The 61,761-nt window shown below is 41.8% G+C and overlaps 2 protein-coding genes and 1 long non-coding RNA gene across 5 annotated transcripts; 2 read left to right on the forward strand and 1 right to left on the reverse strand.

Annotated features, from left to right (window-relative positions):
• The first annotated feature begins 10,594 nt into the window (after nt 1–10,594).
• LOC122065157 lies at nt 10,595–11,877 on the forward strand. Its single transcript, XR_006135936.1, has 2 exons — nt 10,595–11,200; nt 11,453–11,877. It is a non-coding gene; the product is annotated as an uncharacterized LOC122065157 (long non-coding RNA).
• A 9,124-nt stretch (nt 11,878–21,001) lies between these two features.
• Nucleotides 21,002–29,608, reverse strand: LOC122065165. 3 transcript variants are annotated; one of them, XM_042628970.1, is made up of 4 exons: nt 29,183–29,608; nt 27,919–28,512; nt 21,792–22,498; nt 21,002–21,486 (listed from the first exon to the last, which is right to left on the reverse strand). In XM_042628970.1, the coding sequence occupies exons 2-4, from the start codon at nt 28,453–28,455 to the stop codon at nt 21,453–21,455; spliced, it is 1,278 nt and encodes a 425-aa protein (XP_042484904.1). In that variant the 5' UTR covers nt 28,456–28,512; nt 29,183–29,608; the 3' UTR covers nt 21,002–21,452. The 3 variants fall into 3 exon arrangements, with proteins under 3 accessions (XP_042484904.1, XP_042484903.1, XP_042484902.1); XM_042628969.1 differs by having other exon boundaries at nt 21,002–22,498; nt 29,234–29,608; XM_042628968.1 differs by having other exon boundaries at nt 21,002–22,498; nt 29,183–29,607.
• A 14,707-nt stretch (nt 29,609–44,315) lies between these two features.
• On the forward strand, nt 44,316–49,873 carry LOC122065158 (ADP-ribosylation factor-like protein 8a). Its single transcript, XM_042628962.1, has 5 exons — nt 44,316–44,619; nt 48,704–48,785; nt 48,883–48,915; nt 49,062–49,261; nt 49,810–49,873. Exons 1-5 carry the CDS (start codon nt 44,582–44,584, stop codon nt 49,871–49,873), a joined length of 417 nt encoding a protein of 138 aa, XP_042484896.1. The 5' UTR covers nt 44,316–44,581.
• Nucleotides 49,874–61,761: the final 11,888 nt, after the last annotated feature.

Below are 61,761 nucleotides of genomic sequence, written 5' to 3' on the forward strand. Positions count from 1 at the left end.
CACAAAGAAAGTTGGGTCTTCTTCTTCCTTCGGCTGTACGTCTTTATGTCCCCATCAACTCTCCCCGACTTGGAAGAATTCACCTCCGGTAAATTAAAGCTCATGTAATACTCAAGTAGGTCTGGGTTGAGTTGTTGGACTTCTTGCATTGTGATCCAGGTGTTGTCAATTTCCTGGCATCCATGCCACCTGACCAAGAACTCTCTAGAACCCCCAGCATGTGTGGACACAATCCTCTCATCAAGGATTTCCTCAACTTCTTCAGTTCTTCTCGTGACCTTAGGCACAGGTGGTAATGAGGTGGGGGGAAAGTGGTTGGCTTGGCTCAGAAGTCTCATCAATGTTGAAAGGGAAGTCTTCAAGGTCACCAGGATAGAAAGGGGTAAAGGTAGAGGTACCATGGTATGGGACTAGGTCTTCAACATTGAAAATATTGCTGATCTCCATGCTAGCTGGCAGATCAAGAACATACGCATTGGCACCTATCCTCTTGAGTACCTTAAATGGACCTGTGCTACGAGCATGTAGCTTGCTCGTTTTTCCCCTAACAAAACATTACGGCTTGATTCTTACCATCACCATATCGCCCTCTTGAAACACTTGTAGCCTTCTGTGCACATCTGCCTTCAATTTGTATTGTTCATTGCTCAGTGATACCTGTCTCCTTATACCTGCATGCAAATCATGTATATGCTGAGCAAAAGATTCGGCTGACTGGAAGGTCCTAGAACTAGACACGACCGGGATAAGGTCTATGGGTGCCCGGGGCTGGTATCCTAAACAGATCTCAAAGGGGGACAGACCAGTGGTACGGTTCTTAGAACTATTATATGCAAACTCAGCCTGGCTAAAGACTTGATCCCAACTGGTAAGGTGTTCTCCTATGAGGCAACGCAATAAATTCCCTCAGCTCCTCTTGACAACCTCGGTCTGGCCATCGGTCTGTGGGTGGAAAGTGGAGGAGAAACGAAGCTTCGTGCCCATCATCCGCCATAGGGTCCTCCAAAAATGACTAGTGAACTTAACATCCCTATCGAACACTATGGTGAGGGATAACCCATGGTACTTGACAACCTCATTAAAGAAAAGTTTGGCTACTATGGATGCATCGGAGGTCTTAGAGCATGGGATGAAATGGGTCATCTTCGAGAAGCGGTCAACAACCACATAAACAGAATCATGGCCTCTCGAAGTTCTTGTTAGACCAAGCACGAAGTCCATGCTAAGGTCCTGCCAAGGGGAATGGGGAACGGGTAGGGGAGTATACAATCCCGTGTTTTGCTTTTGTTGTTTGGTGGTCTGGCACGTCCTACACTGACTCACAACTCTAGCAACATCCCTCTTCAGTCCTGGCCAAAAGAATTAGTCCTCAACGAGAGTGATGGTCTTATCTCGACCGAAATGGCCAGTGACTCCCCCAGCATGCAATTCCCAGATCAAGAAACCTCGGAGTGAAGTCCTGGGAATGCACAACTTGCTTAAATTAAAAAGAAAGCCCTCCCTAAGTAGGTAATCCGAGTGGTTGACTGGGTTCCCTTCACTCAAGGAAGTGAACAACTCACTAAAATCAGGACAGGTGGGGTATTGGTCCTTGACTCGCTTGAACCCTACAACCTCTACACTCATTGCCTGGAGTAGCACACTAGCCCGACTCCTAGCATTGGTGTGACTGAGGAACATGTTCACCCGGCTCAGTGCATCTGCAACAGTATTCTCGACACCAGGTCTGTGCTTGAGTACAAAAGTGTACTCTTGGAGAAACTCAACCCACTTGGCATGCCTCTGATTGAGTTTCTTTTGGGTACTCAGATATCTCAGAGCTTGGTGGTCAGAGAATAGTACGAATTCTTACGGTAAAAGGTAATGTCGCCAATAGCGCAGTGATTGGACAACCGCATAGAATTCTTTGTCGTATGTGGAATATCGTTGCCTAGCTTCATTAAGCTTCTCACTAAAATAGGCAATAGGGTGGCCCTCTTGTCCTAGGACACCACCTATCCCAATACCAGATGCATCGCAATTCACTTCGAAGACCTTAGAGAAATCTGGGAGGCGCAGGACTGAAGCTTCAGTCATAAGCTTTTTAATCTCATTAAAGGCCTTCGTAGCACTCTTAGTCCATTGAAACTCCTTTTTCATGCAATCGGTGATAGGAGACATAATGGAACTAAACCGGTAGATGAATCTTCTGTAGAAAGTGGCTAAACCATGAAAGCTTCGTACCTCATGAGTGTTAGTTGGCTCAGGCCACTCTACAATCGCTCTTACTTTCTCAGGGTTAGCAGATACTCCCTGAGTTGACACAACAAATCCCAGGAAGATGACTTGATCACTCATGAAGGTGCACTTCTTGAGGTTGACATAGAGTTTCTCTTGTAAGAGCACATGAAAAACCTTCTGTAAGTGATCCAAGTGGGAAGACGGGGTCTTACTATAGATGAGGATGTCATCAAAGTAAACCATAAGGAACTTGCCAATGAATGGTTGAAGCACTTGATTCAGTATCCTCATGAAGGTGCTAGGTGCATTTGACAAGCCAAAAGGCATGACTAACCACTCAAAGAGGCCATCCTTCGTCTTGAAGGCTGTTTTCCACTCATCTCCAGGCCTAACTCTAATCTGGTGGTACCCGCTCTTGAGATCAATCTTCGAAAAGATCGAAGAGTTAGCCATCATATCCAACATGTCATCAAGCCTAGGGATAGGGAACCTATACTTGATGGTGATCTTATTGATGGCCCTACTATCAACACACATACGCCAGGTGCCATCTTTCCTTGGCGTGAGCAAGGCAGGTACAGCACACGGGCTAAGGCTTTCCCTAATGAATCCCTTCTAAAACAGTTCATCCACTTGCCGTTTGAGTTCGCCGTGTTCTTTGGGATTCATTCGATAATGGGGTAAGTTCGGGAGAGAGGATCCTACAACTAAGTCAATAGCGTGCTGGATGTCACGCATAGGCGGTAACTCATCAGGTAGTTCCTCAGGGAATAACCTCTCGAATTTCCTCAACAAGGGTTGCACTTCTCTAGGAGCCTCAGTGAATAAGCGTGACCTATCGGTATTACTCTGTACGGCAACTAGAGCATAAATCACCCCTGACTCGTGACACTCTCCTTCAAATTGTTGTTGATTTAAAATGTTGAGTGTTTTGGTGGGGGTGTGCTTGGATGTACTTCCCTTGTGTTCTGGAACCCTAACTTCCCTAGGGGCACTGGGGGTCAGTCTGATCTTCTTCCCTTTGAACTCAAAGACATAGGTGTTAGACTTCCCGTAATTGGTGACATCCCGATCATATAACCAGGGTCTACCTAGAATGATGTGGGCAACATCCATCTCTAGGACATCACACCACACTCGATCCTCATATCCTGCAAAGTGTAGGGGAACTAAACACCTCAGATTAACAAGAATGGTGGACTGATCAACCCATGCAACCCTGTAAGGCTTGGGGTGGGGTTCAGGTTTGAGGCCCATTCGAGCAACAACGCTCTTAGCTACCACATTCATGCAACTCCCGCTGTCTATGGCGACGCGACAATTCTTGCCCGGATGACATGTGTAAGTGATGAAAATATTAGTTCGTCGCCAATCATCGCTACCTTTAGGTTGTGAGACCATACAACGCACAATGCCGAGTTTGAGGTCACAGGCCTCCTCGGTGTCCTCATCAGATATGGTCTCATCTGGTCTATGGTCCTCATACTCATAGTCCTGAAAACCCTCTTGGTCACCTTCTTCAAGGGTTTGTTCTCCTACATAAAGATTCCTATTGGGACACTCTGGAGAAGTGACCAAACCCACGACACTTGAAGCACTGTTGTTGTCCATTACTCTTGGGTGCTTCTCCCAAAATTCCTTTACCCTTGTTGTCAAATTGACGCTGTGGTGCAACAGGGGGTTTTGGGAATCCAGTTGAGCCTTGGGGTGGTTTTCTAAATTGGGACTCCCCAGCTTGGAAGCTCTTCCTCTGAGAATAAATTCTCATGGAGGATTCCACCTCAAGGGCTATCCTGAAGGTCTGTGGAACGTCTCACACCAGGTGGGGTGCCATACGAGACTGAATTTCGGAGTTGAGCCCAGTAAGGAATCTGGATAATGTCTGCTCAACATCCTCCCGAATACGGCTTCTAATTTTCAATTCATTGAACTTGCTCATGTATTCGGTTACCGTCAACTTCCCTTGCTTCAGGGTATTCATTTCATTCAACAACTGGAGCCTATAAGTGATGGGCAAAAATTCCCTCTTGAGCAGCTCTTGCATTTCTACCCAGGTGGTGATTGGCTCAAGTCCTAGGTGGTCCTCCTGGTACTCTAGGTTTGTCCAGAAGTCCTGGGCAGCTCCAATAAGCTTGAACTTAGCAAATCGGTAGCGGACTTCCTCTGACATATCGTAGAAATCGAAGTACCTATCCATCTACTTGATCCAATCCAAAAGGATCCTAGCATCAATCTGACCATCGTAGGTAGGGGCATCTACCTTAATCATCCGTCTGACATCAAAGCCTCTATCATGATGCTCATAACCCTCATCATCTCCATATTGGGTTTGGTGTCTTGGCGGTGGGCCTCGACCCCTACCCTGATCCCTACCACGCCTTAGGCCTTGGAAGTTATCCCCTATCTGGTCATAACCATCAGTCTGGTTATTTTCATCTACTTCCTCAGGGTTAGGGCCCCTGCCCCTAGGTTCAGTACCAGTTGTGTTACGGCCTTGCCGTCTATCAGGGTTTTGGGCACTTGTCTCGAGGGCAGCCAATTTATCAGCAAGGGCTTGGAGATGGGCAGCTTGTGTTTCTTGTATGGCTTGGACGGCTTTCATGAATTCAGCCAGTTGCTCAGATTGGGTGGAGGTGCTAGGAGGGTCAGATATATCCTGGTATACTCTACCACTACGAGTGGACATAAGGAGATGGGCAGCCAATGGTACGGTTGCCACCAAAGACTCAAGGTCTACTCAGAGTCTCCAATTGAGACAGGTAGTTAGCCCTCTCAATCTTGAGGTCAGAAATCTATGGTATCGCTCTCTTAGCTCAGACTCGACCACGGACAGATGGTGACGGAGGCTAGACCTCAAAAGGTAAGACATGTAAACAAGGGACAGCAGTACCTAATTACCCTAAACCTAGACAAAATCATGCTCTGATACCAAGATGATGTAGGGAGTTCCTAGGTGACTAGGTTTCCTACAAGATTAACTAACTAGGTAAGGTTAACTCAAGGGACTTGGATAGAAAGGACAAAAGAAACTCAGCGAACAAGATTAAGCATGCAAAATAGAATGAGACTAATAAACAAAGTAGCGAAAAAAACAATAATAATCTAGGCGGAAAAACACATAAACTCTTACTTAAGATTCAAGTGGGGACATGGGGAAGGGAACAAACGTCATACGAATGTTAGGTTCAACACAAATCAATCCAGATACCAAATAAGATATGCAAACAATTAATGTCGTCCTCTAGCAGCCAACTAAAATAGAAAATCAGCAAGGGTTTTGGAGATATAACAGTGACAAAACGTCTTAAAACAATGGGTAAAAATAGGCATAAACAAAAGGGCAAAGGCTGGTTTCAATGTTAATGGGCTGCAACATATAACAGGGATAAATGGAGGTGGGAGGGGTTTAGTTTAATTATTTACCTTGTTGCTGTCCTGGTCTGAGAAGAAAAGAAGAGACCATGGTCCTCCAAAATAAAGAGATGCAGTCCACTTTTGGTTGATGAAGAAAAAGTCCAGCCGGTTGTATAGAGATCCTTAGTATTGTCGATATAGCTTGGCGAATGATGTTGGGGCTCTCAGCAACTCACGGACAGCAAGTACAGCCAGTAGCAGTAAGTAGTAACCGAGAGGGATAGAGAGAGTGAAAGAGAGAGACAAGATGAGAGAGAATATCGAGAAAGAGAGGAGGGGCGAGAGTGAGAGGCGAGAAAAGGGAGGGGGCAGCAAGAGAGAAATCGTGGGGGTTGGGGGTGTTCCTTTTCTTTCAATATTCTTCATTCAATAATTTGGAACCGTGGCCAATGGCCTTACATAAATAAGAGACTAATTACTAAAAAGAAAAGAATATCCTAGGAATGCTATTTCATAAACAAAGAAACTTTCTAAAAAGAAATCAATAGGATATTTACTTAGTTTCCTAATTGACTTGAAGACTCAAATAAACAAAATCCTATGAAATAAAACTACTAACATATCAGATTTGGTGGGGGCCACACAATCTTGGCAAAGAAAGGAAGGAGAGGACTCAATCCAGCGCTGGGAAGGCTGGATCGAGCCTTCCTTCTCTTTTTTTTTTTTCTTCTTTCTTCTTCTTCCTCGTTCTAATCCTCCAACCACAAAGAAGGTTGGGTCTTCTTCTTCCTTCGGCTGTACGTCTTGATGTCCCCATCAGATACTCAGTTGTGTTCCTACTTGGGGAAGGACAACTCAACAACTTTAGAATCAATGGGCAGACTGCTGGTTCAAACCAGTGACCGATTAAGGCTCTAATAGTTGAATAACAGGTAATAGAAAGTAGGTATTAAAGTATCAATCCCAAAAGCTTAAACTATTTGGTGGAGAGGCCAACTGTATATGTAGTCATCCAAGGTCCTAGAGTTGGCCAGTAACAGTCTGGTATCTTTGGCTGCCACCTCCGAAGCCATTAACTCCCTTCTTTGTTCTTTCCTCTGGAAATGAGCAGAATCTTCTAAGTTCCTCCATCCCATGAGCTAGTATAATGTTTGTTGCCGCAAAGCTGAAGGGGGTTTAGGCCTAAGGCAAATCAAAGATGTCAACTCCATGGGCATCTTGAAGCTCATATGGAAAATTACCTCTAAGCATCACAACATCTGGGTCTCTTGGGTTTACTCCTACCTTAAGCATGATTCCCTCTAGATGGCCTCCCCCTCCTTCGATGCCTCTTGGATTTGGCACAAAATTCTTAGCTCTAGGCATTCTGCTCTTGAAACCATCTCCTACACAATTGGCAATGGATCCTCCACCTCTCTTTGGTTAGACCCTTGGCACATCTCTGGTATCCTCCTTGATGTAGACTAGGATAGGAGTCTAACCAAGACTCAACTGCAGGAACTTTTAATCAAAGAACTACCAAGAATAGCCAAGGTAGGACAGCGAAACAACAGATCAGAATTTCGGAAGAAACAGTTTTTTGTCAATCAGAATTTCGAAACCCAGAAGTTGGAACTTATGAGATCAGACGATACACCAAATAATAGGGTTAATCACCAGTAGGAATAGAATCCTAACAGTCCACAAACAATAATAAACTCCACAGAAACAGAGGAGGACAGAACCAGATCGATCAATTTCAGTGGGCAGAATCTGAACTAACCAGAATCGGCCAGAATAGGGAGATCTTTGATTACTCAGCAACCTGAGATCAGAAGGGCCTCAACTCTGGATCGAGTTCCCCTTTGTATGGGTAGAACCTTAGGTTAAAATCTCAGCCAAAACTGACCGTGGGACAGGCCTGGGAAAAAGCTGAAGTTTCTTCACAGGAATGCCTATTGCTGGACAGAAATGAGAATAAGAAAGGATAAATACCTGGTTTGATAGAACAGTAATGGAGCCTTATAGTAACCTTGAAAAGAACGAAAACACTTGAAGAAGAAGAAAACACTTGTAGCAGATCCTCCTGGGCTTCTCACCGCAAGGAGTCGAATGGATCAAACACCACTCCCTTCCACTATGATCAAACACACAGTCTATCCAGCAGATGCATAGCAGCAACCAACAAGCAAGTTTTTTTTCATTAATCAAATCGTGGGCTACTAATGAGCTTTCTCTTTATTTATAATAGTGATGGGGTTACAAAATAGAAACTAAACTTAGTTCCCAAAAACTGAAATAGGGAACTAGTAAAATAGAAACTGTTCTAGTTATTAAAACTGAAAATAGAAACTAGGAAAATTAGAAGCTTACATAAAATAGCAATTACTTATTTTAGAAACTAAATAAGACTAAAATTTAGAAACTAAATAATGAAACTGGTGAACCCCATCATTGCCCAACTAAAAAGGAAACTAATGAAAGAAACTAACTAGTAATCCCGTACTCAATCTTAGAGCCCCTCTTTTAGACCCATAAAAGTGGCTCAATACACTCCAAACCACATGGACTGAAGGCCCAACACATATATAACCCAACCCTAGGCTTATTCCTAATAAAACAAGCCTATTTTGGTTATTAATCTGCATCACTCCTCCCCTTGGTCACACCTAGAATCGTCTATTCCTCTGTTTTGTCCAGATCTTTCTTGGTTGCTTCCATCCTCTCCGACGGAGTTTGGTCTCTTCCCATCTCCCATCCCCCTTGCCGGCTTATAGTCTTCCCTCCTCCCCTGGTTCACAGTGGAAGAGAGGACAAGGTTCCTTGGCTTCCCTCCCCCACAAGCTCGTTCTTTTCTGCTTCCGCTTGGGATTTCATCAGTTCAAAAGGCCCCCTCATTCCTTGGTGTAACACCATCTGGTTTAAAGGTCATATCCCTCGTCATAGTTTCACTACTTGGCGTGTCCTTTCCAACTTCCTCCCTATGCAGCCTTCCTCATCTACCGGCACATTCATGTCCCCTCCTGCTGTTTGTGTGGGAACGGCACCGAAGATGTTGATTATCTTTTCTTTCCCTGCCCTTTCTGTGCTTCTATCTGGAAGAGGGTCCTTAGATCCTGCTGGCCGTCTCGTAGGATTATCCTCCCCCTGTGTAGAGAATGGATCTGGGTTGACATGACATTTGGTGGATCTAGCATTTATGACAATTGGGAAGCTTGCCTCTAGCACCACCTTCAACCATATTTGGATGGAGTGTAATCTTCGTAGATGGACTTCTAATTCTCGTTCTTTTGATAATATTTGGGATGCCATCTACTTTGATGTCAGCTCTAACTTCAATGCCTTCGCCATTGTCTGGTTCGTGATTCCCCAAGGAACATCCTCATTGTTGTCTCTGGGGCCTCCCCCCTTCTATTGTCTCCCCCTGCACCCGCACCCCCACCCCCACCCTTTTGATGTTCCCCTTCTTTTGTAGGGCTTTCTGCCCCTTCTTGTGGTTTTCCCTCCTTTGAGGGGTTGCTCCTTATGGGCCCCCTCCCCCCTCTCCCTGGTATATTCTTCCCCTTGGTAACATCCCAAAAAGAAATTGATCAATATTTGACAGGGTTCTGTTGAAGAACTAACTCTGGTATCATGCTAGGGTGTTGAGCACTGAGACCGAAGTTTGGAGCTTTGCCTTTTGCCTGGATTAGTCTCTTCAAGGTAAACGTTTCTTTGTGATCTTATCTTCAAGAAATGTTAGTAATAATACTTAATAACTTTAAGATCAGTACAGCCTGTAGCATAGGTAAAATCACCTCAAATAATACTTCCATTCCCTGATACAACCCCTAAACCCCCCCCCCAAAAAAAAAAAAAAAAAAAAAAAAAATCCTATTTTAGAGTTCAGTAAATTAGCAATACGATTGAACTCATTTTTCTAATACTTTTTTTAAGACCACTATTTATTCCGATTTTGGGATGGGTTTGTCTAGGTAGGAGGGGTAGAAGATTTGTTGCTGCACACTATATATCTATCAGCCTCCAAATTTTTAGAATTCCATGACCTTATCTTCCATCTCCTGCTTCTAGTATATTTAGTGTTCTGTGTACATGAATTTCTGTAAAATAAGATACAGCTGTTGTACTACTTGACTGGTATGAAAGTGCTACAGTAAGAACTGGAAGACTGATGGGCAATGGATTTAAAAAATATATATATATATCTTTGATTTGATTTCCTTTTGTTTTAGAAACAATTTCTTTTGGAATTAGTTAGCTTCTAATTTTAGAGTAGTTTCCTTTCAAGTAGTTTCCATTAATTATTTTGATTTTTCCTTTATATTAGAGATGTAATCGATGGAGGAACTCAGTTTTTGAATTGAATGAATATGAACAAATATATGTTTTGGTTGGCAACGATGGCTGCCATGGGTGGTTTCCTTCTTCCCCTTTTCTAATATTCTTTATCCATCACCCTCTTCTGGTTTTCCCTTATCTTCTTCTTCTTCTTTCCTCCTTATTTTCCTCTTGCTAGCTGAACCCCTGTTCTGGGCGGTAGTTACAGCCCTCGTGATGTGCATCGATTTCTTTTATGCATGATCTGTTAAGGCTGAAGTTTTGATCAAATGTTTCCCCTACTTGGGCTACCTTAATCCTAGAATCTCATCTCCAAAGGATCCTTCTATCAAGAGATTCGAACCTCGTTCAGATCCGGTTCTGTGCCTTGCGCTGGACTGAGTTGCAGGTACAGTTGTTCCTCGAGGTTTGCTGGTGCTAGAGTGGAAGCAGATTTGCTGCTGCGACTTCTTGTGAAGATTTCAGTTGGAGTTTGTGGCTGAGAATCGATACCCAACAAGTTTTGGGTTACCGCTGGTCTTGTTCTCCATTGTGACCTAAGGTAGAAGATGATACTTCTTCCTGTTTACACTTAAACCATATTCACTGATATTCTCAAAATAACCCTCATTATGATTTTTTTTTATTTCAATTTAGTCCCACTACTATTTTTATTTCCAGAACTGATCCTTCTCTTTGGATTTAATTCCTGTTAAGTCCTTAAGTCACTTATTTCACTCTAAAAAGCTCCTAAATTGTACCAGAAATTACAATATTGCCACTGGTTTGCCTAGATTGAAACATTTGTCATTCTTGTAGGCCCTAAGCAATCCGATTTCAGCCTTTAGAACCCGGATCCGCATCACCTCTCTTCTGCTCTGGTGGACTGTTGCACAAAAAGGCCAGAGTATAGCTACTTTTAGCAGCCATAGGTCATTAGTACATTAGTTCTCTGTTCCTCTTTCGTTCGCCTTCGCGTTATCTAATATATCAGCTATTTTCTCTTTAGTAGTAAGTCCTTTACCTCTTGTTAGCAACTCAGAAGAGGCACAATCACTTGCAGATGCATATGAAGTTCCTGGTCAGTGGCATGGTTTTCCACTAATGTCCGCCTTGTGACATACATCAAACTTAGATAATGAATTCTCTCTTTCTTGCCATTTTCGATTGATCTCAATGATCTTCAAACAAATTTTGTTCTTTGAGGTTGAAATTCTCTTATATTTATTTGTAGGTTTGCTCAGACATAAATAAGCCAAATGGACAGTTTGTTCTACCAGATGACCGGATGGCTGTCATGACGTTTATATCATCACTCCCTATACGTAAGGTAATTTTGGTATCCTCTATGCATTAGCACCATTAAAGTACTAGCTAGTAATTGAAACTTTTTCCCTCATGATGGTTTCCCAGCTCCCAATCTTTTGTTTGGACTTGTTCTCTCTCATAATAAAACCTTAAGAACCTTGTCCGAAAGAAGAAATGCAAGTTATCCCTAATGTAGACTTTGTTTTTTTTTCTTCCAAACTGTCTGTTTTATGTCTTTAAATTTTATGCATCCTTTGAAGAACTGTGTGTACAGATTGGGGGCATTGGTAAGGTCACAGAACATATTCTAAGGGATGTTCTTGGAATTCGTACGTGTGAGGAGATGCTGCAAAAGAGTGCTTTTCTCTGTGCACTATTTTCTGATTCTTCAATAGGTTTGTGCGCTGATAACCCTTTCCTATCATTTCCTATCTGTACTGAAAATGAGCCCCCCTTTGAATTTGTTTTGGCATGTAGAAAGATTGTGGTTGTTCCCCTGTTTGTATATAAAGCTGGTAATGATATCGAGTCGATGAATGTATGAAACTATACTCGTTTGAGTTTATTGCCTTGAATTTTATTTATTTGTCATCAATCATCATCCCCACTGTAATTATTTAAGCATAATTTATTGGTTTTATTAAACACAATGTTATTATTTCGAATGTAAACAAAATAAAAAATCCTACTTTTCTTGTCCATAAGGGCCTCTGGAATTGAGATCTTTATGAAATAAAAGGTGGATCCTGAAGGGTGTTTGAGTGCGTGGATTTTTTGCCATATCTTTCTGGAGCAATGCTGGGGGCTGCAATGCATCAGGTATTCAGGTTGCTTTGCCCCAGCATGCGAAGAAAGCCGGAGTGTGCTCTTGTTCCCCAGAAATCAAACGACTGCGCTAATGCTCTTTTTGTTCTTCAATTCACTGATTTGTTCTTTCATATACCTCCCCACCAATAGATGGAGACAAATGGGAAATAACCAAACCACTTATACAAAATGCCTGTACCATGTGCTGCTTCAAAGCCAATGTGATGCTTTTTTGTTAATTATAAAAGAATGTGCTTTCCACATCATCATGGAGCATAGAATTCTGAGCCGTTTCATTGGCATGCCTTTAGTGAGGATTTTACTTAATACCAGAGATTGCACTAGAACATGTGGTTGGTAAACAATTTCTGTTTTAACCATGGTTGGTTGTAAGGATTGAAGGGAGCTAATCGACTTATGGTCGGACCAGAAAGTGATGTACTTGGATAAAAAAAGAATGTGAAGCCGAATGTAATGACTTCCATGGAGGTTTGGAGCTTAGTTAGTGTTGTCAAAATGCCACAATAAGCAATAGCTTGGGGACTGCCTTTTTCTGTAGTGGTCTAATCTTTCTTTTTATCCTTTCTTTCTCCCCCTCCCCCCTTAACTAAGTTGTCATTTGTAAGAACAATATTTAAGATCCTATACCTCTCTTTTTTTTTTTTTTTTTAAGGGGGTGTGATGTAGTAGCAATTCCATGGACCGGCCTGTTTGGAAGTCCAACTCAAGATGAACGGGGTCCAAATTGGATTTTGGGTCCTGTAAGATATTTCAAGATTTATTTTCTTATTTTGGGTTGTCTTATAATCTTTATGTTGTAATATGGGTATAGGGTAAATCTGTCCATGATGGCATTCCTATACTTGTAGTCTTGGACCTTTTATTCACTTATAAATAAAGTAACTAGTAAGGTTGTCAATGATGGTCAATCATTCCCCACAATCAAACATGGTATCAGAGCTGAGATCCATATAGGGATCCTAGTATTATAAATACAGTAGTAGGGTTGTCAATAACAGTCAATCATTCCCCACAATCAAACATGGTATCATAGCTGAGATCCACCTTGGGATCCTAGCCCTAGTCACAGTCCTCTTTTCTCTCTCTCTCTCTCGCCTTCTACCCATCACCGCCAGCTCTCGGTGGTGGTTCCTTAAAACCATTGATAGCCTCCTCTCTCTCCCCTTCTTTTGATCTCTCATATTTTCAACCATGATATGAGAGACCCTATTTTCATATCAATTTTTCTTGATCAAATTTTCAGGGTTTTCTTCCCTGATTGATTCTCTTCAGGGTTTGTTTCCCTATTGTTGGTTTGTGATGTTAATCATGTTTTGGATCTTGGTTGTGGTTCCTCTCCTTTTTGGCATGTTCTAGACTTCCTCCTTCAACGTGTGTGCAAACTGCAAAGCTTAATTGGTAACAATATCAGAACTTACCACCGCAGCAACTGGAATTGAAGGGATAAGTTGTGGGATTCATAGTGATTTCCCTTCATTCCATGTGAGCTATGTTCGACTAGATGGGAGAAATTATTTGGTGTGCTCGCATTCGTGTTACCTCTCCATCAATTCGCTCGAATATGTTGGATATATTACAGGCAAAATTGAGAAGCCTGCCACTACTGGTGCATCACAGAAGAAGTGGAGTTTCGACATTTTTGGGGTATGTCCTTTCTCATCAACTCTATGTAGCCCTAGATTGCTTGGGGTTATCTTCTCTTGGATACTGCTGGCAAGATTTGGAAAGCTGCTCAGGATACATATTTCCAAGATGGGAATTATGCATAGGTCTATGAATTGCGGAAGAAACTTTATGAGACCAAGAAAAAAGACCAAACCCTGTTATAATACTATTTAGAGTTACCCAGTCTGTGCCAAGAGCTAGACTTCTATGATACCTTTCAGGCCACTTGTACTGTTGATGCCACTAGCTTTAAGAAGCGGGAAGGTAAGTCTATGCCCAAGTGCTTTGCTAAGATCCATTCCCTTCCTTAGAGCAGTCCTACTCTTTGATTTTAGGTAGAGGACAGTTGTCACACTATGTTTTAGCCTATTTCTCAGGAACGCTCAACCTTACTGATGGAGGGCCTTAGGGAAGCAAGGGAATATCAGAATAGCAGGGGGGAAGGAAGGGAACCACACACTCATAGTGTATAAATCATACCAATTCTCATTCATATTAACTCACTTTAACTTGTCCATCAGTTACAACCAATGTATAGAAAAGTAAAGACATGAAATTAGAAACTCAACTGAAATAGTATCTAGCCTAAACTAGGAAACAACTATAAAAGGAAGCCAATGCAAAGGAAGGAAAGAAATCCTAACTCTTACATTCAAATCTGAAAAATTAAAGGCATGGAATAAAAGACAAAATAAGCTACTAATTATTTTCAACCCTTGTTGGACAAAACCCTGGGCTAGACCGGTTCTTCTTGGCTCTTGGCTCCAAAATCGCTCATGCTGGTCCAACCAGGTAAGTGCAGCCGTATCTGCATCACTTACTTTTTGGGTCTAGTTCATAGCCTAGAGGTGGCTTTACCCATTCCAGTGATCGTCATCCCTTTGAGTGGGAGTCTGTAAAGTGTGACTATTTTCGTAAGGAATGATACGCTAAGGAATTTTGTTGGAAACTTTATTGCTAACCTACTTCCTCTCAAGGCCACAATCATGATAGGTTAATGTAGGAGTAGATTACAAGTAACATACTCCGCAGTTTACAACCCCAAACAAGACAAATAGGACTAGAAAACAAAGAAATAAGACCATCAAATAAACCCCTAAGGATACAATACCCATATAGGAGCAAAACCAGCCCAAAATCCAACCCGATAAGAGAGAGAAAGACTTGCTATAGAGCTGGGCAAAGAGAGGTGCGGCTAGGTCTGTGGGAGTCCAATTGACCTGCACTCTCGGGTGTAGATAGTCCCTAGGGAGGATACAAAAACCCCCAAAGTTGAGAGGATTTTGACGGGTGGTTGTGAAGTTACAGGCTTTCTTGATTTTCTGACCTGGGAGAGAGAAAACTGAGAAGAACCATCAAGAACAGCAGCTGAATGCTTCCAACAGTGACTAGGTATGGATCGTGGGACTCCTATGAAGCTTGGAAAACCCTGATTGAAGACCTGGATGAACAGAGTACAGAAGAGAGAAAGAATGGAGATCGATCTCTCTCTATTCCCGCTAGGATTGCTGATCAGTTCTGATTTCTGCAGACTTTTATCAGAATCTGAATTATACCTCTTGAATGTTACAGCAAATAAAATAAAAAAAGAAGAATAAAACAGATAGGGGGTTGAGGAGGGTGAAAGAGAATAAAGGAAGTGGCTATCTCAGCCTGGACTTCTCACCCACAGCTATCTCAGCTGCTTTAAGCATTTAGTTTCAAACTTTCTTTTATAAATGCAAACTTTCTTTCATTCAAATCTGAAATTATAAGTACATAGGCTCCTCTATTTATAGAGGGCAGAATAGCAATCAAACTACTACTGGGAGCTAGTTTCCCAATAGGACTAGATACTCCTACTACAACTAGGAGCTAGTTTCCCAATAGGACTAAACACTCCTACTACAACTAGGAATTCAAAATAGGACTAGAACTTGACTTTATGACTCCAACATGGAGTAGGACTAACTAACTAATAGTCCATATAAGACTTTACAACCAACTAATGGCCTAATGAGCCTTTATTGAATTAAATAGCAACTAATTAAACTAATGACTTAAATCCCGTTTTTCTACCTTTTACCCATATTTTAGGCCTGTTAAAGTGGCCCATTTCAAAGAAAACCCATGGGATCATAGGTCCAACACATACATAACACAACCCAAGGCTTATTTGCAATAAAATGAGCCCAAGTGACTTATCTACATCATAGGTCCTCCCAGTTCCACGCTCACCACACTGAGGCGTTTGAATTTACCGTTGGCAGTTTTGGCTTCTCTCTCTCTCTCTCTCTCTCTCTCTCTCTCAGGACACGCTTTTTATACTCCAGCATTTGATGACACTAAATTAGTGCCATCATCATCTACTATAGATGCATCCGCCTCAGCCTCTGCATTCACTCTGGTCCATTTTGACAATAACCTTGCGTATTTAGATATTTCTTTCAGTGGTCATTGTGCATCGGTTTTCTATCGTCCTTGGATAATTGAGTTTGGTACCACTGATCACATGATTGGCTCCTTTAGTCTCTTTTTCCAGTACTTTCCTTTGCTGAGGTAAAGACAAGGTTCGGGTAGCAAATGGTTCCTCTCCTTTATTTTAGGGAAGGGTTCTATCAATTGTTCTCCCACTTTATCATTATTCTCTGTCTTACATGTTCTTGATTCTTATACTAATCTTCCCTCCATTAGTTGTCTCACTAATCTGAATTGTAAGGTGCCTTTTCCCCCCGTCTCATTGTCAAGGATTAAAGTATCGGTATCGGTCATCGTATCAGTCGGCCAAAATTAAGATACCTATTGGAGGGTATCATATCATATCAGAGATACGCTAAAGATACACACATAAATAGATAGGAAACACTTTTTTATACACTTTTACATAAAAAAATAGTTAAAAAAAAAATTATCTATAACATGCATTATGCATAAACACTAAATTGAGAATATCGCACTAAGAATCCAAGGTTTGTAGTTGTCCCATAAATGTAAAATCCTTGTTCCCAACCTTGATTTCCACTTTAGTTAGAGAAAAATGGCTGGCAGCAACTTTGGAATAAAATCCCCTAAAAAAATTGTGTTTTTTTGAAAAACGATCCATCTTGGCCATTATACGTGTCTGTATCGGTGCGTATCAGTATGTATTGCATGATACATATCGATACAAAAAGGGTTTTAAATATTCCATGTATCGTATCTGTAAGGGCCGATACAGATACGTGTCAGCCGATACGGTATGATATGTACCAATACTTTAAACCATGCTCACTACGTTTGTTAGGATCTGGTGAAGAAAAATATTGGATGTGGTAGAGTCTATGGTGGTCTTTATTTGCTCGACGTTGCCATTTCCTCCATTCGTTAAGCTTATCAAACTGATTCTACTTCAGCCGCTTTATCTGATTTGTTACTTTGGCATAGGCGTTTAGGCCATCCTAATCCTCCTATTAGAACTTTAGCCAAAGTTTTTCCTACTTTATTTCAAAAATGTATTCCCAAGGATTGCTTTTGTGATGCTTGTGTTTTAGCTAAGCAAACCTGCACTACTTATTCTAATTTAAATAATAGAAGTGGGTACTCTTTTTTGTTAATCTATTCTGATGTGTGGGGCCTTGAACGTTGTGCTTCTATTTTTGGTTATTGCTAGTTTGTTACCTTTGTTGATTGCCATACGAGGGTAATATAAGATAAAATCACAAGTGATCCAATCCAAGTAGGATCTTTAGTACATTTAAATTTCAGATTCAGGAACAAATCAAAAAATGGAGGAGAGAAAGAAGGAAGGGAAGAATGGGGGTAGGGGAGTGGCTATCTCAGCCCGGGCCTCTCACCCACAACTATCTCAGTTGTTGAAGAAATTTCTCTCTCAGAATTTTGGGAGCACAAAGCTGCAAATTTCATTCATCAATTCATTCGTGTACAATGTTGTAGGCTTTTAGCCCCTTACAAACTTATATAAAAGACTCAAAACGTACTAAAACACTAAAAAGGGAAGGCTTAAACCCAATCCATAACTAATTGGAAAACTTAAACTGACTAGGATACTGAAATAACAAAGAAAATAGACTCAAAACAGATTTATAACTAAACTAATTAATTAAATCTTGTTTTCTTACTTACTACCCATATTTTGGGCTCATTAAAGTGGACTATTACAAAGAAAACTATGGTATCAAAGGCACATCACCTACATAACCCAACCCAATGCTTATTTCCAATAAAATAAACCCCTTAAGTGACTTATCTGCACAGAGGGTTACTTGGGTTTATCTGATGCATCGCAAGAGTGAAGTCTTCCGTTGTTTCCAGCTCTTTCATAGCATGGTTCGCACTCAGTTTAACTCCAACGTTCAAATTCTCACAGTGACAATGGTAAGGAATATATGGATAGTTCTTTTCAGACTTACCTTGCCACTCAGGGGATCCCCATCACACCAGTTGTGTTGATACACCGACTCAGAATGGAGTAGCTAAACACAAGAATCACCATTTGTTAGTGGTGCCTTGCGTTCTCTTGTTTGAGATACATGTTCCTTCCCAGTGTTGGAATCACGTGAGGAGCTCAGGCCAAGGCCGAGCGGACCTGACCGAACGTCTTTACCTCGGTTGGGAGCTCAGTCCAAGGCCAAGCGGAGCTAACCGAAGGCCCTCACCTCGGTTGGGAGCTCAGGCAAAGGCCGAGCGGACCTGACCGAAGGTCTCCACCTCGGTTGAGTGCTCTGGCTAAGGCCGAGCTGACCTGACCGAAGGTCGCAACCTCGGTAGGGGGCTCCGGCAAAAGCCAAAGGCCTGACCGTAGGTCACCACCTCGGCTGGGAGCTCCGGCTAAGGCCGAGCGGACCTAACCGAAGGTCCTTACCTCGATTGGAAGCTCAAGCCAAGGCCGAGTTGACCTGACCAAAGGTCTTTACCTCGGTTGGGAGCTCGGGTCGAGGCCGAGCTTACATAACCGAAGGTCCCTACCTCGGTTGGGGGCTTAGCCCAAGGCTGAGAGGACCTGACTGAAGGTCTTTATCTCGGTTGGGAGCTCAGGCTGAGGCCAAGGCCGAGCTGACCTATCCTAAGGTTCCTGCCTCGGTTGTGGGCTCCTGCAAAAGCCGAAGGCCCGATCGAAGGTCACCACCTCGGCTGGGAGCTCCAGCTAAAGCCGAGCGGACCTGACCGAAGGTCCTTACCTCTGTTGGGAGCTCAGGCCAAGGCCAAGCGGACCTGACCTAAGGTCCCTACCTCGGTTGGGGGCTCATTTCAAGGCCAAGCAGACCTGACCGAAGGTCGTTACCTCAGTTGAGTGCTCAGGAAAAAGCCTAGCGGATCTAACTGAGGGTCCTTACCTCGGTTGGGGGCTCAGGTCAGGCCGGAGCATACCTGACCGAAGGTCTCGGTCGCACGCAAAACTAAAGCCGAAGCCGAAGGAACAAGGCCAAAGGGACGCACGAATGAGAAAAAAATTAAAAACTTGATTACTCTCACAGGAAGAGCCTCCTGGCGGGAGTAAGGGGGCTCCTGATACGGCCAAATTAATTGCCCAGTAGGGTAAGAATACGTGGTATCTAAGGAAAGGACCCGTGTCGCCCACCTGATAAAGGCTGCAAGGAGTCTGACCGTGTCAACCTGTGAAGAGAATATTCCCCACGAAGGGGATAAGACGTATCCGGATAGGACTCAAAAAGGAAAGGAGGCGGACCCGAGGAGGACTCCTCCAAGGAAAAGAGAAACCCTAAACCCCAAGGACTATAAGAGAGGGCCCGAGCGGAGGAAAAAAGGTAAGCAGAAAAACGCACACCATTACCCTTGTGAAAAGCTGTGCGGCCGATCTCTAACTTGGGCGTCGGAGGACTAACCCCGGATAAACATCCGGGCCTCTGCCTTCTGTGTTTGTGCAGGATCAGCTCATACAGATTTTCGGCAGCAACAAGTGGTCTAGAAGTGCTTGGGTTCCATCCCACCCCACATGCATGTACAACTAATCTCCCACCAGTTGATCGTTTTCTTTGGGTTTCAGCCTCATAGGATTTGAATATGTACGGTCCATACAGAAGGGAATGTCATAATTTTTGTCTGATGAAATGCATGGTCTATAACTGATGTCCATATTATTATAATCTAAGCTTCATCCTGGAGTTAACTGATGCAATATTCTTCTTATTTATCTAAATTAAGAAAAAATATAAAATAAAAGCCATGGAACGAACCCTCAGCATATTAGCTAATACCTCTATTATGAGGAAGAAAGACCTCAAAAGTAAATAGACACGGGATTTAACGAGTTGGAGCTTATCGAGAATTTTTTGCACCAACAGAAATGTAGTGTGTGAATGTTTTCACCATGTTTTTTTACGTTGAGCTGCGCTCCACTGGTACGATCAATTTTACCTTCAACTTTCGAAATGATAGTATTTGCTTTAAGTTCATAATAATTGGAAAAAACATTTCATAGCATTCATTTTGCTGGCTCTTTATCTCCTCAGGTTCAACTGCAAATCACGAGTTGCCAAAGAGAAAAAGCGCAAGAAGCTAAAGTCTTCTCCAAAAGATGGGAAGCATCTTCCCATTGATTTATTCTTTGTAAAGAGTAATCAGAACTTTTAGCTTAGAGAACAGAACTTCTTTATGGTTGTAGTACCCCAACTCGTCTCTTCCCTGTATTTTTCTGTTTGCCTTAGTTTGTTTCAGTTGTGTATGTTGTGCTATGTGCAAAAAACCATTTATTTGGATATCTGATCTCTGAAGAGTAACCATAAAAATAATAATGGTGAGGGTACCCAACATTTGGAGAAATTGTAGGTTAAGTACCCAACGTTTGTGAAATTGTATAATTTTCATATTTTCAATTATAACTCCAGTCATCACCACCGCCCCACAATTTTAGCCAATGTCGCCACTGTAACTGCCACCACCATCACCGCCATCACCATCGCTTCCTTGCAACCTGCCCTCTTCCCGTGTGATCATGCACCCCCCATGCTTCCCAACTGTCCTTGGAACTCCGCTAGCCATGCCCACCCTTGTAATCCGCCCTGCCCCTTCCTTTTCCAACATAAGGCTAGATTTTTGGAATTTTCTTTTTATATTGAAAATTAATGTTTAAAATAAAGATTTCAAAAATCTAGTATACCACAGAACGAATTTTGAGATTCTTTTCTGTCATCACATAAATTCGGACTTGGAAACCAGCTTTGAAGTGTGAAATAAATTTTTTTTTCATAATTTTAAGTATATAATGTTTATTTTTGTAAGTACTTGTAAAACACATTTTGCTTTAAGTTCTTCATTTTTGTTTCATAACATAAGTAAACAGAATACTACTATATAAAAACATGAATTCATGTTTCGTGACAAATTTATCATCTGACAAAAATACCTTTATACCTTTCAAAATATGAGATCAAGATTCATGAAAATATTGATTACAAAAATATATTCCTATTTCATAAAAATAAAAGGAATCGTTCTTCATGTAAGCAAATCAATTATGCCCCTGGACGCTCATGATCAGGGATAAAAATGGTCTTTTTGACAACTGACTCAAAATTTCCCACCGTTCTAATTAGGAACAACTGAGGAACTAACCCCATCATAGGTTTAACAACATCACGATGTCTCACATGCACATTGTTTGATACAATGTCAAACCACCACCCGTTGGAAAACGCTTTTGTGTGAGACCGTAGCATCTAAACGTCACGTACCCAGTAAAAATTACCAGTGTACGTAGACAGAAGTATCTTGAGGCAGTTCCTTCTTGCTCCTCATGTGGGATTAGATGGTGATCCCACAATTTTCATTTGTAGCTCCGACCATTACCTAGGTGGTATTTGTCTCTGCAATTGCCATCTGAAATTTTCAACAGGAGAGATCCATGTCAAGCACCTACATTAAAAATTCTGGTTTGTAAAAACGAATGAGATCTATAGATTAGAGTGACAACAAAGTTTTTTTTTTTTTTTTTTCTTTGGTAGGAAGTGATAGTGAGACTTCAAATATGATACAGAAAGCAACCCCCATCAATTCACAATCACTGCCAAAGCCGCCATCTTCTATGCCAATATATCGACATTCTTGCCCACAAAGGGAATCCAAAATTGTATTCTAGAGGCTGGTCGGCCGCTCCTGCAACTGCTAGAGGCAACCACACGTACCTTGAGTCCCTCAAATCAGCCGAGTTCCAACGGTCAGCCATGAAGATAAATGAACCTGGAAGACCCGAAAGTGGGAGAACAAACGTGCTCTGAGCAAAGAACGTTGTATGCCGCAGGACCTTATTCCCACCTATACAAGGGTTTCCCATGGTCTCCCATGGGCCTAGGATTGAGTACGCTGCATGTGCAAGTGCCTCATTTGGGGCCCAGCCTGTGCAACCTGAGGTAATCATGTAGTATGTTCCATCGTGCTTGAATAGAGCTGGTGCTTCCCTGTGTTGCCCAACTAGAATCCTCCACATCACATGGGTGACACCGAGATAGTCATCTGTTAGGGGCCCAATATGAAGTTCACTGTTTTCCTCCGAGGAGTAGATGAGGTATGCCATACCATCATCATCTTTGAAGATTGTCATGTCCCTGCTATCAAACCCATGGGGCTGTTTGCTGTAAAGGTACTCAAAGGGCCCTGTTGGGTAGTTACTGAAGGCAACTCCCACAGAGGCTTTGGTATAGTTAGAATCATCAATATGCATCCACATCACATATTTTCCTGTCTTGTCATTGTAAATCACCTTCGGCCTCTCAAGCACATTTGATTTGTGAAGGTCATGGGTCTCATTTTCTTCTCCTGCCAACACGATGCCCTCATTTTTCCATGTCCATAAATCCTTGGAAGAGTAGCAACTCACCCCAATTATGTCAACCTGAACAGTAAAGCAGAGCTTCAGATTTCATCATCAACTAATAGGAAAAGGATGAGTCGTAGAGATTAAAAAACTTCCCAATATGGTATCAAGTGACAATAAGAAGAAAGAGTCGAGGTATGCAGATCCATCTAATTCCTCATATGTAATGCAAAGTATAGTTTCAGTGGGTCAAAGATGGTAGTGGTACATATCTTCTGTCCTTGTCTATATATCAGGAGTCTTAAGTACCTCATTGTTTATGATTTTAGACTCTGCCTATGATTCTCTGGAATAATTGTATTCCTCCAAACCTACTTCATATCAGTCATATATGGAAGCTGTGAGGACTCCTTATGTATGCTATTCTATTCATGTATTTGGCAATAGGTACATCTGATAAAAACGGATGTCCACAAAACAGATTCTTTGTCAACTTTGCCTCCTACTTATTACCCCTTTTTGACATTGGATATGTTCCAAGAAAATTTACTAGCATGTATAAGATTCCCTATCCCTGTCATCATCATTGAAGATGTGAAAAAGCCATGTTTGAAGCAACCATGTGATAATGACAACCAAGAGAACTGGGGAACCAGCAATTTGTACATAAGAGACCAAATTCTGTGTTGCCATGAACTAGAGATCCCAACTAAAAAATTCCTTTAGGAGGGGGTTATAAATCTCTGAAGTATCAGTGCCTCTTTTACATGATGCATAGAATTTTGAGCAATAAAACAAAATTGAAAAGGGGAAAAAAATAACAGTATGTACATGCGTCTCACATCTCATTGTTTTGGCAAGGTATCTGCTCTGAGTAAATGTGTGTAACAAATAAAAGAAAACAACTTTTCGGTCACTAAGGTTTCACCTAGATGATGGAATGAAAACAACTTGATCTGCACTATCTCAGCTACTCTTTTTAATGAATAACAATATTATCATTCATTAAATGAAATATGTACAAAGAAAAGGCAATGACGCAGAAAAAAGAAAAGAAATTAGTTCGAGACTGAAGGAAGTCGGGCTCCAATTGACTTAAGATCGGTTCTTCAGTTTTCTTTACAATCAAAGTAGCTACGAAGCCTCAATTACCTGAGGCAGAGGGAAAACACTAAATCAGAATGAACAGTCCTCAATTTGTTTCCTGGATTTTTTTTTTGTATAAGCCTCTAAAAATAATGCTAATACAATCTTGAAGAATGATCTCTTGGATGTAGTTAAAGGTCGAAAACAATGAAAACTACTTGGACCAGAGGAGCAATGCAGCCTTAACACACAAGGACTTCTCTTGAACTTTGAGGGACATTTTCATATCTATTGATTCAGGCAATGGATTACCAAACGAAGAAAAAGATGTAGAGGATGTGAGGCTATGATTTCATGATTCAAATGGAAATTTTTCTTTTAGATGTTATTTCAATAATTATGTGGTAATCAATGTCTTAACAAAATTGGACAGGATGGCCAGACTGCAGACTGTTGATCACCAGGCCCAATCAGACTTGTGTCACTCCAAGAACAGGAGGTCCATTGAAAACTGTCAACTGATACACCATCTGTCGAAATGATTTGATCGTTCAAACCACCAGGCCAAGTGGTAGTCAGTTTTTCAACTGAAAATATGACAGAGATCATGCACCACACGGGATTCTACGGTAGGACCGTCCATGCTACATACCAGACCTTAACCACCAAGTCTGGTGACCTTTCTTGTGCCTAAACTGTAACATTTACACGGCACAATAATTTTGGAGTCTACCCCATGTTTAAAGTATCAGAACATTCAGATTGCTAACTGGTAGACCAGAGTGGTCAACATCTGGTCATATTTTGAAAATGTTGGTAAAGTATCCCAATCCTCCGGGGCGTGGGTGACTAGGTGGCACAGCAAAATTTTGATGGAGATCTCATGCTCACCTAGATGCATGTGTTTCAGGTGGGGACTGGTTCACAGGGAAACCAACACGTAAGAAATGCCCTACCTCCGAAACTGTTTTATCAATTGTGCAATCTACCAGAAGATCTGGTTTTAAATGTTCTTTCACCTGAACTGGCTTCTCCAAGGATATACCTCATATGGAGTTGTCATTTCATGCCCGCGGGTAAAAGGGTTAAGCATATCAATGATAACGTTACTATCAGACAAATAGTTTGAGATTTTGATGCACTTTGTCCATTATTAATATATCGACTATGTAGCATCTATTATTCACCTCACAAGGAAACAAATCCCCGATCCTCATTGGCTGAATGCTACAAAACTCAAACTCATCTGATGCTATCTAGGAGACCCTCAAGAGTATGAACAACCCTATAGTATTTAGAATATAAGTACGAATCATAAAAGAGATTAACCATATACCCGTTAAGTGTGGGTGTAGTCCTTAAACCAAGATCAATGATAGATCCCTCATGGATCTTAAAACACACAAACATATAGATTTTCCGCATCTATGATAATCAGTGGGATACCCCCAATACATGAACCATAAATGGGAGTAGAGGAGTATATGTGTGTAAGCTTAGAAGCCCCCATGAGTATTGATTACGAATCTGTGTCCTAAGTGCTTGAAGATTGGTCCCATGAAGATGACAATGAAAAATTACTCAATGGAGTTCCATCCGCTAAGATCCTCTGCAGCCTTTCACCCTTAGAATTCTCTTACACATGCACTACTCCTGTGAGGGGAGTTTATGCTTCCAAAACTATGAAGGTATTAAAGTGACAGCTGCAAGAACCATTAGCTTCTATTTATAATAGAATCCCTAAAACCTTATTCCACTCCCACAATGGATTAGGCTAGGAGTTTCCTAATCATAGTGGGTCCATAACTGCTTAGGCCCAATGGATCAATCGATATCAGTTAAGCCCACATAAAAGTCCTAACAGTTAGTACCCAGAGCTAACCTCTACAAGCTCTGAGATACCTCCATTTCTAGGGATTGGCAGCTTAAGGTAGGGAGTGGTTGCCCCATTGTCATGATGGTTTCACTAGGGTGTGCAAGGTCTTATTATGTTCTCCTAATCTGATTACAAATAAATCTATTGATTCCTTGTTGAACACCTCATTCAATTGGAGAAAAAATCAACCAACTCTACCAAATGAATGCCAAACAAGGAAATGGTTAGGCCTTGTTTGTGTACCATCCCATTTTTCATTGCTCTTTGTATTTTCTTGCTTTGTCCATCTTCTCCTATTCTTAGGCAGTATGCCCTCTTTTGCAGACTCTTCTATCTCACAATAAAAATTCTTGGAATAATTATCTTAAAAGATGTTGTCTCAGTACAAAATATTCATAGAGGAGAGATCCTTCATTCATAGTGGTTCTCTCACCACTTATTCATGGTGGTTTTCTCCACTAACTTGCAACCTTAACCAGTGAGTGCATTCTCTCCATCTCGTTGCTTTTTATTGCATTTATTTGAAAAACAATAAGCCCATAGATCTGGGACCCGACACAAATAGATTATTGAAATTTGAATTATCAATAGCCTTTGCACTTAGTTTTAACATTAGCATGAAGATTTAACTTGCTTTAGCCGCATTAAATTCTAACATACCAAATAAAACCATAATTTTTTACCCAACCATTACTGCCCCCCCCCCTTTTTTTTTTTAATAATCCATTACTGCTAACACTAAGGGAAACAGCCTCTCCAAGAAGTAGGGGTAAGGCCGCTTACATTATGACCCTCCCCAGACTCCGCAGTGGGGGGAGCTTCGTGCACTAGGTATGCCCTTTTATTACTGCTAACACTATTCCCAATTAGTTACATTTAACACATCACCCTCATTCACTGTTCCAGTTCCCAAACTCGAATTCACAAACATTCTAAAATTTGGCCCCTCAATATCTAGACCATAACAAATAAAACTTCCAGTTTGTTTCAACAATCACAGTCACTTACCCATTCACATTCAAACTCAGAAAGACCAATCAAATCTTTCTCAAACCAAGTATCAGATCATATTTTCTTTCAGATGATCTCTCAATACCATACCTACCCTGCCCCAAAGAAACCCATGGGTACATGCACTGGTTACCTTGTAAATTTAGGAGGTGTCATACATGTTTTGAGAGGTATACTAGGAAAGGTTTCACAATACTTTGAACAGGTTACGCATGGTATGTTGATGTACACATTGACGCTAACCTTCCCTAACAGTTCAAGCTTTCAGGTGAAACAGTAGCAAACATGGTATGAGTGCAGGGAGGTAGAGCATTTTGACTCCTGGTAAGTGCAAATTCAGGTAAGGGCTGACACTTCTTCTCCCTCGGTGCCACGCGAAGAAATGCCGTGTGAGCTCCATGTGCAAGGATCATGGGATTTTGAAATGGTAACAAACATGGTATTTGGTGATACTCATTCCGTACCCGCCCAGCTGCCATTCTTAACTCCATAATTTACCTCTATGAAATATAAATGGATGGAACATTTTTCAAAACACTTGACCCTTCTTTTGAGTATACTGACTTGTGACCAATCCACACATTGAAGTAATCCACTGTTGTGTTCCATGATTCTCTTATTTTGGTAAATAGTTTTAGTACTGTCAGTCTGTCCTATTTATGCATTCAGAAAACACTCATTTCAAGCTTTAATGATTTCTCATATTCCTAGACAGCTCAGGCAAGATGCAGTACCTACAACCATCTATCTCATATACCACATGTTAACATTCTTTGACGTCTCCTCCAAACTTGATTGCCTAAAGCATCGCTTGTTCACGACACCCCAAGGAACAGACAGATTGTTGTTGCCTGGGGTCTCGTCTTTCATTGTGTCCCTCCCCCCTTTTTGTATCCTTTAGGGGCTTGTCCCTAATGGCCTGATGCCCCCCCCCCTTGTTTATTCTCTTCTAGCATAATTTAATTGTTTATTCATCCAAAAAAAACACCACCCTTCAAAGCATCTTGCACTAACCAAAATTTGTGGTTTGCATCCTTCACCCAATGTGTAGCCGGTTGAAGCTGGCTTCCCTACCCCCCTCCTGCCCTTCTGCCTGAACACATCATCAGAATGATACTTCATTCAGATTGGTTCCTTACAACACTCCTGCATTCACAGTTTTCAGCCCTTGGACTCAACCACAAGCTTGTAGATCTTTCCACAGTTCAGTCAACCTGTGCTCATCTTGTTGAATATAAAGAAAACAAGTCAAGGTCACCAAAGTTCCACTCTAGAAACAGTTTATGGTAATCATAATCAATATGGTGAGTAAAATAGACAACCTACAAAAATCCAAGTAACAGAATCTGCTCCAACAGGCAGTATGTTTCCTACTTGCAGAAGCAGTGGCTGATTTAATAGGGGGGTGTTCAACCAGAAACCATAAGCAATAGAACAGGAGAAACAGAGCCTTAAGCAATATAAAGCATAGCAAATCAATAGCAAGCCACATTTTTCAATTGAACATTTGAGTAAACAAAATTACCCGTGCAGGTCCTTCTCTGTAAGCATGATAAGTCGGCCCCTCTTTGTTCTCTCCATACCAATAGTATGTCCTTGATCTCTCAACGTACAAGATTCCTCCTCCATGGGCTTGAATAGGATTTCCATCTGCATCCAACCAAATCCTCCCTGGATAGAAATACAAGATATTGTTACCTGCCTCCTTGATTGGATCTACTGCGATTTTCTGATCAGGGAAGAACAAGTGCCTCAGTGGTGAAGATTCATCAAGAAATTCATTGATTAGTGAATTAGACCGCTTTTGTGGCCTCCGTTTTGCCGCATGTGGAGATCGTCTACCTCTTGGTGGTGGAATCTGGAAACTCTCCTCCTCCACCTCTTCAAGTTCTCGGGTCAGTGGGAGGTGATTCAAACGAACTTGGATATCTCTATGGCAAACAAAGGAGTAAAAATGAAGCATAAGAATGCACGCCACTATTACCCACACAACAGCAGATAACGAGCATCTGCTTCTTGCATTGCATTGGAAAGCAGTTGGTTTCCTTGGTTTGTTCCTCATCCTCTTTCTCCTCTTTATTTTGTCTCCGAAGCAGTGCTGGAGTTAAGAAAATGCAACCTATGTAGATCCAAAGAAACTGAGTCCATGAGTAATTTGTAAAAAGGATTGAATGCCTGCCAAATTAATTTATCCATTTTAGGCTCAGTGAAACTAACGGCCAGCACTCAAAATTTCAAGAACCTTTTGCAGAGTATTTTGTTGGTAGGAACGAACCCCTGTCTCATTGATTTCCCTCCACGAAAATAAATAATGAAAACCGAAACTAGAGCATGAACATGACTGTGGCAACTGGCAACTATCAAGATTTCTAGAAAGACTACACTATTCAATTTTTTTAAGGACACAATTTACGCTTTTGTCAAGCACCAAACAAAGGAAAAACGACCTTCTCCCGATCCCCATTTTCCAAACAAACCCCCAACCCAACAGAAAAAAAAAGAGGGTGGGGGAGTGTGGGACGAAAAAGAAATGAAAAAAGAGGCCTGCAGGCGCCTATTTGAATTAATGAACAATACTTCAATCCAACAAAACAAAAGTAATCAATATTCGCATGCCAGAGATCCACACACAATCTTAGAAAAAGAGATAAAAACATAACCAATTCAATTAAAGATGAGGAGATGATGAAATTCAAAGACAGCAAAAGCTGAAAGAGTACATGATCGAAAGCCACAAGCGGAAAAGGTAGCAGGGAAGGTGGGGGAATAATAAAAAATAAAGAACATACCAGACGAGATTCTAATGACGTTGCAGAGATGTTTGTTTCTGAAATTCTAACCTCCATAGCTGATGAAACTCAAGCTCGTAATGACAAAATTATGTGGTACATATGACGGAACCTCATCATCTGGGTAGGGCCCTAATTTCCCTATGGCCTCAGCTCCACCCTTCCTTCTGATGCCAGGGCACCAGGAGTTTGTTTACAATAGGAGCGAAGACAAGGCGATACTCCTGACTCGAGAGAGGAGGTTGATTTGATTTCTTTATGAGTTTTTGAGTTGCGGGACGATGATTGATTTGCTTCCAACCAACCAAATTTGTAGTTCCAGGTCCACTATGTGTGCTTCTGGGAGACAGAGAGAGAGTTCTGCTACTTTTGAAACTTCTCTGAGAAGGGTATCGGAACGTTTCGAAGATACGGTGACCAAGCGAACCGCACTTCGACACGACACTCGACACTTAACACTCACACACACGCGCGCGCGCGACAATCGACACCCTACCAGAAAAAAAAGCAGCAGCAGCACATAGCCACATGGTTATTTGGCACCGCACTAACCGCTTGTCCTTCGCTCCTTGTGGAACCTTGCCCAATCTTCATGTAGTTAATTCATATTATTCGACTCAACTATATATTTCATATTACTTGGATCTTCTTACTATAATCATCGTCCAATTATTATTACCGATGACAGTTTTGAGATCCTTAAGACAAATGAAGTAGGTTTGGGTAGTGACTCAGTAAAAATTGATCAGATGACCTTCCCTGCAGTTCCTGATGCTCTAACCAAGCTACACAGAAGGGATGACAAGGGAGAGCCGGGTTGACCGGACAAAGGACTCTCCGATGCCTAAGTCAGATCTTTCCACAGTAGATGCTCAAGAGATCTTTTCCAGTAAAAGAAGAAGTGAGTGATCGATCCCCCATGATGGAGGCTTACCTTAGTATTTATAGGCTACTGATGGAAAGAGAAGGAGGGCGTTTGTGGAGAGTCCGGTTCAGGCGTAGAGTCCTTGAGGGGAGTGGCTCTGTGATTCTGGTAATATTCCAGGTTCTAGGGAATATTCTGAGAATATTCTCCATTGATATTGGAGGTGCAAGTTTTGAGAGGGGTGGACGCCTCTGATGACGTGCAGTGGATAGAGTCCTACCCCCATGATCAGGGATCACGTCCCTTAAATGTAGGAGTAGATGTGTGCACGTTTCTAGGTGGCTCACTTGACTGTGCCAAGCCGAGGTGACTGGTCAGCATGAGAAGGCCCCGAGGTGGCTGCTCAACTTGATGGAGGGCCGAGGTGGCAGCACGGCCTGATGAGATGCCGAGGTGATAACACGACCTGATGAGATGCCGAGGTGGCCTGATGGAGGGCCGAGGTGGCAGTATGGCCTGATGGAGGGCCTAGGTGGCAGCACGGCCTGATGGAGGGCCGAGGTAGAAGCACGGCCTGATGGTGGACCGAGGTGCAGCATTGGTCATGACCGATCCTTGCCCGTGCCGTGGTTGGGAAGAAATACCCTCATCACTAGCTCCCACTCTAGCGATTCAGCTCGGACAGCTAGAGCATTAAATTTCGCTGATATTTCCGATCGTGCGCCTTCCACTAGGCACGAAATGCGCTCATATGCCATGTGTCTCAGAGCTGTTACCTCACCTCGGGCAGGCAAAGAGACTGCTCCTGTCCGCCATTGATTTCGACAAGATCCAGCTATTCATTCTCCACCGCCTTCTTCTATAAATAGTGTACATCTTTCCCAGAAGTCTTGTCGTTCGATCTTGTGATAAAAGTCAGCTCAGCTCGCTCCCATCTTCAGCACGGACTATCAAAGAGTTTCAGAGCAGCACGGTATTGTGAACAGCGCTCCTTCTCGCTCATCCTTCCAAGTTCTTCCTGCAACAAGTAAGTACTATTATGGTTGTGACTCGTCAGTCCTCTGCTCAGCCTTTCGCATACCCTAGCACTAGCCCCGGAGATCCCAACATGGTGTCCTCACGTGATCCAGACTCGCCCAACCAGACCCCTTGATTATCGTGAGGCCTGGGGAAAATCACCCTGAGTGCCTAATTCCCGATCCTTCATCCTTTAGTGATGACACTTCCAGCAGTCAGGGCTCTGACGACGGCTCTGACTATGACGGTAGCTCGGGCTCGGGAACTAGCTCAGGCTCTGAGTCTATGGAGGTGGTCTCGCTAGAGATCATCCCGAGCAGGGTTGGAGCTGGCTCAACTGCCTCAGCTCAGCCCCCAGTGCTGCAGCAGCAGGTACTCCAGGTGCGGGCCCCTCGGGTGCCGAAGTCCCTGAGGTCAGCCGAGCAGAGTCCGAGGGGAAAGGCTCTACCTCCTCCTCTGGAGAGAAGAAGACCACGGTGAATACCCCAAGCATCCTGACTCCCAAGGTGCTTAATCTAATCCGGAGTCGATATGGCATCCTAGATTACATGGTGATGCGCGTCCCAAACGAGAACGAACGAGTGGACGCCTTTGGGGATGAGGTTACCCTTTACGATGTGGCCTTCTAGAGCGACCTGAGGATTCCTATGCCCGAGCTGGTCAGCTCAGTCCTGGACCACTGGTGCCTCGCTCCCAGCCAGCTGACTCCTAACTCATGGCGGACTATTCTTGGCTTTGAGGTGTTTGTCTCGAAGTTGGGTCAGACCGCAATGCTAGATCTGTTCAGGAAGATGTTCTTGGTGAAGAGGCACACCTCAGGGTGGTACTATTTCACCAAGAGGGAGAGGGATGGTCCTTACAGCGACCTGAAGATGTTCCTCAACATGCCCTCCTCGGTGAAGAAGTGGAAGGAGAGGTCCTTCTACGTGGCGATGGAGGGGAACCCCTTCAAAAGCAGCTGGGTCAAGCCCACCCTCTCCGTGCTAAACCGAGCACCCAAGCTCTCCCCAACTGGCCTCCAAACATATCACATGTTTTTGGGTGGGGAGGTTGTGGATGTTCGCATGCTACAGGATGAAGACTTCCTCCTGGAGTTTGAGCTTAGTGAAGTCCCTGGTGAGAGTCCGATCGAGTCCGGTTATTGTGGTTCAACTCAGCCTTTTGATGTTTTAGCATGTTCCCAGTACTGATAAAGCTCGATTCTTTCTCGTCTTGCAGCGGTTAAAGTGAAGGTAGACAATAAGGCCCTAGTCGCGGCTGCAGCGGAGGTGAGGAAGAAAGATGCGACCGAGCAGGCTGCCAAGAAGGCCGATGACAAGGGCAAGGTTGTGGCTAGCCCCAACCCGGGTGTGAAGGTCACCCCTCCCGCTGGCGTAAGCAACAAGTCCTCGCCCCTTATTATTGGGGGCAAGCAAGGGAAGGAGATGCTCGCTCCTGTACAATATTCAACTCGGCACGGGGATCCGGGCTTTACGAAGGGAAAGGAACCAGCTGGCGCGATAGGGAAGGCGCCAGGGCAAACTGGCACACCTGATCGAACTGGGCCAGGATCCGACGACTAAAAAAGGGGGCGCTCACCAGTTGAGAAGGGTCAGCATGGAAACCCTCCAAAGGTGGCTCAAACGGGGAAGCAGCCCGCAGACCCCTGAGTGGAATTGCTAGAGAATGGCACCGTTTTGGACCCCTTGGTAGCTCGAACTTGGTGCCTCCGTAGCCGTCCTAAGAAGGATGTTATCCACGTGAGGAAGCTGCCTGATGTTGACTTCGCGGAGTAGGTCTATGCCCGGATGGGGGACCTAAGTATTTCTTGCCTCTTACCCTTTGTATTTATTTGAGTTCCTAGTATTCATGGCTCCATTGGATAAATGCAGGCTTTCGCTTATGCGGTGGAGGCAGCCAGTCAGTTTGAGAAGATGGCCGCTGCCCATGAGAAGTTGGATGATGAGGTAAAGCGCCTGCAGGGGGAGCTTCATATGGCACGGGCCAATTGGAGAATGAGAAGAGAAAGGCCCGATCTGAGGAACAGAGGGCGAAAGACCATGAGGAGAGGGCTGGCGAGCTGGAGCACGAGGTGGCCAAGCAGCTCAGGATCAACAGCAGCCTTGTCAAGGAGAAAGACACACTCCAAAGCGAGCTGGCTGAAGCTCAGGAGGCCAGCAAAAAGAAAGAAGTTGAACACTCAGCTTAGATTTTCGAGCTGGAGAAGAAACATCAATCCGAGCTGGCTTCGAACGATGAGATCGTCGCTGTGGAGGCTGAACTCTGAAGTTGGTCAGAAATGGCTAGTTGACGTCGACGTCTCCTCATTCAGGCTGGCTCAGAAGATGCCATTCAGTTTGTCCTTGGCAAGACGCCTGATTACAATTTCTTTGAGTATAAGCAGAGCTCTCCTGCCCCAACTCCCTCTGTACAGCTCGTTGGTCGGGCTGAGGTCGGTGAGGAGGTGACCCAAGCCAACCCTAAAGCTACCAAGTGATCCAACTTGCTCCTTCCTGATCCAGCTCCCCAACTTCTGCAGTACTGATGTTGTGCTTCTCCTTTTTGTCTTGTTTCTTTCTTTTTTTTCCTTTTTTCGATTGTGGGAGTGATGTAATCTTCTTGCTTCTCTTCTTCTTCTTTTTTTGTAAAAATCCCATTTGGGAGTTGATGTAACTTTTGAGGGTTTCTTCCCTCCATTAATGGATTTTTTTTTTCTTCCCTCATTGTGTATCTTCAGTTTCTGTAAGGTAATTCCATTTTTCAATTGAACTTGATTCGGTCCTATGTGTCTTTGTATGGTGAAACATCATGCCTGGACCTGGACTGTTGTACAAGTATGCCTAACCCAGATTTGGGATTAAAGGTGCCGAACTGAAGCTAGTTCTTCATGCCTTAGAGTAAGGTCTTGATGTAATACCCTACTTCTTAAACCCGGTCTGATTACATGATTGACCCGATTTAACTATGCAGGATCCAAACCGGAGAGGGTTAAGGTGGGTTCCTTATGGACCATGATGGCAAGGGTGACTTTGAACACCGGCTGGCCAGACAAGTCCGAGTCAGTGCTAGAGGAGACGGGTGTACCCAAGCCGTGTACATGCACATATCATAAGGCCATGTACGGATAAAGCAGGTATGTAGTCGTATCTTAAAGCGCATACATATATTGTATCTTATGCCGAGAGTGAGATTCATGCCGAGAGTCGAATTCCATCAAAATCCCACTTGGTGGCCAATTTTTGACCCTCAGGTGGGCGGTCACAGGTGGGCGCATCCGCCCACCTGAGTGACCCACCCATGAGGTTACAAGATGTTTTAAAAAGTATAAATAGCTATCATTATGTTTTTCCTTTTTCTCATTTATGACACTCGGGCGTTTGGTGAGAAGAGTAAAGAGGAGAGAGAAAATAAGGGAAAGAAGAGGAAAAGGGAAGGAAGAGGAAGAAGAAATGGATGTCAGCGGCGCCGAGGTTTGATCTTCCCATTCCGACGCCGGAAGAGTGATCTCCAATACGAGATCTACGTTTAGAGGTGAGCAAAGGCTGGGTTCCTTAAACTTTCACCATACCCAAATGAAACCCTTGATTTGGGTAGAGTTTCTTGAGGTCTCATAAATCCCCCCTGAGGTGATGAATCTAAGGTTTAATAGATGATTTATGTGTTGATTTTGAAGGATTTGAAGAAGTGTTTCCACGGTTGGAGGAGCATTGGTGATTTGAAGTGATTTTGGGGTCTTTGAACGAGTTCTTGAGCAAAGAAGGTAAGATGGCTTCCATTCCTTAAATATAACCTAGATTTAGGTTAGAACCATCTTATTAGACCTTGAATGTGTGGAGAATGGGTTTGGAAAAGCCCCATTTGATTCCCCAAAGGTTGGGGAAGGTTTGGGGAAAAATGACATTTTCCCACCAAGACCGGTGGGCCAAACCGGTCGATGGGCCAAATGGCCCGCCTGAGGGCACCCGCCTGAGAGGGCAGGCCCACGGGGCCAACCGACGGGCCCAACTGATGGGTCGACCGGTGGGCCAACCTGCCCTTCGGTCCTAGCAGGGCCCTTGGGGCCAATCGACGGGCCCAACCTATGGGTCGACCTACCCGCAGATCATGACCGGTGGGTCTGACTGGTGGGTCAAGACAGGTGGACTGTCCGACCCACCCGAGAGACTCCCAACGTGATTTCTACGTCCGAACGGATCCAAAACGGACGTGCGACCTTCTTTTGGGATTCTAAACATGATTTTGTCACAAAATCTTGTTAATTTTGACCCCAAGGTGGTGAAATAGTAACCCCTGTCACTTATGATAGGTTCACCAAAACTTACGCTTCTCGCACCGGATCTCACCCATATCGAGCGTGAGTCTTTGTACACTATAGGTAAGTGGGGAGAGGACGTTTGGCCTTGTTTCAAGGCTTGTTTGGCATTCATTTAATTGTATCTAGACTAGCCATGTCATCATGCAAATGCTATGTAGCTTAGCCATCCTCATATTTTTATGCCATGTGTGTTATGTTTATTTTCTCAATGTCAAATGATGATGTGCTTATGTGATGAATGTTGACATCATTGTGCATAATGCATTAATAGACTAGATGTCGTAGTCGGCTTGGAAACGAGTGTATGGGTGACCCGTGGAATGGGACGCGGTGGTACTATGCAATCGTACTATGTCATATAGGAGCATGCGGTTTAGGATTATCATCTTCCCGTGCTACGACCCTTCCCAATAGGGGTTGAGGTGTTGGGTTACCATTTGGGGGGAAGCAATGGTCGCGGTTGTTGGGTCACTGTGGCAGTTAGACATACGCCCGGCTGGTCATTAGGACAGTCGACAACCTCGGTGGTATATTCAAGAGGGCCAATCGTACTGCTTTTAAATTGTTGGAGTCGGTACCTTTATTTTCTGTCATTTACTTTATGTTGAGAGCCGGTAGTCGGCATGCTGTACTTTTCTTAGTACTCACGGTGGGCCTTCTCCGACAGCCTTATAGGCGTATCGCAGGATGGAGTTCGTGGCTCGTACCCGGAGTATACACGCACTGTGGTTGTAGTAGCACTAAACCAAAGACTTAGTAATGTTGTTTAGGTGGATGTGATTTAAAATGAATTGCATAACATATAGTGCATATGGTTGTGATTTGTTGTATGGACTGCTGTGTGGTCCTTCTCTTCACTTACTGAGCTAGTGAGCTCATCCCACTTGTGCACCTCTTTTAGATGATTTTGTAGGTCATCAACCTGAAGAGCATGGGTCGGGCCCCACAGTTGAATTCCCTGAAGAGGATTGGTGGGTCCCCGAGGAATTAGAGAACGGCACGGATTGCTCGTGCGAGGGCTGTGCTGCGGGACCGCAGTTTTGATACCGAGTTGAGCTTTAGTTTTGATACCGAGCTAAGCTTTACTGTTGATACCGAGCTGAGCTTTTATTTTGATACCGAGCTGAGCTTTACCTTTTGATACCGAGCTTAGCTTTACCTTTTGATACCAAGCTGAGCTATACTTTTGATACCGAGCTGAGCTGTATCCTTTGTGTTTTTGATGATCCCTTTTGTGTACTTGATATGTAAATTGTATTATTTTATGTAAATATCATGCCTGCGGGCCCACATGTACTTAACTATGTATTACAATTTAGGTATCAAGTATAATGGGAATATTTATAGGTAAATTAAGTCTTCTGCTGAACTGATGAACACTTTCTTAGTTGTGTGTATACTGTGGTTGGATACTGTATCAGATGATCCTGGAAGGTTTGGGTTAACCGGTGTTAACCCGGTCACCGGTCCGGTTCTGTGTGAACGGGGTGTGACACTTGAGTTACGAAAACTAGGGTAAGGTATCGTTGATGGTGCCGACCTAGAGCTCGGTCTTAGATGCTGCCAAGCTGGAGCTCGGGCTTGCATGCCTTAATGCATAAGGTCTTGAGGTGCCGAGCTGTGCTCGGGCTTGAATGCCTTGGTTCAGAAGGGCTTGAGATGCCAAGCTGTTCTCGGGCTTTCTCGCCTTGGTGCAAGTCTTTGAGTTGCCGAGCCGTGCTCTGGCTTGAATGCCTTAGTTCATAAGGGCTTGAGATGCCGAGCCGTGCTCGGGCTTGAATGCCTTATTTCGTAAGGGCTTGAGATGCCAAACCGTTCTCGGGCTTGCGTGCCTTAGTGTGTAAGGGCTTAAGGTGCCGAGCCAGGGCTCAGGCTTGATTGCCTTAGTGTGTAAGGGCTTAATGTGTCGAGCCGGGGCTCGGGCTTGAATGCCTTAATACGTAAGGGCTTGATGTGCCAAGCTGGAGCTCGGGCTTGAGTGCCTTAATGCGTAAGGGCTTGATGTGCCGAGCTGGAGCTTAGGCTTGCGTGCCATAATGCATAAGGGCTTGAAGTGCCGAGCTGGGGCTTGGGCTTACATGCCTTAGTTCGTGAGGGCTTAAGTTGTCAAACTAGGGTCTAGTCTTGATAGTGCCTAGCTTGAGCATAGTCTTAGATGCTACTGAGCTTGTACCTCGATCTTAGATGATGCCGAGCTGTAGCTCGGTCTTAGATGCTATCGAGTTGTAGCCTGTCTTTATGCCTTAGTTGTTAAGGTCTTTGTTTCCTTATAAAAGTCAGATATTTGGGAGAAGCTTCATAGTATATTGATGTGTTGTATGCACTTGGGACAAATACATTGCTTCGAAATAGAATCTAATCCGCTCCGTGAATAAAATTGAATAATTGAGATATGGAAGCTAAGGTGCTGACAATATAAAATCTATAAGATTAACACCCAATCGATGGGATTTCAATGCAATTTACTGATAAAACTGTCTACTGATAAAAGTGTCTACTGGCCTCAGTGATTGGGACAGTAAGCAGCTATTCTACTGGCTCGGCTCGGGTCAGGAGGATTTCATCTCGACAATCAACAATTTCTACCGTACATGCTAGGCTCGAGCATGGTTTCTTGACAGATTTTATGAAATTTGCATAGCATTCCCGGGATTCCTTCTGACTGGACTTGTATTCACCAACTCCATTACTGTCAAAAATTTGACTTTCATGTGCTTAGTGGACACAATTGCCTCAAAGCCATTGAGACCAAGTCGGCCAAGGATTGTGTTGTAGGGTGAGGCGATCTTGGCAATCATAAAAGAAACCATGGTAGTGGCTATCTGAGCTCCCTATCCGATGGTTACAGGCAAGTTTACAACTCCTTCCAGCTTTGCTGGTGTGCCAGAAAATCCGTACAAGGGTCCTGGAGTTGGCTTTAGGGTCCCAATGCCAAGCCCTAGTTTTGTGAAGGCTTCATAGGACATGAGGTCAACGGAGGCTCCTGTGTCCACTAGGACCCTATGGAAGGGGTGGTTTTCCACCGCTAATTGATCTGCGACAATGTCGTTGTGAGGCCAGTTCAACTCTTCCAGATATCTGTTAGAGAATGTAATGAGTGGATCCGTTCTGAAGGCTTTGACAGGTTGTTCCGTGATGCATACGAACCGTGCGTGGGCTTTGGCTTTTATGACTGATTTTGCTGTGGGTCCACCCATAATTGTTAGAATAGTTGGACCCACAGACTGGTTATCGTAAGAGTTAGCTCGATCCGTGGCTGGTTCCTTGGACGGCTCAGCCCTATCTCAGCTCGGCTTGGAATCATCTCTCCTTGGCTCGGGCCAGTTCCCACCATATTTCTGCTTCAAATACTTATTGAGGTATCCAGCCTTGATGAGCTCATCAATTTCCCTTTTTAGAGACTTGCAGTCTTCAGTGTCATGTCCATAGTCTCGGTGGTATTGGCAATACCGGTTGAGGTTCCTCTCCTCTGGTTTAGCTGTCATTGGCCTGGGCCAGCGAAAATACTTATGATCTTGGATCTCTAAGAGCAGGTTTGTTCCGGAACGATCAAGTTTATATCACTCGGGTTCATCAGTGTCAAGCGATCGATCTGTTCTGTACTTCTTCGGCTCACGAGAATCTTCCTTAGGTCTCAGAGTCATTTTCTTCTCCTTCTCCGACTGATCACCTATCCCTCTGGCGGCCAGGATTTTCTTCATGTTGGCGTATTGATTGCATCGTCTTAACAACCAGGCATTGTTTCTGGCAAGTCAAGGGCCAGATACTAGACCAGATCAGAGTGCATTATCCCGTTGCACAACGTGCTATACGCCACTCCTTCCGGTAGGTTTTTTTACCTCTAGTGTCTCCTTGGTGAATCGGGCAAGGAACTCTCTTACAGTCTCTCTCGCTCCCTGCCTCATGTTCATCACGTTTTGCGTAGTTTGCTTCTACTTCATACTTGCTTGAAAACGTGTGAGGAATGCTCTTGTCAGCTCTTCATAGCTGCGAATGGACCAGAGCCACAAGTTCGACATCCATACCAGCGTTGCTCCTTTTAATGAGGCTGCGAAGGCTCGGCAGAGAACGGCATCTGACCTACCATGAACCGTCATGGCCGAGCTGTAATACAATAGATGATCATAGGGACCTAAGGTGCCGTTATATCCATTGAAGATGGGTATCATGAAATTTGAGGGCAGCTCAGCGTCTATCAGTTCATCAGATAGTGCATTATGGGCCAAAGTTACAGTTATGATGGCCGGGTGCCTTTACCTCTGCATTCCTTCTACTTGCTCAGTGAGGCGCTGGATGCGGCTCTCCAGGTTGTCCCTTCTCACCTCGGCTCGATGATTTGGGGATCGTCGTGCCCTTTCACCTCTTCTGGGGCTTCTTCCTTGGCCTTGGTGACCGCTAGGCCGATCCTGACCTTATCGTGGTAGGCCTCTGGTAAGCCTGGTGGGCGAGCCCTGACCCCCAATGGGTTGATCTCGCCGAGCTGTCCTTTGAGAATTTTCTCGTTCTTCTCTGTGCGGACACACTCCTCTAGTGAGTCTTTGAGGCGACAGCTGGCGTCTTCCTACTCAAGGTGGGGATCTACGGACATCATGTGTCTCTGGGCTCCGGTGACACTTGGAACGACGAGCTCTCCCATTCTGGGCTAGAATGGGACCTTACCTGGGCCCATCGGTAGGAGAGCGGAGTGGTACCGAGTGAACAATTCGTGATGTTCTGGCTAACCTCCTCCTAGCTGTTGATTGAGGGGTGACACTGTTGTCAAGAGATTTGTCGTTGAGATGCCTGCCCTGAACAGGCCTAGGAGGCTGAGCTGAACTAGTCCGTGGCACTGAAAGTGCTGAGCCGAACTGGCATATGAAGTCCCGCACCAATATGTTTGTTGCTAACACCTACAGCTGTAAGCTTTGCATTTGCTCTTCTATGTTCGGGTGAATTACCCGGGATGATGGGACATGGCGAGATAGCTAAGGGTTTTGCTCGCGCTGATCCCCCTCTCCCTAGGCAACTTGTGCATCAGGCCTGGTTCGCTGGGTCCTCATGGAGGGGTCTCTACTGGGATATTTTCCTACTCTGCCATTGGTGGTGAAGGGGGACGTCCAGGTGGTAACTCGCGGGTGGATCTTAATCGTGTTGTCGTAGAAGAAACGACCTTCTCACTCCTTAATTGCATTGGTCCAAGGTGACTTTTTGTAACTGCTTCCCACGGACGGCACCAATCTGACACAGTAAAAATTGACCAGACGACCTTCCCTGCAGTTCCTGGTGCTCCAACTGACCTGCACAGAAGGGATGACAGGGGAGAGCCGGGTTGACCCGACAGGGGACTCTCCGATGCCTAAGTCAGATCTTTCCACAGCAGATGCTCAAGAGAGCTTTTTCAGTAAAAGAAGAAGTGAGTGATCGATCCCCCATGATGGAGGCTTATCTTGGTATTTATAGGCTGTTGATGGAGAGAGAAGGAGGGTGTTTGTGGAGAGTCCGATTCAGGCGTAGAGTCCTTGAGGGAGTGGCTTTGTGATTCTGGGATTATTCTGGGTTCTAGGGCATATTCTGAGAATATTCTCCATTGATATCGGAGGTGCAAGTCGTGAGAGGGGTGGACGCCTCTGATGACGTGTAGTGGATAGAGTCCTGCCCCGTGATCAGGGATCACGTCCCTTGAATGTAGGAGTGGATGTGTGCACGTTTCTGGGTGCCTTACTTGACTGTGTTGAGCCGAGGTGATAGGTCAGCCGAGCCAAGGTGACTGGTCAGCGTGAGAAGGCCCCGAGGTGGCAGCATGACCTGATGGAGGGCCGAGGTGGTAGCACGACCTGATGAGATGCCGAGGTAGCAGCACGGCCTGATGAGATGTCGAGGTGGAAGCAAGGCCTGATGGAGGGCCGAGGTGGTAGCACGACCTGATGGAGGATCGAGGTGGCAGCACGGCCTGATGGAGGGCCGAGGTAGAAGCAAGGCCTGATGGTGGACCGAGGTGCAGCATTGGTCAGGACCGGTTCTTGCCCGTGCCATGGTTGAGAAGAAATACCCTCATCAGGTAGCAATAACAATCCTCAATAATCAATTTATTTCAGCATATATACATACAGATTATGGCTATGCAGGAAACCTCCAAGAAGCAACTGTAGATGCACGAGAAATCCAACAAGGGATCCACAGATCAATACAGATGGGATGCTCTATCGTAGAAGCTTTGATAGACTCACAAGAGATGGTAACTTGGATCAAGAGGAAGGACAACACTTGGCCTTGGGAGATCTTGTTTTTGGCTGATATCTATATCACTATAAATAAGTTTTAAGTCTGCAATTTTTTTATTAATTTTTTTTTTGGGTAAACTGGTCTGTAATATTTCCATAGCAAGATAGACATTTGGTATGAATAACTCGTAACATAACCCCTGAAGGTAGAATTGGCAGCAAATCTAGAGGGTGGTTTTTTGGGTTGAGAGGGGGTGTGGGGGTGAGGGGTTGGGCAGCAGATCTAGAGGTTGCATCACTGATCACACCATGGACTTGGCATATTCTCCTGTTTAACTTTTTATATGTATTTTACCATTTAAAAAAAAAATGTGTTTTTTTTTTTTTTTTTTCTTGGTAAGAACCTCTTTGTGTTCACTTTGTTAAAAACGGCTTATCATATTATTTTAAGTTAATCTTAGCAGTAGTATTAATGTATTTATTACTCAAATTCCTTTTATTAATTTGAGTCCTCGAATCAAGGGAAAAAAATAAAGGAAAATGAACCCTGTCAATATAGCCCATAGCCCAGGAAACGTTTAGATTATGCATGGTGTAAAAAAACCATGCTGCCCCCCTTTATATACTGAATATGCTCTCATGTGCCCTTTCATTGGTCTGCTAAACCAATAAAGGTCTCTTGAGAGAGAGAGAGAGAGATACTCTTATTATTTGATTCAATGTGTTAAATCAAAAATATAAACAAGTTTTCCGTCATTAATGATGAAGAAGCAAAAATCCCTTTACTTAGTAGTTTTAGTGCTCCAATGGAATACTTGGAATAATTAAGGGTAGTTCAAATATTCACATATAACGGAAGACATTATAATGAGTTTTAATGGTCTTATTCTTAAATGTTGTGAATAGGTAGGGTTGGAGGTCACCTTTTCACATGTCAAATTTCACTCAAACAAAGTTGACCCATGACAAGATAAAACTTTAAAAACCAATGGCTATAAAGAGTTTTTTTTTTTTTTTTTTTTTTTAAATCATTTTGAATGGTGTGTCTAACATATATAATGGCGACTATGGCTGACATTGTAGGGTTCTCTGAATCCGAAATTTTGATTTTTGAACAATATTCGAATTTGAATTTGAATATTTCCATTTTGAATCAGATAATATCAAGCTAATTAATTATTTGATTGTAAATTTTGACTTTTTTTTTTTTTTTTCAAATATATGAGATATCACTATATTACCTTTATTTTAAACAATTTTATCAGGATATTTTGATAATATACCTATTCTTAAAGTCATAATCCTAACCCTAACCCTAACCCTAACCCTAACCCTAACGAGTATGAGACTAGAAGTGCACCAAGTAGTTGAGCATTACCTTCAAATTATGAATATAGGGTTTGGCACTCATTGCAGCAGGGATGTTCTATAATGAATTTTGCACATTTTTTTTAACCATATGTACGATTTGACATTTTCTAATGCCATGTTATATATATAATCCATTAATCCATCATTTGCGAAAGAAAAAAACCACACATTTCTAAGAATGGGTAGTGTGTAGATTTCCAATGAAACCAATAATTAGAGTTATAATTCCATAATCGATATAGGTCAAACTGGTTTACTAATTGAATAATATATCAAATTAGATAATATTCGGATATCTGATAAACATCTAAATTCGAATCGGTTTACATCCCTACGTGCATCCATGTATGTCTAGAATACTTTGACGACCACCATCAGCCGTCCCATGAGTTTATATTTTGAAAGCTTTGTTTTGGCATATGGAAACTTTTGCATTTATGTTAGGGTTGAAACTCAACCGTTGTATCATCATAAATTTTGTTTTATTATAGTGGTTTCCACATCAATGAGTTGCTGATGAAGCTCATTTCTTCCTGAGCCTGGAAAAGTTAGTAGTCACATAACCATGTAGAGGTCTTCACTAAAACTCACCACTATGGAAGAATTGGGATGAAGAAAGAGGCATCCTGGTTCTACACCATTGTTTTTCCAAAAACTATCACAAACCTTACCAAACCATCATAATTACCGAGTCTACATCTGAGATCTCACAAAATTAAGCTTCAGAAAAGAAACTGTCCATAATTTTGGAATAGTACCTATTCCATCGTAGTCATCATCTCCTAAAGACCCAAGCATAGATCAAAGAGCTTAGAAGTTTGTCTTAGAAATCAGTCATTCGCACAGTGAAAAACGAATAGATTAAGAAAAAACTAAAATATCACAATAGTGAAGAAACCCAAATCACTAGAAGCAGAAAATTAAAGAGGATACAATCAAAAGTGATGAATTGGAGAAAAAACACTCGATTTATGAAGCGGGAGAGGGAGAGGAGAAAAGACGGGGAAAGGGCTGCCGGGTTCACAATGGAGGGGAGAAGGCAAGGCGAAAGGAGGATAGAGATGCAGAGAGGGGAAAGAGACAACGGTTGCAGCCGGTTTTTTGGTTAGCAGTTGAACGAGAAAGATTTGATGGGATTAAATCAATGGTTCGTCCGTTGTAAAACGTACTCTCAAATTAATTATACCTACGTACTGTGACTGTTTTGCCTAGACTTTTTTATTTTTTTCGGAACGTCAACCTCTAAGCAAATTATATGGACCAAATCTGAACGGCCACGTGGCAGCATCCGGCAATTGAAATGCAACAACCGCGAAACCGGGCTCCCAAATTAAGGCTGATATATTTGGTAAATTATTTTTGGAATTAACGCTTTCTGTTTATAACAAAATTGTTTTTGGTAGAATTTGTTTATTACAATTAAGAATAGTTTTTGAGGTAGTCTCCTGACTCTCCCCTCTTCGTCTCTTCGTCTCTTCGTCTCTTCGTCGCTTACGAACTTTTGGGCAAAGAAGCTTTGCGAAGGCTAGAGTCAATTTAAAGTCGAGCTCCCACAGATTTTTCTTCCGTCTTCGTTCTCAAACCAAAACCCTAATTCCTTAATTCTCTTCTCTCCTGTTTTACATTCTTTTCAGCTCTCCTATCATTCTTCGATGGGGTTGTGGGAAGCTTTCCTCAATTGGCTGCGAAGGTAAATATTATGCTGTTATTATTGTGTCTCTTGTGCTCAATAAATATGTATCGTTTTCAGGAACATTGTTCTTATTTTTCATGGGTTATTCTTATGTTCTGATTCAATCTGCGGCATTGTATACTTACTCCTTGCCTTTTTTCTCATTCTTTGGTCCTCAGTTATTATGTGTTAACTATTAACATTATGGGGTTCAGATTTGACAACACAAAAATACTGCACTTCAATTTTTTTTCTTCTTCTTTTAATCAAACTATTAATGTACGGGATACCAAAGTAATTTTTTTTTTCGTGAGGGTGTTTGATGTTTGTTGGGATGTAAAGATTTGGCGAATTGTGTTTACTTTTCGTTTGATTATGGTTTGAAGGGTACATAATTTGCATTTTCAAGCCGTTCTAGGAGTTCTAGTTAATGCCAAAAGTTGTGTTTCTAACCAAAATCGGTTCATGATAACAGTGTAATTCATAAAATTTAGATACAGAAATGCAGGAGGTTGACCTGTAATATGATGCACTATGGATGGCTTAGTTTGATTTTCTTGTCATTACGTAGGTGGGACTTTTTGATAATAGTACCCTAGCTTTTTATAGTTCAATGATATGTCCAATCCTGCTTGTTACATGTTTCTTTTGGTCACATAAGATTTTCTCTGTGGTGCTTCCATCAATTTACCAGTGAAATAGATGACAGTTTAACAAGATACACAAGAGGAGGATAATAATTCAAATTAAAGAAAGAATCGAGATAATGGAAGAAAGGCATAGAAAAAACCAGTTTGGGATGATGTGACATTAAAAGTAATATGTGACTTTCCTTGTCATGTATATTTTCCATGAAGACCCTAAAAAAAGGGTAAACTGTTGAATTGTTCATATTGAAGGGGGTAGGCAATCAAGAATTTGAGTTCATTTAGGTCAGTGAGCAAGCACCTATCTGGCTAGGCCAGGCCTAGGTTCACAGCTGGGCCTGTGGCCTATGCTTTTTGTTGCACATTTGGAGCAGATTTTTTTTTTTTCAGTGTCATGGGTTGGTGCCTCAATACTTGCATGTGAGGTTCAACATTGATTCTCGATATATTACTAGGGCATTTTCTATCCAACTGTTTCCTTTAGCCTGAGGTTTTTGAGTTTAGTTTTCAGCTTTAGCAGATTCAGGGTGATGGGATTTGCAGTAATTATGGCAGTTTTTATTTGCATATGATGGTTTGTAATTGATATGACATGTCTTTTGATGAAGGTATTTAGTTTCTCTAAAAGCCTCACTCAAGGCCCATATAGTCACTCGAATCACTTTCTGGGACTCATGTGTCACATGAATAATCCCAGACATGTACTTTTACTAAATTCATTTTGAAGTCAGAGGAGTTAGTAAAACTGGGGATTGGAAAAAAAAAAGATTAGATGCTCGGTACTGGTTATTAGCCCAGCCAATGTTCGGGGTCGGAGAAGTTCAGTGGTAGTTCCATATTCTGAAGAAAGGGAAACTGGTCAGATTACATGTGCCAAAAACCTGATACATTGGTTATGTGACATAAGATGCATACCGCTTTGTTATACAAAACTAGGAGCTGACTTGGCTAAAAAGCAGGCACAACAATACGCACAATCTCCTAAAAAACCAAGCTTTGATCATCACCTGACCTTGGAGACAAACTATCGGCAATCATTTGATGGACTGCTTTTGTAGTGTTTTGTCACATGAAGATGCTCAGAAAGCCTTGCGAGAAGTACATTCCGGAGTTTGTGGGGCCCACATCTGGAGCTAAACTCTACAAAGAGCTCAAACACCTGAAAAAAAAGGCGGTCAAGGTAAGGCTGATTTTGTTCAGGCCTACCTCGATCAGTAGTACAATCTTGTGCCATATGACCTATGGAACTTCATTTCCTTCGCCACTTCCTTGGCACCGGAAGACGCACTGTTTTGCTTATAAGCATGTATTATATATTAAAACACTATCAACACATGTACATATCAAATAGTTTAATAAATTGATAAGAAATCAGCCTATTTGCAGACCATAATGGAGTTTCTAATTGCCTTTAAACAGAGCATTGTCCACTTGAACAGGGCGTCAAATTCAGTCCAAATCGGGGATTGGCGGCTGCTAGGGGGGCGGAGGGTGATGATGAGCAGTAAAAGGACAAAGGAAGAAAAAGGGGGAAAATGACTTTCTTGGAACTTTGAAGCTGCCTAGAACTCCTTCAAACACTGACCTTCAATCAAGCTTTCAGTCCCCCTTCTTTTCACTCTGAGTCTGGGGTTCTTTGTTCTCTTTAGTTTAGGGTTTGAGAGTAGCAATAAAAGAAAAATAGCTCTGACAATACATGTCTTAGTAACTAAAATGCTATGATACTTTAAGTTGTACTATTGATTTTTCAATTAACTAAGTGGTTTTTTTTTTTTTTGTAGGGGGTGGGGATGGTGTGCAAACATGCACTGTCTTTGAGGTGCTTACTTCGTTGCCTCTCAGTGGAGGCTCAGAAAGGCATGCCTAGGCACACACTGAGAGATGAGGTGCACCTCACCTTGCTTTGTGCCTCAGGCATGCATCTGAACATTGCTGATAAAAAAAAAATTAGTGCAGGACTGCCAATTGTCATGTCTATCTATGTTATAAGGACAAGCAAAACTTCCTAAGAACTGATTCGTAGGCATCCAAATTTAGGTTGTCATTAGGTGTGACTATATTCAAATCTTGCTATGTATAATATATTTTCTTTATGTGGGCAATCTCTCTATCTCCCTACCCCCCTTTTTAAGAAAAAAGTTATGGTGCCTAATAGCAAGGTTTCGGAATTTCGATGGGTTTCGACTAAAACCTTGCACATTTCGGTTGCTGAATTTGTTTGACCATTTCAGGCTCATATAGTCATATTTTGGCTTGAAACTTTAGGGAAACCCTAATTTGTAATCTCTAGACATATTGGAACCTTTAGATTGTAAAAAAACACCCCCAAAATGATAGTTTGGTTTTGAACCCTAGGTCTAGTGTATGCCGCGTACCCTGCTGTATTTTTTCTCTAATATAGCCTATTCTACACATATTTTAGTACTAGAACATTCAAAATTCAATTAACAACACTCAAATATGCATTAGAAATGAAGAAAAACCATTTAATGGTACACTTACAAGTAGTCAAGTATAAGTGTACTATTGTTCCTCTGAGTCTATATATTAATTATGTCAATACCACACAGAGCTCCCGGAAGCCTCAAAATCATTAGAAGATTGCTGCTGTTGATGAAACCTTTCCTTTGACCCTATCACAAAAGATGGCCATGTCATGGTATGCTTGAAGAAACACTTGAATTCCAACACAATAGTCTTGTGCCATTGTGAACAAACTCTAGGTAACCCAACCTAAGAAATAGATCACCAAACCAGGAAGATGATGCAAATGTGAACCCACTATAGCTCCTTGGTGGACCAGGCTAATATGGTTGCTAGGGGGTTGAGTATGAGAATATGCCAGCCACAAAAGAAGGCCCACCATGTGACTAACCCTCATATCCACTTGTGATTCGATCTTACATTATAATTGGTAATGTAAACCAAAATTTTGGCCAAAATACCAAATTCTAGGTCTAAACCCTGCATTCCTTTTTAGTACCACCCATTTTCGCTCAACCTTTGTAGAAACCGAAACATTTTGTGAAATCTTGGCGGTTTCGACCAAAATTTCAACTAGCTTATTGGTGTTTGACATTTGTAGGACCCGAAAATGAAAACAAGGCATTTGCTTGTACCATAGACATTTGCTTACACAAATTATATTGCTTGGTTTCATCCAGGCGTTGGCCCTCTTAGTGCACTCTAGTTAGTTCGATACTGCGATGAATGTTCCTTGCTTTTCTGCATGACATTGAAGTACGTCTAACTTGGCTGGTCATGGCCAACCTTAAACCTTTGATTGGGCCCTAAGGAGCCCAGATGCATGTCCATGTAAGATTTCTTTACTGCAGGGTCTTCAAGTAAAATCCCAAATGCCTGGAATGAGATAAGCATGTTTGCTCTTGTACTTATTGCTAGTGAAAATGGGATCTTGCCACAGATTATATATTTGCTACATGATTCAATTGCAGCCTTTTCTTCAAGCAAGAAATGGAGTTGTCTTTGATAGGTCTTCAAAATGCTGGAAAAACTTCACTTGTGAATGTCATTGCTGTAAGTAAATTTGTTTCTTCGTAGTATCTGTAGGATTTTTATTTTTTTTTAAATGCTACAACCTTTCTAAGGCACTGTTTCTGGATCTTCTTTGCAGACTGGAGGATATAGTGAAGACATGATCCCTACGGTGCATATTTTGTCATCTATTTTATATTCTCTAGTCTTAGTTTTATTATCATATAGTTAGAGACATTCTACTTATTAGAGCACGCTACTTCATGACAATTCTTTGCTGGGTATTATATTATTCTGTGCTTCTTTTATGGTGCACAGGTAGGGTTTAATATGAGGAAGGTGACGAAAGGGAATGTCACTATAAAGCTTTGGGATCTTGGAGGGCAGCCGAGATTTCGCAGTATGTGGGAGAGATATTGCCGTGCAGTTTCCGCTATTGTGTACACTTCCTACTTTTTTTATTCAGCTTTTTTCTTTTCCTGGTCTATTACCTCTGAGAATTCTTTCTTAATTTCTTCGTTGTTTTTTTGTTTTTGTTTTTTTTTTTGTTTTTTTTTGTTTTTTTTTGTTTTTTTTTTCTGTTCATGCCTTATTTGCTGTCAAAGACCTTATTTATTGTGTGCTATTAAAATTGTGTCTAAGGTTTTTGGTGTTTCTATTTTGAGAAGATTGTTCCAAGGCGCCTAGATGCCTTAGGTGACACCTTGATAACTATGATCACCACCTCTATGGGTAGGTGACGACGGTATGCAAGTTTGAGCACCTAAGGAAGTGGACCAGCCAGGTCCTCATCATCCTTGCCAAGTGTGTGGTTGAATGATCGGGGGGTCTTTTAGTGTATCTGACCCATTGTAGCCATGTAACTATCCACATCAGCACTCATCTGACTGCTATTTGGGGGTCAGCCCTACCCTCAGGCTGATCCATCACCAGGTCACCTCTATCCCTCACCCAATCCACTAGGGCATCCCGTCATCTGGCTCAATCTTAATCGGCAAGCGCAATCTGGTTCCTATTATTCTCCACACCCATGTGTATGTGTTGCATCTTTAGCCTTATGTTGTAGTGCACTTACACCAAGTCAGCGAGATGCTGGGAACCTAATATGTTCTGCTTCTTTGGATGGATGAGAGAAAATGTAATCTAGTTTCATTCACAGCTAGAGGCAGAACATGTCTGGGAGAGGACTTTGATTGCCACCTTTCTCAATTGTTCTGCCGCACGGCCCGCACCCCCATACAACATCCACTATTCAGTTGCATTACAACAATAAGGCATGTTATTTGTAGTTCACAAATTTAACATTGATGTAAGTAAGAGAATAAGATACTGAATTGCATACAAGCATCAGTAGTTCCCTGGCCAGCCACTGCCCCATGAGCACCAAAACTCCCTAAGGCATCCCTGAAACTTTTAATCTATAACCATTTGGAAAATTGTTAAAGTTAGAACCTGTTTGGGTAATTACTTATTATATTCCTATGAACTACAAAACTCATCTCATTGTTACAAGCAGCCTGTAGTGTATTGTTTGGCTCCAACTTTGCAACCACTTGCTTCACTGCTTCTATAAGGTCCGGATTCATCCGAAGTCTATGGCTATATTGATACTTGGGGTTTAGATAGTATGCTAGAAGTTGACATGAAGGTATTGTCAATTTATGATAATGTGATCTATACATAAAAAAAAATGCAATGTGACTTAGTCACTAATGTAGGACTAGATTTGACAAACCAAACTAGACCCAATATTGCAGGCACTTATAAACCAAAGAACAACCAAAATCCACCAAGTAACCCACCAGTAGTATACTAACAAATCTGGACAGCAGGTTCTAAAACCTTGCAGTCGATCCCAATAGCTTCAAGAAAACCTCAGCAGTAGAATATTAAATAGCATATGATAATTTCAAATTACTATTAGGTGAATCAGTCCATTCAGGAACAAGGGCAGCAACTAACTTCATCACAGATTAAGTAAAACCAGAATCGATTCCACAAAACAGCAACACAGTGAACTCAGAACTCAGAATTGCAGAAATCAGTTATCACCAGTTGTAGGACTAAATAGTAGCAGACCTGGAATATTAAATAGACAACAGATTTCAGCAAGGCAAAACAGAAACAGAATTCAGATCTGGACAGACTTAGCATTCGGCCAGAATTGAGAGAAACTTCATAACTCAAAATCCCCTGGTCTGATTGGTCCCAAATTAAGGTCGAGCCTCCCTCTTAATAAACCCAACAATCGATCAAAAGGGGAGGACCATCGGCTGGTTGGATCTTCCAGAACAGAGTAGGGGCGGTAGGAAGAAATCTGGAGATTTCTAGAACCAGAATTCAATCACAGTTTCAGATCTCTTACTTGATTTGAAGAACTTTGCAATTAACTTTGAAAAGAAAGAAATAATAGTTGAAGAGACCTCTTGGACTTCACGCCGCAAAGAGTCAATTGGATCAAACACCAATTCCTTCAGCCTTGATCAAACACAAGACAACTCTTCATGAAGAAGACAATAGCAACAACCGTTATTTTTTTTATCAAAATCATTCTAGGCTTTTAGGAGCCTCCTCTTCTTTATTTATAATGTTAATGGGGGAGGGAATTACAAAATAGAAGGTTCCTAAAAAAGGAAACCAAATATTCTCCTAATACAATAGTTACTAAAAACTGAAATTAGAAACTAGTTGAAAAAGGAAACTAACTACTAATGACTTGACTCAATTAACAACTTGACTCCTAAGGAAACAAATATAACTCAAATCAAACCCAATTAAAAAAGAAACTAATGGAAAAGGGAAACTAACTAGTAATCCCGTACTCAATCTTAGAGCCCCCCTTTTAGACCCATAAAAGTGATCTATTACACTCAAAATACATGGGATCAAAGGCCCAACATGTATGGAACCCAACCCTAGGCTTATTCCTAATAAAACAAGCCTATTTTGGTAATTAATCTGCATCAACTCTCCCCATCTTAAAAAAATTCGTCCTCGAATTTTGCAGTGATAAGGGAGAAACAACATGTGTGTAGCAGCTTTAACCATTCCCAAACAAAATTCTGATTGCTTGAAGACTTTTGGAAGGTAGTCTTCAAGGTGTGGAGCTTTCTTTTCAAAGAACCATGAGGGCATAACAAACTTTATATGCTCAACCTCTGAATCAATACCAACTGTAAATGTCATGTCTATAGAGTTGTCAATGTTGGTAACCTTCTCATCAAAGATTGGAACAAACTCTTCCTTTTCATCATGAATCTCAAAGACTTGTTGTCGAGTGCTTTCAACCACTACATCATTGTCCACGGCTTCAGTCTTGTCTACTATGCTCTCTTCAATGCAGAACTCTTTTATGGAATCTTTTGTCTCTTGACCTTCTGTTTTTGAAGCTTCAAGAATAATCTCTTCAATTTGAGCCTTGACTTCAAGTTCTTTTGGTTTGAATAGAGGTATCTTCACTTCACATAGAGGAGTTGTGGCTCTTGGGGGTATTAAAGTGTTAGGTTTAGTGGCTGAAAATTTTTTCTTGACCTCCCCAGCTTGGTAACCAAACCTTCTACTTGGCTGTGCTAAAAGTTCCTCTGCTCGAAGAGCCTTGTCAAAGCAATCTCTCACTGTATACACATTAGCAACACCAATTCCCCTATTAATTTCAGCTCGTAATCCTAGTCAAAACCGAGAAAGTAATTGCCTTTCACTCTCCCTAATGCCTGTGCGAGAATAAAGTGTATCAAATTTGTTCACATATTCCGCAACAATCATATTTCCTTGATGAAGAGAGTTCAGTTGGTCTTATGCGAACTTTAAAATTACATGGCAAGTACTTATCAAACAGTTCTTGCTTCATCTCCTCCCAAGTAGTAAGTTCTCTACCACGGTCCTCCAATTCATACTCATGTTCTCCACCAATCACGAGCAGCCTCAACTAGCTTACCACGAGCTAGTTTAATTTTTCGTTCCTCAGATAGGTCATAGTAGTCAAAGTAGTTATCCAATGCAGCTATCCAACCATAAAACAACTGGGGGTCATGTCTACCATCAAACTCCTTCAAATCAAGCTTGACTTTCTGTGAATCCCTTGAGTGCCTCTGATGTTTAGGATGTTCATTCTCAAAATAACCCCTTATGTGTTCTTCTAAAGTAGGTTCCTCTACAAGAATCCTTTGTGCTGCTCCCAGATTAGGGATAGGTCTCCTGTTAGCCGACTGAGCAATTACATTGAATGGTGCTTCTTCCACTTCGGGTATTGTATGTGAATCACCGGTAGGTTGTTGTGGTTGGTTTTCCATAGCCAACAACCTTGCATTTAGATCAGCCTGCAAAGCTTGCGGTTCAGCCTTCAATTCAGTTCTCAATTTCTGTAGAAACTCCATAATAAAAGCTAAGGTGGGGGTATTGTTCTCAGCCGTGCTCTGATACCACTTAATGTAGGACTGGATTTGACAAACCAAACTAGACCCAATACTGCAGGAACTTATAAACCAAAGAACAACCAAAATCCACCAAGTAACCCAACAGCAGTATACTAACAAATCTGGATAGCAGGTTCTAAAACCTTGCAGTCGATCCCAATAGCTTCAAGAAAACCTCAGCAGTAGAATATTAAACAGCATATGATAATTTCAAATTACTATTAGGTGAATCAGTCCATTCAGGAACAAGGGCAGCAACTAACTTCATCACAGATTAGGTAAAACCAGAATCGATTCCACAAAACAGCAACACAGTGAACTCAGAACTCAGAATTGCAGAAATCAGTTATCACCAGTTGTAGGACTAAATAGTAGTAGAACTGGGATATTAAATAGACAACATATTTCAGCAAGGCAAAACAGAAACAGAATTCAGATCTGGACAGACTTAGCATTCGGCCAGAATTGAGAGAAACTTCATAACTCAAAATCCCCTGGTCTGATTGGTCCCAAATTAAGGTCGAGCCTCCCTCTTAATAAACCCAACAATCGATCAAAAGGGGAGGAATATCGGCTGGTTGGATCTTCCAGAACAGAGTAGGGGCAGTAGGAAGAAATCTGGAGATTTCCAGAACCAGAATTCAATCACAGTTTCAGATCTCTTACCTGATTTGAAGAACTTTGCAATTAACTTTGAAAAGAAAGAAATAATAGTTGAAGAGACGTCTTGGACTTCACGCCGCAAAGAGTCAATTGGATCAAACACCAATTCCTTCAGCCTTGATCAAACACAAGACAACTCTTCATGAAGAAAACAATAGCAATAGCCATTATTTTTTTATCAAAATCATTTTAGGCTTTTAGGAGCCTCCTCTTCTTTATTTATAATGTTAATGGGGAAGGGAATTACAAAATAGAAGGTTCCTCAAAAAGGAAACCAAATATTCTCCTAATACAATAGTTATTAAAAATTGAAATTAGAAACTAGTTGAAAAAGGAAACTTACTACTAATGACTTGATTCATTTAACAACTTGACTCCTAAGGAAACAAATATAACTCAAATCAAACCCAACTAAAAAGGAAACTAACTAGTAATCCCGTACTCAATCTTAGAGCCCCCTTTTAGATCCATAAAAGTGGTCTATTACATTCAAAATACATGGGATCAAAGGCCTAACATGTATGGAACCCAACCCTAGGCTTATTCCTAATAAAACAAGCCTATTTTGGTAATTAATCTGCATCAGTTACATAAAAAAATACTCACTTGTCTTATGCAGTGGATACATAAGTTGAAGCTCCCAACGGTCCTTGATAATCTTCAGGAAGCTCCTGCTACCACATGGCATCGCATTGCAGACATGGTCATTCATCATATCCACAACAACATACAAGTGTGGCATGAAAGTAGACTCCACCATCCATAGGACATGGCCTACTCGGGCTAAAATTTTCACCACCTTAGCTGGTGCCAAACTCCTTCGATGAGATGTTCACCTATGCTACCTTACTGCCACTGGAACCCAACTCCCTCCACCCAAACCACTACTCAAGCCTTCTTCACCTCAAAGCTTTTGAGCGCAACGTAGTTTGAGGTGAATCTTGTGAGGTTGGTCTTGACAAAGTCCCCCTCACACTTCTCCCTCAGAAGGTTCAGTGAGAACCATGGTTTAAAGTATCGGTGCGTATCGTACCATATCGGCCGATACGATACATGTATTTAGAAATTTTCTATGTATCGAAGTGTATTGTACTATACAGTACGATACGCTCCGATATTCTCCAGTACTCATCGATACGTATCGATACTTTCGATACAAATAGTTAAGCCCCGAACAATTGAATTACATGCGTATCAGTTTGTATCAAACTATATCGAACCGATCTTTTCGATACTCACTGATACTTACCGTAACGTATCTACAAAAACCATTTCACTTTCGAAACAGAGCTTGTTCTTCTTGTTGGTAATATTTAAGTTTTCAAATTTGAAGCACAACTGCACTTTTACCCAACAGATTTCACAATCTTGATTTACCATTCTTTCATATCCATCTTCCTTGTCATGAATTATGGCATCTTCATGTTGATCATCTCCTCAAGTTTATATCTACAGAGTCCTTGTAGCCAGATAAGTGTCTTCCGTTTGATTTCTCCACTCCATTTAATTCTTAATTTCTATAAGAATCAGCATGACACTAGCGTCATCATTTCTATTTAATATTATTTGGTGTCATCATTTCTATTTAATGTTGTTTGTCCTTGCGACAGGCCCAGTGTGTTGATCTTTCCACAAAATTGAGCGTTGTATCTCATTTCATGATTGCTCAAGTTACTGCCATCCCTTTTGTTATGTTCCAGTAGTATTTATAAGAAGCTGGATGGCAAGATCAAACAAATAAGTTTGTTTTACTTCTCTTTTTTTTTTTCCCTCTTGTTGAGAGAGAGAGAGAGAGAGATTTAGGTTAAATAAATTAAAACATTGCATCAATTTGTCCACAGATTTTAAAATTTCTTAGAAATTCAACAATAGACCATTACAACATGTAAAAAACTTCATCCTTTTGAACAATCACAATTGAATACACTTTTCTCTCAGTACGGTGTTCTTCATTTTAGTGTTTACGCATGATACATGTTACATACTTATATACAACTTTTTTTCATGCAAAAGTCTATAAAACTGTGTTTGCTGTCCATTTATGTGTGTATCTTTAGTGTATCTCCTATGCGATACGCCCCGATAAGTATCTTAAATATAGCCGACCGATACTGATGCTTTAATCCTTGTCCATGGTTGTATACAAAAGTGCTCACCTGCCTCGCTCTCTCAACCACACTCTACCTTTTTTTCCCCATGTCCTTAAACATGAGTCAATGCAATGAGTTGCACAAGTGGTCCAGAAGAGCTGATACTTACTATTATTCATCAACTTTTGATCGGCCATCTTGTGGTTGCTCCTGTTGTCCTTCACAATTTGGATGATGTTCTCCACTCCCACCTCCTGAACCACATCCTTCAACAACTTATAAATGTATTTTGCATCATTTTTCTCTTTGGATGATCAATATATTTTAAGAAAGTTGTCCTCCTGTCATGGTAAACCATAAAGTTGATGATAGACTTTCTCTTGGGCCTTGTCCAACCATCACACATGAGTCATCCCGTAGCTCTCCCATTCACCCTCATGTCATCTGTGTATTCCTGACGCTCCTGTTTTTGCTGGGGCAGATACACTTTCATCACCTCGTATGCGGTGGGCCCCTTTACCCCTAGGCTAGCCTCAACAACTGTGTCTAGTATTGTCCAGTAATATTGCCTCGTAGTGGTGTTTGCTGGAATGTTGTGGAATAACAACCACTTAGACATAGCCTCCCCAACCATCCCCCTCACATCACCCCACATCCCTTCAGTTTATGCTGTTTGTTGCCTTTTTTTCTTTACCTGCTATGATCCTGCTCTAGTACAGTGTCCAATCATGGTGCTACTACCAAAGGTGGAGGTTGAGCAGCCCTTGTACTCAGTGATCTCCTAAAGGGCAACACAAGCTTCCTTATCCTTTGTGCAGACACTACCACCTGCTCCCCTTGTACCTCTTGAGTCTATCCTGTTCCTTATGAAAAATAGCTCTACTCACTTGTACGCACCGAAAATCTCTAGCCTTTGCCTTTGTCTGTACATCATCAGGCACATACACAGGGTAATCTTTTTCGTCGTTACTATCATCAGCCCCTTGTCCTTGTTGGGTCACATTAACTGCCTCTCCTTGTCTGATTGTAGGAGAAGTGGTGAGGAAAGTCATGCATTGCTTTAGGCTAGAAACAAATATGGCTTTGAATAGAGCTGATTGGAGAAAAAGGATCCATGCCACTGACCCCATTTAGTTGGAATAAGGCTGAGTTGAGTGGAATTGAACAAATGATGCTGACATGAAAGGAATAAAAAGCAGAACAGAGAAAAAAAATACCCCTATGTGTTGTTAAACTCAACTGGATAAGCCTCATGCTGATTACTTGAGGTCAGTGCAGGAATCCTGTGATGTAGATGAAAGAAGGAAGAGGAGGAGGACATTCTGCAGTAGCCCCAAGCCCAGCCAACATCCAGCCCTTCAAGATGGACCATGATTGTCCTGTTCTGTCTCATGTTTTTGGGTCAGGTTTGGGGCCATTTAGTTCCCTTTAGTAGTCCTTGCATGGGGGACATTTTCTATTTTTTATTTTATGTTAGATTCTGATCTATTGTTCCGTAGTAGCTAGTTGCTAAATTTGTTATTTGTTAGAATATGCTAAGTATTAAAGCTAGTTTCTATTTTATAGTAGTTTCTAATTTGACTGGTTTAAGTTGTAAAGGAAGTAGGGAACCTCCTTTCTGCTAAAGGAAGGTCATACTGTTGTTGATTTGATCAAAGTTGATAAATAAGGAGAATGGCTAGTCCATATGCCTAACGATTTTGACAATTGACTGGAAGGCTTTATGCTGTTATTCTGTGAGATGAAGGCCAAGGCGAACCAAGGCGCTGGAGGGCTGTCTAAGCGCTTAGGCGAGAAGGCGCCCGCCTTATGGCGAATACGGCGCCAAAAAAGACGTTACTATTTTTTTAATATATCTATAATATCTAGTACAACTGTATAACAATGATATACTTAATTTTAAATTGCTTGTAAAAAATCAAGCCTTTAAGTTATATCAAAATACAAGAAGCACGACTTTAAGCAACATCAAGGGAAAAAAGTACACACTTTAAGAAACATCAAGAGACAAGAATCAACATTCAACATGAAATTCATATCAATGCAAATTGCAAAGTGATATATTTTCTAACATGAGAATACACAACAAAAAATAAAAAAATTATTCATAAAAAAAAGCTATAAATTAAACAAAAGGCATAAGTGCATAACAACATATAATTCCTAATGAAATATTATAAATAATATAATATTTAACTATTTAAGTATGTAGTTAGATATACTTACCTCTATGATGCCCAAAATGAGATCCACAAAGTCCATCATAGACCATGAGTCCATGAACCATGATATTTTAATGTTTAACCCCCTGTCAATCAATACATATAAGTTAGTGATACTAAAACACTAAGCAACAAGAGAAACCTTGTTCCTTAATATATGAGTCATGACTCATGATAGGTGATAGGCTATGGGTTCCAATCCTACCTGGGGAGAATTAAAAACACCTAATGGAAATTAAGAAACATAAAAATAAACCAAAATGCTAAACTTTAGTAAGCTTTAAAGTATAAATTTTAAAACAACAAAATAAACCATCAAGCTAAAATTTGTTCTTGTTTAACCATAATCAAGCTAACAAATCAACATCTAATTCTTCTCCCTCCTGTTGTTGATTCATAGAATCAGTTGGCCCATCACCAAAGTCTTCTTCAATATCTTCATCATCACGCACCACATCGTAGACCTCTTCTTCAACTTCATCATCTGATGATTCCTCAATAGTGGCCCTTCCCCTACCACGACGTGTGTAGCAAATATTGGCTGCACTTGTTGATCCTTGAGCCCTCCTAGGTAAATTACGACCCCCCACCAATGTAAATGCACCAACTGCTCTATCAACATCTCCCCATGTGAGGTCGTCTCCAGGATGGACTAAATCTCCATCTTCTTGATCCCCTGTTATCCATTCACTACTCCAATTCATTTCATCAAGAATTAATGGATCACAATTGCTGCCTTTTTCCCTTCTTTCTTGAAACCTTGAATGAAGCCGACGATTGTATTGGATATAGACTAGATCATTCAAGCGCTGATGTTCTAGTCTATTCCTCTTCTTGGTTTGAATCTGAATCCATAAATACTCTTTATTTAAGTCAAGAAATAGATGTAAAAAATATAATTACAAACTAATATACAAGATCATACGTACAAAATCAAATGTGCTCCAATTGCGCTCACAACCGGAAGCGGAGCAACAAAGGCCTAATATGCGTATTGCATATTGTTGAAGCGTAGGGGCCGAAGATCCATGTGTTTGCCACCAAGAGACTATATATAAGGAAAAAATTAGATACACATATTGTTAAATACTTATTAAAATTAAAAAAAAAAAATACTTAGTACTTACTAGGATCCAATGCTCCTTCACCGACTATCCGTTGTTTAAAAGCCAAACTCCTTGAAAAGCTACCTTCACATTTTCTGTACAATTGAGACTCACGTATGATCTTGTCTTGCACAGTTAAGTCGGACACCATTCTTTCAATAACTGACATGAATGCATCTTGTATTTTACATGATTCTTCAAAAGGGGCATCATTGATGTAGTCAAAATATTTGCTAGCATTTAGGTAAAAGGCAGCAGCATATAAAGGTCGATCCATTTGGACCTCCTAACGATCATCAATAATTGCTAACACCTTCTTCCATGACCGTTCTTTGTTGGCAAAATTTACTTTTATCTTTTTTTTTGCTATTTCCATTGCCAAATAAACTTCAGGCAATGCAGGCCTCTCATCACCATCTACTAACCTCAAGACAACTAAAATTGGTTGGGATGCTCTTAAGCAATCTAGTACACTGTTCCAGAATGTTTGTGCAAGTATTGTCTCAAGTACTTTCTTACCTGCCTCTGTCTTGGACAGCTTAGAACTATTCCAATCATCAGATACAAATAATTGCTTCAAGGCATCCTTGTTCTTGTACAAACTTTGTAGTGTCAAGAATGAGGTAGCAAATCTTGTAACTCCAGACCTCACTAGATCTATTCCATTTGTCTTTTTCCTCAAAGCATCAACAAGTTTGTAATGTCTGTAGATAAAACTTGTCATTGTTTTTGCCCTCTCTATTGTTGTTTTATAAGCTTTCAACTTGCCAATGTCCTCTAACATGAGGTCCAAACAATGAGCTGCACAAGGAGTCCAATAAAGCTTACTCCGTTTTTCCATCAACATTCTACCAGCTGCAACATAATTAGCTGCATTGTCTGTAACTACTTGTACCACATTATCCTCCCCAATTTCTTCAATTTTACTATCAAGCAGCTGAAATAACATGACTGCATATTGAGACTCACTAGATACATCTACAGAGCCCATAAAATAAGTCCCCAATGGACAATTGACAAGGAAATTAATCAAGTGTCTACCTCTCTTGTCAGTCCACCCATCAGACATAAGAGTGCACCCGTGCCTTTTCCAATAATCTTCATATTTCTTCTTGATACAGTCAATCTGAGCTTTTTCATCCTGTAGCAAGGGCACTCTCAACTCATGGTAAGAAGGGGGCTTATATCCTGACCCAAACTGTGCAATGGCTTCAACCATCTCCTCAAAGCTCCTTAACTTGACAGTATTGAATGGGATGCCAGCTTCATAAAACCATTTTGCAACATATGCATTAGTTTTCTTTCTGTCTGCATTTGATCTTAAGCTGCTTTGTATTGTTGTCTGGGTAGAACCTTTAGACCTCCTCTCACCAACTATTTCTTCAGGAGTCCGTCTAAGATAAGAATCTATCGGACCCTTTACTGCCATTTGTGTATTAACATTAACTTTATTCCTTTTGGAAGATGTCCCAGAACTTGGTACAAGGTTCCTTATTGAGGAGTCTATAGTTGGGGGCCTTGGTACACCAGACTGGAGTTGCCCTCCACTTTCTATCTCTTCAGGCAAATCATCTCCCTCCTGATGACCAACAGAATAATCCTCATCAAATACATCAGGCTTCCTCTTCTGATTTCGCATGATAGCTTCATGCATCTCTCTAGCGATTGCTGCAGTTGTCTTTGGGCACTTTGATATATCTCCATACCCACCAATTAAATGTTGCTTAAGCCTTTTGATTCCTCCTTTGGCATCTTTTCCACAAAGTGTACATCGCACTAAGTTCTTATCATTAAGATCTGGCCAATATCCATACTTCCACCCGGGGTCTTTTGATTTGGCCTTCCTAGTTGGATCTTTGCTTGGATCATATGTTGATGCGCCAGTACTAGCAGATGGCCCGCCACTACCACTAGTAGCCATATCTATTTGAATAAACTACAGCACTACATAAACATAAGAAACAACAACAAGAGAAACTAAGTAACAAAAAATAAGAAAAAGCATATCAATCTACAATGCACTTTACAATCTAAAAAATAATAACTAATTCACTAATGCACTAATCTCACTAATGCACTAATGCACTAATGCACTAATGCACTAATGCACTAATGCACTAATGCACTAATGCACTACACTAATGCACAACAATAATAATCATGCAATCATAAATTCATAATACAGAATCACAGATTACACTATTACAGTCTATATACTTGCAGGGCAGAATGTTTTGTACATAAAAAACATGGTTATCACATAAATAACAGCATTTGAGAATAGCATTTGAGAACAACAGAGGGGAAAAAAAAAAACCAGATGCAGACGAAGAAGAAGCAGAGGAAGAAGGGAGGAAAAAAAAAGAAAAAACCCAGCCGTAGACGAAGAAGAAGCAAGGGAAGAAGATGAAAAAAAAAAAACACAGTTGCAGACAAAGAAGAAGCAGAGAAGAAGAGAGGAAGAAGAAAAAAAAAAGAGTAGTAGACGAAGAAGCAGAGAAGAAGAGAGGAAGAAAAAAAAAAAA

The sequence above is a fragment of the Macadamia integrifolia genome, unplaced genomic scaffold (genome assembly GCF_013358625.1).
Source record: "Macadamia integrifolia cultivar HAES 741 unplaced genomic scaffold, SCU_Mint_v3 scaffold1907, whole genome shotgun sequence".
NCBI lineage: Eukaryota > Viridiplantae > Streptophyta > Magnoliopsida > Proteales > Proteaceae > Macadamia > Macadamia integrifolia.

Bases quoted from the DNA above. Each gene is read 5' to 3' on its own strand.
- LOC122065165 (XM_042628969.1), bottom strand. From the start codon at position 28,455: ATGAGGAACAAACCAAGGAAACCAACTGCTTTCCAATGCAATGCAAGA. The intron at 22,499-27,918 runs GTAATTTTGTTT...TTTACTGTTCAG, and splicing joins ACAGAGAAGGACCTGCACGG to GTTGACATAATTGGGGTGAG.
- LOC122065158 (XM_042628962.1), top strand. From the start codon at position 44,582: ATGGGGTTGTGGGAAGCTTTCCTCAATTGGCTGCGAAG. The intron at 44,620-48,703 runs GTAAATATTATG...ATTCAATTGCAG, and splicing joins TTCCTCAATTGGCTGCGAAG to CCTTTTCTTCAAGCAAGAAA. The intron at 48,916-49,061 runs GTGCATATTTTG...TATGGTGCACAG, and splicing joins GTGAAGACATGATCCCTACG to GTAGGGTTTAATATGAGGAA.